The sequence below is a fragment of the Malania oleifera genome, chromosome 11 (assembly GCF_029873635.1).
Source record: "Malania oleifera isolate guangnan ecotype guangnan chromosome 11, ASM2987363v1, whole genome shotgun sequence".
Taxonomy (NCBI): domain Eukaryota; kingdom Viridiplantae; phylum Streptophyta; class Magnoliopsida; order Santalales; family Ximeniaceae; genus Malania; species Malania oleifera.
In genome coordinates, this window is record NC_080427.1 from 5,729,667 (window position 1) to 5,801,755 (window position 72,089).

A 72,089-nucleotide genomic window follows, 5' to 3' on the forward strand; every position below is an offset into this window, starting at 1 on the left:
TAAGTATGCTGTAAAAGTAAAGAGAATAGGGAAAGATAAGGAGCCCAAGGTTTTTACGAGGTTCGACTTATTCCCAGCCTACGTCCTTACCTTAGGCAAAACACCTAAGGATTCCACTATACCTGTTCCTTTTTGGGAAGAACAAAAACTTACACACTCATTCAATAGGCTAGAGTAATCACCTCTCCAAGCGATACCCCACGCTTGGGCAATGATCCAACAACCTGAAATCGTCCAAGAACACTGCAAAAATACAAGAAAATTACTGCGTACAAGAACATTCTCACATAGAGCAGATTAGTACAAATTCAAACACTATGCACTTCAATATTGAAATATGAATATGAAATACAATTGAAGCTCAATTTAGAATTCACCAATCCTTCTCTAGATGAATATCAACAGTAGGAACTAAGAATAGGTTGGATCAGCAACTTAGAAATTCAGCAATTCAGATTTTGCAACGAGTGAGCAAGAGAGAGCTTTTCAAGAGCAAGTTGCTTTCAGTAGATTTTTCAATTCTTTCTTTCTTGGTGTGTAAATTTGATTTGTAAAACCATGTATTTATAGGCTTAGAAAAGTGTTTTCGTGATGCCCAAGTTTACTTGGTGTATCTTCTAAGTTTTTAGAAAATTTAGGGCATAAGAAACCTTAATTTGAAATTTAAAAATTTTAAAATTTCTGACCGTTAACAGTGTTTAGATGACTAAAATTTAGGGTTTAGTCTTCTAAAGTTTCTTAAAGCTTTGAAAAATTGAACTGGACACAGGGTCAGACGTCTGAAGCGTAGGTTCAGACTTCTAAAGATCCTCTTCAAATGACTAAACTGACAATTCAGACGTTTGAAGGTGTTCTTCCTATTTTGTATTTCAAAAATAAAATCTTCAGTCTTCTAAATTAAATCTTCAGACTTCTGAAGAAATTTTTTCAGTCATCTGGACATACCACCTTAAGAAATTTTAGTTTACTTTTCTAAAATCCTTTTTGCTCTCTTGCTTTGATTTGTTATAAAACATTTTTCGAGTTTTGAAATAAGGTTTCTAAGTCAATATTTAACCCTAGAAGAGCTTCAAACATATTTCCATATGATATTTAAAATATAAAGTAATTACATAATGATTTCTTAAGACATTTGACATTCTAAGTGCTTGAGTCTTCATGCTTGTGTTTCTTTGGCTCTCTTGTCTTCAAACTTTAAGCTTTTAGCAAGTTTCTCATTCACACTCTCATGATTTTCAAGCTTTAATAGATATCATCTTTGAATTCATGCTTTAATGTTCTTTAAGCTTCGTTTGATCATCATTCTTTGGTGTATAAGTTGTCAATGATTCTTGTGAGCATTCATCCTTGTATTCATATACTTGAATCTTGAAATATCATTACTCAACCAAAAACGTTAAGTTTCTCTTGTTTGTTATCATCAAAATAAGATTTTAAGCCTTGTAAGGCCAATAAGGTATGTGCGCAATAAGGCACGGCCGGAAGGTCCAATCATTGAGGCATACATCGATAGTGAATGTCTTGCATTTTGCTTAATGTATCTACATGAAATTGACACAAGGTTCACTCGTGAGGAGTGAAATGCAGACCTTCATGCTATTAATGCTGAAGATGAAGAACTGAGGAGCTCTATATTTTGAGAAAATGTTCAGCCGTTTGGTGCACGGGTTTACGATTTCATTGATATGGATGACCTACAAAAGGCCTACTTTTACGTCCACAATAATTGTGATGAAACTGTTCTATATATCAAGTACGTGGTTCCAAACTCTTTACTTTGCATTGTATTTACATATGCATATTTACATACTTAGTTGACATTAACATGTACTATTGTTGCATATAACAAACATAAAGCTGAACTTCTGGCCCAAAATGAAAGGAATGTTGACGAAAGACATAAGAAGGAATTTGTCAATTGGTTTGGGAGCCATGTAAGTAACAAATGCTGCCTGCGTATGAAGCAATGAACATTTTCAATATTGACGGTTTACTCATCTAAACTCCTGTTTATTTAATAGATGAAAGTCATGTATTATAATAAAGAACCAATGACAAGTAAAGATTTGTACGCGTTGGCATGTAGGCCCGATCAACGAGTTAACCGCTACAGCGGTTGCATTGTCAACGAGTTACAATTTCATACAAAGTCCCTCAAATTGAATAGAAGAACCCAAAATTGTGAGGTTGCGATGTTAGGCACATAAGGAGATGAATAAATTGACTACTTTGGTGTCTTGGATGACATTATAGAGCTTAACTATGGAGCCAACAGACTAGTCCACTTGTTCAAGTGTACCTAGTGGGACATTGGTAATAAAAAGACTGGGATAAACATGGATGCCTACTTTACCAATGTCAATTTTAGCAAGATATGATATCAAAATGACCCTTTTATGCTAGCGACGCAGACAAAACAAGTGTTTTACCTTAAAAACAAAAAATTGAAGGGTGAATGGCATGTCACCCAAAAGATTCCTCCCCAAAGTTTGTATGCTATTAAAGAAGTTGCAGATGGGGAGAAGAGTGCCAGTGAGGCTGCATTCCAAGAAGATGAGCCATCTGTTAGTGCAACAGTGCAATCTGCTTTCAATGTTGTCGAAGAAGGAGTCGATCTTATACCATTGAATAGGGTTGGTGCCACGGTAGAACACGTAGGGACTGCTGACATTACAATTGAACCTTTTGTAGACGTTCACTTCATTGACAATGAGGAAACTGATGGGGAAGATGAAATAGGGGTCGAGTACTGTAATGAAGAGGAAGACACTTTAGAAAGTGAGGATGATACTGATATTGAGGACGTATAGGGGGGTAAGCATGTTATGTTTTCACCATGTATCTGACATGTGTAAATAACTTAAAATATATTTATTCTACATCCATCTAATATTCGTACTTCTTCTATTTACTTGTCTAATATTTTACAGACATAACACCAGGAGGTCGTTGTAGCCGACTTCCTTCCAGGTTCTCGACCACATCATCGCATGAGGATGATTCGACGTCCTCGAGACTGGCGGAGCACGTCTATCCTGATGCGGCACCATCATTGTCTAAGCCATCGGGACCTTGGCCAGACATGGAGACCACAACTGGGAATGAAACGTAGGATAAGGTTACCATTAATTTATTTAGATTTAAACTATTGATGGTTATTCACGTGTATGATTAAAATATTGTTATTAATTTAACTCTTCTTTCAGCATTGACATCCACGGTGAGGTCAGGCCGTGGTGTAGCAAAGAACACGGCGCTTAGGAAGCACTTGGAGAGGACGGGGCAGTGGATTCGGATCAACATTCCTCTAGGCTTTACGACCCTACTTGATGATTGGTGCCCAGGGTGGACATGGGAGCTCGACATTATATGCTGACAGTATGCTCCAGTCACCACCTTCAGCTGGCCGGCGCAACGCATGGTTCTTTACATGCTCATCTTGGTAAGTAATCCCAAACTTCTTCTTTTTTTTTTTTTTTTTTTTTACTTTTAATATACTAGCCAAACAATTGTCTAACATTCTAACTGTATTACCTATGTAGGAGGAGTTTGATACGGACATTCTCCATGCAGACCATGTGAAGAGGATGGTGGATGTGCAACCATGCAATAAATTTAAGACCTAAAGTGCCAAAATGCATGAACATTTTTGGGCGGTGGGAGATTAAGCAGAAGCACACCTATATAATAGGATATCCCAAGAGGATTGAGAGGTGGTGTGTCGCCATTTCCATGACCCATACTATCAGGTGATGTGTTTGTATTATAATAATTACTTTTTCACATTGATTTGGCTAATAAAAAGTCATTACATCTTTTTTGTAGGCTATATATGAAAAAAATGTTGCGAACCGCAACAAACTCCCTACGACGCATTGTGGTGGGTCGAGGTTATTCGTAAATCATCAAAGGGTAATTACTATATATAAAACTATCTGACCATTACCTAAATTAATATTAATGATTTTTTTATATGATAATGTAGCATGATCCCGATACTGACGCAGAGGAGCCGCTTTCGGATCTTTATCAGAGAACAAACCAAAGGCAATTGGGGGAGTGGTGCGACGGTATGTAGAACAAGCATGTAAGTCAAAGAAAATATTTAATTTATAATTTGATTCAAAACATCGAAGTTTTATTCTTATTTCTTCATTTTTATCATTTTCATAACTAAAAATAGGCTCGGATGGTCGAGCTGAGGGATGCACCTATTCAAGAGGGGAGTCAGCACATAACGGATTACCAGATAACCACTCAGGTGCTAGGGGAACGAGTGGGGGGTTGGGTGAAAGGTTTTGGAAGTGGATACATTGCCCCAACAACATCATCTTCTATGGGTGTAGCGTCTCATGCTAAGATGGAACGAGCATGTTGAGACACCGAGTCTCAGGCAGAGGAGATGGTTTAGTGGATGCATATGATGGAAATGGAGAACCAGCAATTGAAAGACATGGTGTCTAACGTCATAGTGGAGAACCAGAGTTTGAAAGACAAGGTGTCCAACATTGAAGCCACGCTTGCAGCAATTCTGAACAGGCAAGCACAATTTGAAGAAATGATGCGCCAATCTCGACTAGATAATGTAGGTGGCTTCTCTCATTTGAAGGTATGTAAAAAGTTGTTTGAACTGCATGCTGGCAGTTCTGTTGCTTATTTAATTCTATTCATATGCTGAATTGTGAATTGTTGGGAGATATTGGAACTGTATTTCTTGTCCTGCTAGGACTTGATTTATCTTTTCTGCAATTTCATATATGCATAGACAGACCCTAGGTTGTGTACTACTGCTACTGGCTTAGCTTTACTTGGGAAAAACTTTTGTGATTTGCAGGTTTGGGAAATATTCTATTTACAGACGGCATGCTACCAAAAATTTATTAAATTCCAATGCTTTCTTAACCCCCTCCCAAATAAATCTTCCAAACAGTATTGCCTACAAGTAATATAGGAGCCTCCTAACTCCTTAACTAAAGATCTAACAACATTAAACTCCCAACTTAAGACCCAATTAGGGAAAGGAAGATCAAAAGCATGCATAATATCTAGTCACTACAGACTGCACATATAAATAAATAATATTTTAGGGGGAAAAAACTAATACTTGGCCATCCAACACACACACACTTACTAAAGTGGGGAGTAAAAAAATCGCAACCATAGCAGCCACTACGGACTGCTACCAGTACGCAACCCTTCAGTCTAATTTCTTTTTCTTATTTAGAATAGAGAACAAAATTAGTACTTAATAATTTGTTCTTTGAGCTAAAAGCATCGAAATGGCATAACCTTGTTGTGAATTCTTGTATTTTCCTCTATACTGTTTAAGACTCAAAATAACGTAAAACAACTAAGAATTCTTACAGTTCAAAGCATATTATATCTTAGTTTGAGCCTGCGGCAGCATTGGAAAATAGAATGAAGAATATCCTTTCCTCTACCCCCAGGGTGTGGTTCAGGTGGTAGTGTGGGCTGCGGGAGTGCCTCTCATGAGGTCAGGTGTTCAAACCCTCCTGGGCTCATTTCCACCCCTGAACTCATGAATTTACCCTCCCTTTGGAGTTGTGGGGTCAACTTCAAGGGGCGCAGGATTAGTCACGTGGACCGTAAAACGGACACGTGGATACCCGGTGCGTAATCCAAAAAAAAAAAAAGAATATCCTTTCCTTTGTTATGATGATAATGATAGTGAGGAACATTAGATTGCCTCTCCTCCTTTTGGGATAAGAAAATGAAATTTTATTTTAAAGGGAGAAGGAATATACAAAGCAAAGAAGTAGAAATCCACACAAGAAAGAAAGTACAAAAATATTTTAAAAAAATAGCAAGTAAAAAAAATCAGCATAAAAAAGTTCACCAGTCACTCTGAACATGAGAAAAAAATGGAACTCAAGAAAAGCACTCAACATTTAATGGCAAAAGAGGCATAAAAACCACCTTCCCACAGCAAACACCCTTGATGGGTTTTACCTTGAAGTACTCTTGAATTCCTTGTTAACCAAATGCACCAAACGATGGCGATTAGTGCACAACACAATACAATTCTAGTATCTTTCCTTCTACCAAAACCTTGAAACATAATAAGAAACAACTCTTCCATGGTGTCGATTTTGCTGAATTGTGCATATCATTAGTAATGATCTGTTTTCTTTTCTATTGATGCCATTTAGTTCTTAGAGCCTCTTAATTTAGCAGTGTGGGTTTGCTTAATCCTTGAATCAGAAAACTGAGAGTTTAATAACCCCAAAAATGGCTATACAAGAGTAGTGGGGTGATTCCAAAAAATAAAAATAAAAAATTAATTAATTAATTAAATTTATAAAAAAATAAAAAAATTTTAATTAAAATTTATTTTTATTTTTATTAATAAAGTATATTATTATTATTATTATTATTATTATTATTATTATTATTATTATTATTATTATTATTATTATTATATATAATGATTCTTGAAGCTTCAAAGAAGCTTCAGGATCAATTTTTGGATGCAGAGAGGACGTCTACTCCGCGCTAGCCCTCCCACTGTACTCTCTCTCTCTCTCCTCTCGTTCTCTTTCCCTCTTTCCTTAGTTTCGTGATGGATTTTCGCCTGATAAAAAATCAGAAGATATCGTTCGGCTCCATTCTCCTCCATCGTCCTTTCTACAGGAGCGGATTGATGGTAGGAGCGGCGTAGGCGTATCTCCTGGGGTAAGCCAAATTTCTCTTTTTTCCTCAATTTCTTGCAAATCATAAGCCCAATCGACAATCAGACACCACCACAAGAATGTAGGGATGATTCTCTACAAGTCTAGTGGAGCGAATTTCTCGTGGGGTCGTCGTAGGCAAAACCCCAAATTTGGGATATGGAGGTTACAAAGGGGCTTATTTTTAATTAGTTGGTGTTGATTTGGAAATGCTAGTATATTGAGCATCTGAAGTTAAAGTAGGATTTTCATAATTTAAGGGCCGGGTGAGCGCCGCAAGTGTAATTTCGAGCCCCGCAGGCATAGTTTAGAAAATCAAGTAGGGGTGTCAAATATTAGTTTAAATGTTAATTTGAGGTGTATGGAGCATAGGGAAGGTTAGATGGGTATTATTTTGGGGAAATGAGTTAATTAATCTGGAAAAAAAAATGCAAATTTCAGGATTTGAGTTTCGAGAGCCAAGGGCGTAGGATCTGGGTGTTAACGAGGCTCTTAGTAAGTTAGGTAAGGGGAATAAATTATAGCAGTATTTTTAGAGTTACTGTTTAACTTAATATGTGAAAATGAGCATCTAGTATTTTTTCTAAAAGTTATTATGATATAATTATTAGATAAATTGTATGATATTTGAGTAATATTAAATTGTGATGTTTTGGAGTGTGAAATTAATATATTGAGAATATTAGTTGAAAACTGTGGCACATGACATGTATTGAAAAATGTGAAATATAACGATGGGTATTTTCTGAGAAAATATTGAAACGAGAATGATTGATGTGCTTAGTGGAAAATAATGAAATGTGGTATTTATATGTGAGTAGAAATTATTTGCATGAAAAATGAGATTTTACAAATTATTGATATGGGTATTTTTAGAAATGTGGAAATATGTGAAATATGATATGTACTCTGCAGAGAAAATGATGAGAACATTTATATTGAAATGAATTGAGATATACTGATATGTGATTAATGATGTATATTGATATGGAAATACTGAAATGTAGAAATGGGAAATATGAATACTGCAATATGAAATTGAAATATGATTGATGAAATGCCAATATCATATAATGATTGCGGGTATGTGGTACTGAACCTTGATGGATGGTTGTGATATTGAGCATGGTACCATTGCTAGTGGTGTAGTGCAACCACACAGACTATTGGAGCGTGTGGCGTGACAGTCGACTAAGCCATTTCGTAGGGTTGTTGGGCTCTCTGAGTCTGGATCAGGGCTATAGGCCGGCCAGTCGTACTACAGGTGTGATATGATATTTTGATCTAACCGGATCGGCTAACCGCGGTTAGATCTAGCCTTCGAGCCACACAACCATGGGGGAAGCATGGCGTGGAAAGAAAGATCCTCAGGGTAGCCATGAGTTATAGATGCGATGTTGGTACTAGGTACCAAGGATACTCATGAGCTAGATAGTAAAATGGAAATGGAAAGTGAAAGAATGATAGAATTGGCTAAAATGAGAAATGAAAGAAATAATGAAAATTGAGAAATAAAGAATGGTAAAATTAAGAAATGGAACCGTGTGAATTAATAATATAAATAATTGGGGCGAAGTGAAACTCTCTGCCTGAGGGCTTACTGGGTAAGGTGAGTGCCCTGATAGGTATCAGATGTGGTCATACCTGGCTGCATAACGTGTTAGGGTAGAGGGAAGCTATTTGTATGGGTGGGAAATCTTCCCAATTCTCAGGAACTTCATGGTAAATATGTGTTGGAAATCATTGAATTTGAGAAATGGTTTTAAAACTTATAAAAACATGTGTTGTATATCTATATGAATATGAGAATATGTTTATCAGTGTATTTTTCCTCAGATGAAATGTTGATTTGAAAAGTAAAATATGTTATAACTAAACTCATATGACCACACACTGTAAATAATTTATTCCTTCTTACTGAGATGTATCTCACCCAAAATTATCTAAATTTTTCAAGGAACAGGGATAGGCCAGGTAATAGAGCTCCGTGACCATTGGGAGCTGAGACCCTGACACACAGGGTGAGTTTTGGACTAGGGGAGTTGTAATTCCCCTAGTGTTTAGTTGTTTTTGAATTTGTGATGGTGATGTTTATATACATGTATGTTGATACTCTGGGGATTGTAATATGATTGATATGCATATACTGTCTTCCGCAGTTAGGTTGTATAATTGAAATAACTTTTAACCTGGTACCCAATGTGGGTTGGGTCATGTGAACGGTAATAGTGTGACGCTCCAATTTCCATACAATTTTTTTAATCAATAATAAATAAATTTTCACACATCATCAAAACCATCCATAAATCGGCCACGTCAACAGTCCTACAATCATTCATACGACCCGACCCCCACTGGGTACCGGGTAAAAAGTTATTTTATTTATAAAACCTAACAGCGGAAGATAGTATATTCATATCATCCAGTATACAATATCCAGAGTACTAACATACATATTTACACAATACTATCTCATACCCAAAAACGATACAACCCTAGGGAATCACACCTCCCTAGTCCAAACTCGCCCTGTATATCTGGGTTCCATCTCCCTACTATCATGGAGCTCTATCACCTGGCCGGTCTCTGTTCCCTAAAAAATTTAGATAAATTGGGTGAGACACATCTCAGTAAGAAGGAATAAATTATTTACAGTGTGTGACCATATAAGTTCAGTTATAAGATGCTTTACTTTTCAAAACAACATTTCATCTGAGAAAATACATTGATAATTTACATTCTCATAATCATATGGATATACACAAGCTTTTATAAGCTTTAAAATCATTTCTCAAATTCAATGATTTCCAACACATAATTATCCACGAAGATCCTGAGAATAGGGAAGATTACCCGCCTATACAGGTAGCTTCCCTCTGCCCTAACACGTTATGCAGTCAGATATGACCACATCTGATACCTATTAGGACACTCACCTTACTCAGTAAGCCCTCAGGTGGAGAGTTTCACTTCACCTCAATTATTTATATTATTAACTCACACAGTTCCATTTCTCAATTTTATCACTCTCTGTTTCTCAATTTCCATTCTTTCTTTCATTTCTCATTTTAGCCAATTTTATCATTCTTTCACTTTCAGTTTCCATTTTATTTTCTGGCTCATGAGTATCCTTGGTATCAAATACCAACATCGCGTCTGTAACTCATGGCCACCCAGAGGATCTTTCTATCCACGCCATGCTTCCCCCCATGGTCAAGGTTGTGCGGCCCAAAGGCTGGATCTAATCGCGGTTGGCCAACCTGGTTAGATCAAATATCATATCACATATCACGTCTGTTGTATGATTAGCCGACCTATAGCCCTTATCCGGACTCAAGGGGTCCACAACCCTACAAAATGGCTCAATCGACTGTCACGCCACACCCTCCAAGAGTTTGTGTGGTTGCACTAACACCACCAGCAACGGTATCGTGCTCAATATCATAACCATTCATCGGGGTTCACTACCACATACCTGCAATCATTATGCGGTATTGGCATTCCATCAATCATATTTCAGTATATCACAATTCAGTTCAACATAAATATTCTCATCATTTTCTGTGCGCATTTCATCATCTTGTAACAATATATATCATATTTCATGTATTTTCATATTTTCCCAAAATATTCATACCAGTAATTTGTACAAACTCATTTCTCATGCAATTAACTTCCACTCACATATAAATACCACTTTTCATTATTTTTCACTAATCACATCAATCATTCTCATTTCAATATTTTCTCAGAAAATACCCATCGTTATATTTCACATTTTTCAACACATGTCATGTGCCACACAGTTTTCATCTAATATTCATAATATATTAATTTCAAACTCCAAAGCATCACAAATTAATATTACTCAAATGCCACACAATTTATTTGATATTTATATCATAATAATTTTCAGGAAAAATACAATATGCTTATTTTCATATATTAATTCAAACGGTAATTCTAAAAATACTGCTATAATTTATTTTACTTACCTGACTTACTGAGAGTCTCGTTAGGACCCAAATCCTATGCCTTTGACGCCCAAAATTAAACTCCTGCAATTTGCATTTTTCCCAAATTAATTAATTCATTTCTCCAAAATACTACCCATCTAGCCTTTCCTAGGCCCCATGTACTCCAAATTAATATTTAAACCAATATTTGATACCCCTACTTAATTTTTTGAATTTTGCCTACGGGTCCCAAAATTACACCCGCAGCGCTCACCCGGGCCCTAAATTCTGAAAATTCTACTTCAACTCCAGAAGCTCAACATTTTACCATTTCTAAATTAATCTTAATTAATTAAAAATAAGCCCCTTAATAACGCCCGTACCCCAAATTTGGGGTTTTACCCACGACGACCCCATGAGAATTCCCTACGAGAATTCCGTCCCTCTAGACTTGTAGAGAATCATGCCTTGATTCTCGTGGTGGTGTTTGTTTGTCAATTAGACTTATAATTTGCAAGAAATTAAAGAAAAAGGGGAAATTGGCTTACCCCCAAGAGATACGTCCACACCGCTCTTACCACCTATCCGCTCCGGTAGAAATGGCGGTTGTGGAGAATGAAGCTCAACGGTATCTTCTGATTCTCGATCGGGCGATAATCCACCATGTAACTGACGAGAGAGGGAGAGAGAACGAGAGGAGAGAGAGAGAGAATTCAGAGAAAACTGGAGGGGGGGGGGGCTTCTTTGCGCAGGTTGAAGGAGGCATCTTGAATTCACTTGAAGCTTAAAGAAGCTTCAGGTGAATGGTTATAATAATAATAATAATAATAATAATAATAATAATAATAATAATAAAAAATTTAATTAATATTAATAATAATATATTTTTTTGATAAAAATAAAAATAAATTTTAATTATTTTAATTATTTTTATTTTTTTAAAATTAATTAATTAATTAATTTTTTTTTTGGAAATCACTCTACTAATCTTGTATAGCCCTTTTTTGGAGTTATTACATTCTCCCCTTATAAAAATTTCGTCCTTGAAATTTGCTATTCATTTGCTTCCCATCCTTAGAGAGAAACACCCTAATTTTATTAATTACTTTCACTTATGGCGGAGGAATACCGTGGTTACAGTGAGGGTTCTAGGAGAATGTAACTTTTCCAAAATTCTCCCAAAGCCATTCATACTTCAAAACTAAAAGCCCTATCTATCCTACGTTACACTATACAAATAAAGATATATAATATTGTTACATTCACTTGACTGGCTCAACTCTGAGCTTCACTGAATAAGTGTGGATATCTCTGGCGCAACTGATCCTCTAATTCCTAGGAAGCTTCCTCAACGGCGTGATTGCGCCACAAAACTTTTACCAGTGGAATCTTCTTCGTGCGTAGCTTCTGTTCCTTCTAGTCAAGAATCTGCTTTGGCACTTCCTCATAAGCTAAAGTATCACCCAACTCCAGTGCTTTATATCTGATCACATAGGAGGGGTCTGGGACGTATTTCCTCAGCATAGCAACATGGAATATGTCATGGATCCTAGACAGGACCGATGGTAATGCCAATCGATAGGCAATTGGACCCACTCTTTCAAGAATCTTGAATGGTCCAATATACCTAGGGCTCAGCTTACCCTTCCTCCTAAACCTCATAACTCCCCTCATCGGTGCCACCTTCAGGAACACGTGATCTTCTGCATCAAACTCCAGTTCTCGCAGACAAGTATCTACGTAACTCTTCTACCAGCTCTATGTTATTATGATCCTGTCCCTAATGAGTCTGACTTTATCCTGAGTCTGCTGTATCAGCTCTGGCCCCAATATATGTCTCTCCCCAATATCATTCCAGTATAACAGGGATCGACACCTCCTACCATACAATGCCTTATATGGAGCCATCCTAATGCTGGCCTGGTAGCTGTTGTTATATGCAAACTTGACTAGTGGCAAATACTGCATCCAACGACCTCCAAAGTCCAGCACACATGCTTGCAGCTTATCCTCCAGAATCTGTATCCTCCTCTCCGTATGCCCATCTGTATAAGGATGAAAAGCTGTGCTGAACGACAACTGAAACCCATGCCCCTTTGCAGACTCTTCCAAAAACGAGATATGAACCTTGGGTCTCTGTCTAAACTATAGACACTGGGACACCATGGAGCCTAACTATCTCCTAGATATATAACTCAGCCAATTTTTCCATGGAGTAGCTAACTCTGATCAGAAAAAAGTGGGCAGTCTTCATCAGTCGATCCACCACTACCCAGATAACGTCCTATCCATGCAACGCTGGCGATAATCCTGTGACAAAATCCATCGCTATATGCTCCCACTTCCACTCAGGAATGTGGAGTAGTTGTAATGATCCTACCAGTCTCTGGTGCTCAGCCTTCACTTGCTGGCACGTCAAACACTGATCCACAACCTGAGCTATCTCCCTCTTCATGTTGCTCCACTAGAAGGATTCTCAAAGATCCCTATACATTTTAGTGCTACTCAGATGTATAGTATACAGAGACCGATGTGCTTCCTCCAGAATAACTTTCTTGATCTCAGGATCGGCAGGAATGCATAACCTAGTACGGAACTTCAAGGCTCCATCATCTAAGATACTGAACTCTGTTTCCTGACCATCCTATACCTTCCTCATAAGCTCTACTAGTTTTACATCATTCCTCTGAGCTACTTTAATCCTCTTATGTAGAGTCGGTTGCAAAACCAAGTCAGCAATAAACACCTGGTAATCACCCTCTACCAGCTCCACACCAAGTCTCTCTAGATCCATCTGAATTGGATGCCGAATCTCCACTGCAGACATAGATGAATCCACTGATTTCCAGTTCAAAGCATCAACGACCACATTAGCCTTTCCCGAGTGGTAGCTGATAGTGCAGTCGTAATCCTTTATTAGTTCCAGCCATCTCCACTGCCTCATATTTAATTCCTTCTACGTGAAGAAATACTTTAAGCTCTTATGGTCAGTAAATATCTCACACCTACCCCCATATAGGTAGTGCCTCCAAATCATCAGTGCATAAACAACCGCTGCCAACTCTAGATCATGGGTAGGGTAGTTTTTCTTATATTCTTTCAACTGTCGTGAGGCATAGGCTATCACTCTCCCTCACTGCATGAACACACATTCGAGCCCTTTATGGGAGGCATCACTGTAAATTACGAACCCCTCTTATCCCGAAGGAATCGTTAACACAGGCGCAGTGATGAGTAGCTACTTCAATTCCTGGAAGCTCTGTTCAAATTTATTAGACCACTCAAACTTCATTCCCTTTCTGGTTAATCTGGTAAGTGGGCCTGACAATCTAGAGAAGCCCTTAATAAACCTGCGGTAGTACCTAGCCAATCCCAGGAAACTCCTAATCTCGTGCACGTTCTTTGGCTAACTCGGATCAATAGAAATACCACCGCTGGATATAACGTGTCCAAGGAAGGTAACCTGTTCCAACCAGAACTCACACTTCTTGAGCTTTGCATAAAGCTTCTTCTCTCGCAATACCTGAAGCACTATACTCATATGCTCCTCATGCTCCTCTGGGCTCTTTGAATACACCAGTATATCATCAATAGACATTACCACAAACTAATCTAAACACTGGTGAAAGACCTTATTCATCAAATCCATAAACACTATAGGAGCATTCGTCAAACCAAACGGCATAACTCGAAATTCATAGTGACCATACCATGTTTTAAATGCCGTCTTCGGAATATCTTCCACCCTAACTTTCACCTGATGGTACCTGGAGCGTAAATCTATCTTCGAAAAGATATGTGTCCCCTATAACTGGTCAAACAAATCATCGATACGCGGGAGCGGGTATTTATTCTTGATAGTCTCTTTGTTTATTTCTTTGTAGTCGATGCACAACCTCATCGACCCATCCTTCTTCCTCACAAATAAAACCGGTGCTCCCCAGGGTGACTCACTGGGCCGAATAAACCCGTTATCTAATAGTTCCTGCAATTTTTTTTTCAATTCTTTAAGCTCTGTAGGTGCCATTCTATACGGTGCCTTTGAAATTGGCGTTTTCCATGGAACCAGATCAACAACGAACTTTACCACACGATCAGGAGGTAGTCCTGGCAAATCCTCAGAAAATACATCAAGAAAATCCCTCACCACTGGGATCCCCTCCACCCTGAGCTCCCCTTTTGATATTGCCTTCACACAGGCTTCTAATAGCAACCTACGTGCTTGAATAGCAGTTAGTAACTAAGGTGGGGTGCGTACATGTGATCCCACGAATCTGTACTCCTGTCCCTCTAGAGGTTTGAACACTATATCCCTATGATGGCAATCAATTCTAACATAGTGGGCAGCTAGCCAATCCATACCCAAGATTACCTCAAACCTATGCATATCTAGAACCACCAGATTAGCTAACAAAGGCCTCCCCTGAATATCCACTGGACAATCCTTGAGTACCTTTCTACATATCCCAATAGCCCCAGTCGGTATAGCCACAAACAGACTAATATCTAACTGCCGAGGCTCAAACCCACACAACTTAACATAATCCCAGGTGATAAAAGAATGAGTCACCCTAGAATCAAACAAAACAGTAGCTTTAAATGACAGTATTGAAACAGTACCTGTCACCACATCTCCTGCCGCCTTAGCATCTCTCGGCGTGAGTGCATACACTCGTGTTGGAGCAGTATTCCTCTATTGTCCACCTCGAGGTGCTTGGTAGCCTCCTTTGTATGGTCGAGGAGTAGTTGCTACCGCTGGTGGTGCCTCTCTGTATGCTACTCTCAATCACCACAGTCCTGTCCACTATCTCTGAGAAGGTCTGAGCTTGGAAACCTACCACCTGCTCATACAAGTTCTGTCTTAGGCCCTCCTTAAACTTCCTTGCCTTCCCCTCCTCATTTGGCACCATATACAAGACGAATCGAGACAGCTCAACAAACCTCGCTGCGTACTGCTGCACTGTCATAGACACCTATATCAGATACAGAAACTCTGATGCCTTCGCACTCTTGACCATAGCGGGAAAGTACCGCTCAAAGAAAATCTTCCCGAAGCGACTCTACGTCATCGCTACTCAAGTAATCTCACTGACCTCTGCCAGCGCTTCGCTTCCCCGGTTAATTTAAATGTGGCAAATAACACCCTTTGCTTGTCTGTACATGAGAGGAATGCCAGTATATCCTTTATGTCTTGAACCTAGTTCTCTGCTACCAGTAGGTCCCCTCCTCCAGCAAAAGACGGGGGTCGCATATGCGTGAACTGCTTGATTGTGCAGCTCCGCTCCCTCGAGCTCCTAGCCATCTCAGCCATCACCTGCTGAGTGACGCTATGCAACACCACGTCAGGGCTCGCACCACCTATACTAGAAAGTCCTACTCCATCACCTCCCGCACTTGTGTTACTGTTTTCCGGATCCATCCTGCAAAGGGAGCAACTAATCTCAGCATACAATTACTATCACACAATCTATACCTTGCAATAATTCATAAATTACCCTTCTATAACCATTTATCCCCATATCCCTAATCCCCATTTAAGATTTAGTCCTACCACTCAGAAACACGACCCAGCGATAGTATCCATGGTTTTCATGAAATCGTCACCCCAGGAAAAACGCAGAAACAACCCTGGTACTCCTGTCTCCAGGCTGTAAGATAGAATCCTAAATTCTCACCTCATCCTCAAACAACCAATAACTCACATTTCAATCTACCCATCTCTTATTTCCCTTAAAATTCACTCCTATATGCAAGATAGAATCCTAAATTATCATCTCATCCTCAAACAACCAATAACTCACATTTCAATCTACCTATCTCTTATTTCCCTTAAGATCCACTCCTATACTCTGGTATTGTATTCCGTTGTCTATTAAAGTCTACAAAACCTAGCAACCTAGGCTCTGATACCAAACTATGACGCCCTCGATTTTCGTACAATTTTTTTTAATCAATAATAAATAAATTTTCACACGTCATCAACAACAACCATAAACTGGCCACGTCAACAATCCTGCTATCATTCATACGACCCGATCTGCATTGGGTACCGGGTAAAAAGCTATTTTATTTATAAAACCTAACAGTAGAAGATAGTATATTCATATCGTTTAGAATACAATATCCAGAGTACTAACGTACATATTTACACAATACTATCTCCTACCCAAAAACGATACAACCCTAGGGAGTCACACCTCCCTAGTCCAAACTCGCCCTGAATATCAGGGTGCCAGCTCCCTACTATCACGGAGCTCTATCACCCGGCCGGTCTCTGTTCTCTAAAAAATTTAGATAAATTAGGTGAGAAACATCTCAGTAAGAAGGAATAAATTATTTACAGTGTGTGGCCATATGAGTTCAGTTATAACATGCTTTACTTTTCAAAACAACATTTCATCTGAGAATATACACTCATATTCACATTCTCATAATCATATAGATATACAACACAAGCTTTTATAAGCTTTAAAACCATTTCTAAAATTCAATGATTTCCAACACATAATTATCCGCGAAGATCTTGAGAATAGGGAAGATTACTTGCCCATATAGGTAGTTTCCCTCTGCCCTAACACGTTATGCAGCCAGGTATGACCACATCTGATACCTATCGGGGCACTCATCTTCAATTATTTATATTATTAACTCACACAGTTCCATTTCTCAATTTTATCATTCTATGTTTCTCAATTTCCATTATTTCTTTCATTTCTCATTTTAGCCAATTTTATCATTCTTTCACTTTTCGTTTCCATTTTATTTTGCTCATTAGTATCCTTGGTATCAAATACCAACATCGCGTCTGTAACTCATGGCCACCCAGAGGAGCTTTCTATCCACACCATGCTTCCCCCCATGGTCAAGGTTGTGCGGCCCAAAGGCTGGATCTAATCGCGGTTGGCCAACCTGGTTAGATCAAATATCATATCACATATCACGTCTGTTGTATGATTAGCCGACCTATAGCCCTTATCCGGACTCAGGGGGTCCACAACCCTACAAAATGGCTCAATCGACTGTCACGCCACACCCTCCAAGAGTTTGTGTGGTTGCACTAACACCACCAGCAACGGTACCGTGCTCAATATCATAACCATTCATCGGGGTTCACTACCACATACTTGCAATCATTATGCCGTATTGGCATTCCATCAATCATATTTCAGTACATCACAATTCAGTTCAACATAAATATTCTCATCATTTTCTGTGCGCATTTCATCATCTCGTAATAATATATATCATATTTCACGTATTTTCATATTTTCCCAAAATATTCATACCAGTAATTTGTACAAACTCATTTCTCATGCAATTAACTTCCACTCACATATAAATACCACATTTCATTATTTTTCACTAATCACATCAATCATTCTCATTTCAATATTTTCTCAAAAAATACCCATCGTTATATTTCACATTTTTCAACACATGTCATGTGCCACACAGTTTTCATCTAATATTCATAATATATTAATTTTAGACTTCAAAACATCACAAATTAACATTACTCAAATGCCACAAAATTTATTTGATATTTATATCATAATAATTTTCAGGGAAAATCCAATATGCTCATTTTCCTATATTAATTCAAATGGTAATTCTAAAAATGCTGTTATAATTTATTCCACTTACCTGACTTACTGAGAGTCTCGTTAGGACCCAAATTCTACGCCTTTTGCGCTCGAAATTCAACTCCTGCAATTTACATTTTTCCTAAATTAATTAATTCATTTCCCCAAAATACTACCCATTTAGCCTTCCCTAGGCCTCATGTACTCAAAATTAACATTTAAACCCATATTTGACACCCCCACTTAATTTTTTTAATTTTGCCTACGGGTCCCAAAATTACACTCGCGATGCTCACCTGGGTCCTAAATTTTGAAAATTCTACTTCAACTCTAGATGCTCAACATTTTAGCATTTCTAAATTAATCCTAATTAGTTAAAAATAAGCCCCTTAATAACCCTCGTACCCCAAATTTGGGGTTTTGCCCATGACGACCCCACGAGAATTTCGTCCCTCTAGACTTGTAGAGAATCATCCCTAGATTCTTATGGTGGTGTTCGTTCTTCAATCAAACTTATAATTTGTAAGAAATTAAATAAAAAGAGGAAATTGGCTTACCCCAAGAGATACGTCTACGCTGCTCCTACCACCGATTTGCTCTAGTAGAAATGATGGCAGTGGAGAATGGAGCTCAACTGCATCTTTTGATTATCAATTGGGCGAGAATCCGCCACGTAACTAAGGAGAGAAGGAGAGAGAATGAGAGGAGAGAGAGAGAGAGAGAATTAGGAGAAAACTGGGGGGGGGGCTTCTCTGCGCAGGTTGAAGGAGGCGTCCTGAATTCACCTGAAGCTTAAAGAAGCTTTAGGTGAATGGTTATAATAATAATAATAATAATAATAATAATAATAATAATAATAATATATTTAATTAATATTAATAATAATATATTTTATTTATAAAAATAAAAAAAAAATTTAATTATTTTTTATTTTTTAATTTTTTAAATGTAATTAATTAATTAATTAATTTTTTATTTTTTATTTTTTGGAAATCACTCCACTAATCTTGTATAGCTTTTTTTGGGGTTATTACAAATAAGGTGGTTGACGTGGTCGATTTATGGATGTTGTTGAGGACGTGTGGATATATATTTATTATTGTTGAAAAAAAAAATTATACAAAAATCGGGGCGTCACAGGTTGGTATCAGAGCCTAGGTTGCTAGGTTTTGTAGACTTTAGTAGGCAGCGGAATACAATACCGAAGTGTTGGAGTGAATCTTGGGGGAAATAGGAGATGGGAAGGTTGGAATGTGAGTTAGTTATTGTTAGAGGATGAGGTGAAAATTTAGGATTCTATCTTGCGGCCTAGAGATAGGAATACCTGGGTTGTTTCTATGTTTTTTCTAGGGTGACAATTTCAAGAAAACCATGGATACTATCATTAGGTCTTATTTCTGAGTGGTAGGACTGAATCTTAAATGGGGATTATCGATGTGGAGATAAATGGTCATAGAAGAGTAATTTATGAATTATACCAGTGTATTGGTTGTGTGATGGTAATTGTATGCTGAGATTAGTTGCTTCCCTTGCAAGATTGATCTGAGGAACAGTAACACAAGTGTGGGAGGTGATGGAGTAGGACCTTCCAGTATGGGTGGTGCAGACCTTGACGCAATGTTGCGTAGTGTCACTCAGAAGGTGATGGCTGAGATGGCCAGGAGCTCACGAGAGCGGAGTTGCACAATCGAGTAGTTCACACATATGCGACCCCTATTTTTTGCTGGAGGAGTGGACCCACTGGTAGCAGAGAACTGAGTTCAAGATATAGAGAACATATTGACCGTTCTCTCATGTATAGACGAGCAGAGGGTGTTATTTGCCACATTTAAATTGACTGGAGTGGAGGACGGTGAGGCTATTGGAGGAGCAGAGGCCCGACCCTATAGCGATGACGTGGAGTCGCTTCAGGGAGATTTTATTTGAGCGGTACTTTACTGCTACAGTTAGGAATGCAAAAGCATCATAGTTTCTATATCTAACACAGGGGTTTATGACAGTGCAGCAGTACGCAGCGAGATTTGTTGAGCTATCCCAATTTGCCCCGTATCTGGTGCCAGATGAGAAGAGGAAGGCAAGGAAGTTTGAGGAGGGCTTGAGATAGAATTTTTATGAGCAAGTGGAAGGTTTCTGAGCTTAGAACTTCTTAGAGATAGTGGACAGGGCTACAGTGATTGAGAGCGGCCTACAGAGAGGCGCAGCAGCGCAGTGCTAGAGGAAGCAGCCCACGCCTTCTAATTTTCAGACAGGGTCCAGTCGAGGGTTGTGGAGGAGATATGATAGAAGAGGAGGAAGATGACAGGAAGGAGGAGATCGAGCAGTATAGGGCAGACAAATGCCCCCTCCTTGTCCTGGATGTTTGAGGAGGCACCTAGGAGAGTGCCGAGTGAGGGCGGTTGTCTGCTATCAGTGCCACTAGCCTAAACATATCGTAAGAAACTGCTAGGCACCACCAGTGGTAGTGGCTAGCCCTCTACCATATAGAGGAGGCTATCAGGCACCTTGAGGTGGACAGCAGAGGAATACTGCTCCGGCACGAGTTTATGCACTGACGACAGGAGATGCTGAGGCGGCAGGAGATGTGGTGATAGGTACTGTTTCAATACTGTCATTTAAAGCTACTTTCTTGTTTGATTATGGGGTGACTCATTCTTTTATTGCCTGGGAATATGTTAAGTTGTGTGGGTTTGAATCTCAGCAGTTAGATATTAATCTGTTTGTTGCTATGCCGACTAGGACCGTAGGGATATGTAGAAAGGTACTCAGAGACAGTCCAATAGGTATTCAGGGGAGGTCTTTGTCTATTAATCTGGTTGTTTTAGACATGTATGAGTTTGAGGTAATCTTGGGAATGGACTGGCTAGCTGCCCACTATGCTAGCATTGATTGCTATAAGAGGGAGGTAGTGTTTAGACCTCCAGAGGGACAGGAGTACAAATTCATAGGATCACGTGTATGCACCCCACCTCAGTTACTATCTTCTATTCAGGCATATAAATTGCTATTCGAAGGCTATCAGGGATATTTAGCCTGTGTGAAGGCAGAATTAGAAGGGGAGCTGAGGGTGGAGGATATCCCAGTGGTGAGGGATTTTCCTGATGTATTTTCTGAGGATTTTCTGGGACTACCTCCTGATCATGAGGTAGAGTTCGTTATTGATATGATTCCAAGGACAGCGCCGATTTCAAAGGCGCCGTATAGAATGACACCAGCAGAGCTAAAAGAATTAAAAGAGCAGTTATAAGAACTGTTAGATAAGGGGTTTATTCGTCCCAGTATGTCGCCCTGGGGAGCACCGGTTTTATTTGTGAGGAAGAATGATGAGTCGATGAGGCTGTGCATCGACTACTGGGAAATAAACAAAGTAACTATCAAGAATAAATACTTGCTTTCGCATATCAATGATTTGTTTGACTAGTTATAGGGGACACAAATATTTTTGAAGATAGATTTACACTCCGGATACAATCAAGTAAAAGTCAAGGCGAAAGATGTTTCGAAGACGTCATTTAGAACACGGTATGGACACTATGAATTTCTAGTTATGCCATTTGGGTTGACGAATGCTCTTGCAGTGTTTATGGATTTGTTGAACATGGTCTTTCACCAGTATTTGGATCAGTTTATGGTAGTATTTATTGATGATATACCGGTGTATTTGAAGAGCCTAGAGGAGTATGAGGAGCATTTGAGTATAATGCTTCAGGTGTTGCGAGAGAAGAAGCTATATGCGAAGCTCAAGAAGTGCGAGTTCTGGCTGGAACAAGTTACCTTCCTTGGAAACATTATATCCAAGGGTGGTATTTCTGTTGATCCGAGTAAGATTGAGTTGGTAGTAGATTGGTTACGACCAAAGAATGTGCACAAGATAAAGAGTTTCCTAGGATTGGCTGGGTACTACCGCAGGTTTGTTAAAGGGCTTCTCTAGACTATCTGGTCCATTTACCAGATTGACCAGGAAGTGAGTGGTTTGATGATTGTGAACAGAGCTTCCAAGAATTGAAGCAGCGACACGTCACTACGCCTGTGTTGACGATTCCTTCAGGAGAAGAGGGGTTCATGATTTACAGTGATGCGTCCCATAAAAGGCTCGGATGCATGTTGATGCAGCAACGGAGAGTGATAGCCTATGCTTCACGATAGTTGAAAGAATATGAGAAAAACTACCCTACCCACAATCTAGAATTGGCGGCGGTTGTTTACGCATTGAAGATTTGGAGGCACTATCTATATGGGGGTAGATGTGAGATATTTACTAACCATAAGAGCTTAAAGTATTTCTTCACGCAGAAGGAATTAAATATGAGGCAGGGAAGATGGCTGGAGCTAATAAAGGATTATGACTGCACTATCAGCTACCACCCGAGAAAGGTTAATGTGGTCGCTGATGCTTTGAGTCAGAAATTAGTGGATTCATCTGTGTCTGCAGTGGAGATTCAGCATCTGATCCAGATGGATCTAGAGAGGCTCGGTGTGGAGCTGATAGAGGGCGATCACCAGACATTCATTACTGACTTGGTTTTGAAGCCAACTCTATGGGAGAGAATTAAAGTAGCCCAGAGAAATTATGTAGAACTAGTAGAGCTTATGGGGAAGGTATAGGATGGTCAGGAAACAGAATTCAGCATCTCAGATGATGGAGCCTTGAGGTTTCGTACCAGGTTATGCGTTCCTGCCAACCTGAGATCAAGAAGGTTGTTCTAGAGGAAGCACATCAGTCCCTGTACACTGTACATCCAGGTAGCACTAAGATGTACAGGGATCTTTGAGAGTCCTTCTAGTGGAGCAACATGAAGAGGGAGGTAGGCTAGTATATGGATTAGTGTTTGACATGCCAGTAAGTGAAGGCTGAGCACCAGAGACCAGCAGGATCATTGCAACCACTCCACATTCTTGAGTGGAAGTGGAAGCACATAGCGATTGATTTCATCACAGGATTACCGTCGGCGTTGCATGGACAGGACGCTATCTGGGTAGTGGTGAATCGATTAACAAACACTACTCACTTTTTGCCAATTAGAGTTAGCTACTCCATGGATAGATTGACTAAGTTATATATCCAGGAGATAGTGAGGCTCCACGGCATCCCAGAGTTGGGCAGACGAAGAGGACAATACAGATTCTAGAGGATAAGTTGCGAGCATGTGTTCTTAATTTTGGAGGTTGTTGGATGCAATATTTGCCATTGGAAGAGTTTGCGTGTAACAACAGCTACCAGGCCAGCATATTGGGATGACACCGTATGAGGCGCTGTATGGCCGGAGGTGCCTATCCCCGTTATAACGAGATGAAATTGGAGAGAGACAGATATTAGGGCCAGAGCTGATATAGCAGACTCAGGATAAAGTCAGACTCATTAGAGATAGGATCTAAACATCACAAAGTTGGTAGAAGAGTTATGCAGATACTCGCTGGTGAGAATTGGAGTTTGACACTGGAGATCACGTATTCCTGAAGGTGGCACCGATGAAAGGTGTAATGAGGTTCGGGAGGAAGGGTAAGTTGAGCCCTAGGTATATTAGACCATTCGAGATTATTGAAAGAGTGGGTCTAGTTGCCTATCGATTGTCATTATCATCGGTCCTATCTAGGATCCATGACGTATTCCACATTTCTATGCTGAGAAAATACGTCCCAAACCCCTCCCATATGATCAGTTATGATGCACTAGAGTTGGGTGATACTTTAGCTTATAAGGAAGTGCCAGTGCAGATTCTTGACTGGAAGGAACAGGAGCTACGCACGAAGAGAATTCCACTGGTAAAATTTTTGTGGCGCAATCATGCCGTTGAGGAGGCTTCCTAGAAATTAGAGGATCAGATGCGTCAGAGATATCCACATTTATTCAGTGGAGTTTAGAGTTGAGCCAGTCAAAGTGAAAGGAATAATATTGTGTATTTTTATTTGTGTAGTGTAACGTAGGATAGATAGAGTTTTTAGTTTTGGAACGTGAATGGTTTTGAGAGAATTTTGAATAGTATTAATCTCCTAGAACTCTCGTTGTAACCACGGTATTCCTCCACCATAAGTGAGGGTAATTAATAAAATTAGAAATGTTTCTCTAAGGATGGGAAGCAAATGAATAGTAAATTTTGAGGATAAAATTTTTATAAGGAGGGGAGAATGTAATAACCCAAAAAATGGCTATACAAGAGTAATGGTTGATTCCCAAAAAAAATTTTAAAAAATAAAAATGAATGAATGAATGAATTAATTAAATTTATAAAAAAGAAAAAAATAATAATTAAAATTTATTTTAATTTTTATTAATAAAATATAATAATAATAATAATAATAATAATAATTATTATTATTATTATTATTATTATTATTATTATTATATAATGATTCCTGAAGCCTCAAAGAAGCTTCAGGATCAATTTTTGGATGTAGAGAGGACGTCTTCTCTGTGCCAGCCCCCCCACTGTACTCTCTCTCTCTCTCTCCTCTCATTCTCTCTCACTCTCTCTTCAGTTTCGTGACGGATTTTCACCCGATCAAAGATCAGAAGATATCGTTGGACTCCATTCTCTGCTACTGTCATTTCTACCGGAGTGGATCGATGGTAGGAGCGATGTAGGCATATCTCCTGGGGTAAGCTAAATCTCCCCTTTTTCATCACTTTCTTGCAAATTATAAGCCCAATCAATGATCGGACACCACCACGAGAATCTAGGCATGATTCTCTACGAGTCTAGTGGAGAGAATTTCTCGTGGGGTCGTCGTAGGCAAAACCCCAAATTTGGGATATGGAGGTTATTAAGGGGCTTATTTTTAATTAATTGGTGTTGATTTGGAAATGCTAGTATATTGAGCATCTGAGGTTGAAGTAGGATTTTCAAAATTTGGGGGCCGGGTGAGCGCCACGGGTGTAATTTCGGGCCTCGCAGGTATAGTTTAGAAAATCAAGTGGGGGTGTCAAATATTAGTTTAAATGTTAATTTAAGGTATATGGAGCTTAGAGAAGGTTAGATGGATATTATTTTGGGGAAATGAGTTAATTAATCTGGGAAAAATGTAAATTTTAGGATTTGAGTTTCGAGAGCCAAGGGAGTAAGATCTGGGTGTTAACGAGACTCTTAGTAAGTTAGGTAAGGGGAATAAATTATAGTAGTATTTTTAGAGTTATTGTTTAACTTAATATGTGAAAATGAGCATATGGTATTTTTTCTTGAAAGTTATTATGATATAAATATTAGATAAATTGTGTTGCATTTGAGTAATATTAAATTGTGATGTTTTGGAGTGTGAAATTAATATATTAAAAATATTAGATGAAAACTATGTGGCACATGACATGTATTGAAAAATGTGAAATATAATGATGGGTATTTTTTGAAAAATGTATAGGTGCCGCTCCACCCATTTAAGTGAGCATTATGGAGGTAATCCTTGTGCTTGTTAGTCAAGACGGGGACGTAGGCAATTGGCCGAACCTCGATAACATTTCTGTGGGTCACTTTTACTTTATTGTTTTTCTGGTGCATGTGTTGTTAATTAAATCGCTTCATTTAATTTCTGATATATTTATATTACTTGCACTAGATTGACCATAGGGTTGTGAACATACTGTTATTAGGAGGAATACTTAGGGGTTAAATTTTAAAAATACCAATTCACCCCCCCTTGGGATCACGGTAAAGCTAACAATTGGTATTAGAGCCACGTAGCATAGCCTAGTTGTTATTTTGCAAAAAGATCACATATAGCTCATAGCTCTATGACCCCTTTCCCTGAGGGACCATCTTCCACACGACCTCCTGTTTTTAGTGGATATGCATCTACCTTCAGAATACTGATTGAAAGGTGTGGAGGATTGTCTCTAAGGGAAACTATGTTTCTATGAAAACTGAGGGTGCAACTAGGGTTCCTAAGACTGAGGATGAATATGATGATGATGATATGAAAGCTATTAGTCTTAATGCCACTGCCACTGCCATGAATATTTTATACTGTAATCTTGATGTAAAGAAATTTAACAGGATTATGGCATGTTCTATTGCAAAAGAAACATGAGATAAGTTAGAGGTCACATATGAGGGTACTAGATATGTGAAAGACAGTAGGACATATATGTTGACCAGTGAGTATGAGACCTTTAGGATGAATGTAGGTAAGACCATTCAGAGCATGTACACTAGATTCACACACATCATAAACTCACTGTATGCATTAGGAAAGACCTATTCCACATATGAGATGATTAGGAAGATCCTTAGAGGCTTACCTCCTGTTTGGGAAGTCAAGGCTACGACCATTGCTGAGGGTAGAGACCTTAAGGCCATGACCTTAGATGAATTGATAGGTTCTTTGATTACTTATGAATTGTCCATAAATGAAAGACTTAATGAGCATAATAGGGCTAAGAAAGTGACTGCACTGAAAGCATCTAATAACACATCTAGTAAGTGCAGTGAGTCTGACACTGATGATGAAATGACCATGCTAACCAGAAAGTTTAGCAGATTTTTTAGGAAGAACAGGAAGCCATTTAAAAAATATAGAGACTCTACTAATGAGAAGGGAAAGTCTAGTAAAAGAAAAGAAAAATCAAATTCTCAAACGTGCTATAACTGCAACAAGGTGGGACACATCAAACCCGACTGCCCACTGCTGAAAAAGGAGACTAAGAAAAAGAAGAAAGCCATGAAGGCTGGGACTTCATGGGACCAATTCAGTAGCAGTGACTTGGATTCAGATCATAGTGACATGAGGTCGCTATTCTGTGCTTGATGGCACACGAGGATGGTATTGTCTTCTAGTTCATCATCTTCTTGTTATTCATCTGAATATTGTGATTCTAATTGCATGCCTACATTTAGAGAATTACAGTTTGAATATATTCATGTTTCAAAATTGTTAGGCAAAATGACCAAAGAGAATAATGATTTGAAAAAGAAATGTGAAAATTGGTCAAAATTATTTAATATTGGAAAAACCTCTCATCCCTCTATTTTAAAAGAAAAGGATGCTACTATTGTTGAGCTTAAGAGGAAATTGGATGATAGCTCCAAAATCATTTTTAAATTCACTAAGGGCAAAGAAAATTTTGAAAAATTACTTAGTTCCCAAAGAAACTCCTTGAGTGAAGAAGGTCTTGGTTTTAATGGTATTGAAAATGTTAGACTACCTAATCTTTACTTAGGACACTTTACACGTGAGTCAAAATCTCATATTCCTCCTAAAGAACCTGAGTGTAGATTAAGATGTTTTAAATGTAAACAGATTGATCACATTCAATTTGATTGTCCACTTAGGAATAAGTATGCTATAATTAGGAAGGTATGGGTAGTTAAGGGAGATCCTGCTACTACCCCCGTGGACCCAACAAAATTTGGAAACCAGCATTAGTTACTTAGCTTATTTTGCAGGTATGCCTAAGATCATCCTCCTCCAAGGACAAACGGCGACAAGGGCAAATTCACATCAATTGTTCCCAAGGATGGAGGCTATGTAACATTTGGGGACAATGCCAAAGGACGTATCATTGGGGTAGGTAAGGTTGGTAAGGATTCCTCTCTTACTATTGATAATGTTTTGCTGGTTGATGGATTGAAACATAATCTACTTAGCATAAGTCAGTTGTGTGACATAGGATATAAAGTATCTTTTGAAAATGACAAATGCATAGTAGAAAATAAAACAGATCATAAAGTGCTTTTTACTGTTGATGGGCATGAAAATGTTTATACTACCTCTCTTGATAATTTAGCTTCACAACAAGTAACATGTTTTTCTGCTATAAATGAAGCTAGTTGGTTATGACATAGGCGTTTAGGACATGCTAGCATGAATTTATTGTCTAGACTTGTTAGAAAAGAATTAGTTAAAGGCTTGCCTAAGATGTCTTTTGTAAAGGATAAAATATGTGATGCATGTCAAATGGGTAAGCAAACAAAATTTAGTTATAAGAAAAATAAATTCATATCTACTACTACACCTTTGGAGATGCTTCACTTAGATCTGTTTGGACCCCATTCTATGCAAAGTCTTGGTGGTAAATCTTATGCCTTTGTAATTGTGGATGACTTTTCAAGATTCACATGGGTGTTTTTTCTTGCACATAAAAATGAATCATGTGAACAATTCACCAAACTTTGTAGGAGAATTCAGAATGAAAAAGGATATAAAATCACTCACATAAGAAGTGATAGAGGCACGAAATTCAAAAATGAAAGCATAGAAAAATATTGTGACTTAGAGGGCATATCACATAACTTCTCTGCACCTAGGACACCTCAACAAAATGGTGTAGTAGAAAGAAAGAATAGGCCACTGCAAGAAATGGGCAGAACTATGTTGAACAAGCATAACTTACCTAAATATTTTTGGGTCAAGGCCATTAATACTGCATGCTATGTTACGAATAGGGTGTTAATTAGACCATCAATTAATAAAACCCCTTATGAATTATGGAACAACCATAAGCCTCATATTTCCTATTTTCATGTGTTTGGTTGTAAATGCTTTGTGCTTAGAGATAATGAACATCTAGGAAAGTTTGACTCAAAATCTGATGAAGGTATTTTCCTAGGATATGCATTAAATAGCAAAGAATATAGGGTTTTCAATAAAAGAACTTTAACTGTCATTGAATCTATTCATGTTGTGTTTGATGAGTCTAATCCATTTTCTAATAAAGATGATGAAGATGATATTGATATTAGAAAATGCTTATAGAAAATGTCCATTGAAAACAATGCAAGTGAAAATCAAGAAGCAAATGAAAAATCACTTAAAGATAATGAAAATGGAAATCAAGAGTTGCCTAGAGATTGGAAATTCATTAGAAGTCATCCTATAGATCAAATCATAGGCGAACCATCCTGTGGAGTAGCCACAAGATCCTCCTTGAGAAATATAGTGAATCATTCCGCTTTCTTATCCCAAGAAGAACCTAAAAATATTAAAGAAGCCATAGAGGATGAGTCTTGGGTGATGTCCATGCAAGAAGAACTTAATCAATTTGAAAGAAGTAAAGTGTGGACTCTAGTTCCTAGGCCTAATGAGCACACCATCATTGGAACTAAATGGGTATATAGAAATAAGAAAGATGAGAATAGGGTTGTAACTAGGAATAAAGCTAGACTAGTTGCCCAAGGGTATAACCAACAGGAAGGGATTGACTTTGTTGAAACGTATGCTCCTGTTGCTAGGTTAGAAGCCATTCGTATGCTACTTGCTTTTGCCGCTTTTAAAAATTTTAAATTGTTTCAAATGGATGTTAAAAGTACTTTTCTAAATGGCTTTATTAATGAAGAAGTATATGTAGAACAACCACCCGAATTTGAGAATCATAAATATCCTGATCATGTTTACCAGTTGTCTAAAGCCTTATATGGATTGAAGCAAGCTCCTAGAGCTTGGTATGAGAGGCTTCATGGTTTTCTACTAGAAAATGGGTTTACCCGTGGTAAGATCGACACTACACTTTTCATCAAGTTAAAAAATGAAGATATGTTGCTTGTTCAAATTTATGTGGAAGATATCATTTTTGGAGCAACTAATAATGAGTTGTGTAATGAGTTTGCCAAATGCATGCAAAGTGAATTTGAAATGAGCATGATGGGTGAGCTTAGTTTCTTTTTGGGGCTGCAAATCAAACAAGCTAGTCATGGAACTTTCATATGCCAATCTAAATATATCAGAGACTTTCTAAAGAAATTTCATATGGAAGATTGCAAAATTCTTGGTACACCTATGAACTCTTCCATTAAGCTTGATAAAGATGAGTAAGGAATCCCAGTTGATGTAAAATTGTATCGTGACATGATTGGGAGTCTCCTATATCTCACGGCTAGTAAGCCTAATATTATGTTTAGTGTGTATAGTGTGCTAGGTTTTAGGCTGCCCCTAAGGAATCTCACTTAAAAGCTGTCAAACGAATCCTTAGGTATCTAGTTGGGACTATAGAGTTAAGTTTGTGGTACCCTAAGCAAACTACCTTTGATATTATTAGTTACACTGATGCTAACTTTGCCGGTAGTAAGGTTGATAGAAAAAGCACTAGAGGCACTTGTCATTACTTAGGACAATCTCTTGTTTATTGGTTCTCCAAGAAACAAACTCAGTTGCCTTATCCACAACCGAAGCTGAATATATTGGGACTGGAAGTTGTTGTGCCCAAACTCTTTATATGAAACAACAACTTATGGATTATGGATTGCACTATGATAGAATACCTATTAAATGTGATAATACTAGTGCAATCAAAATCTCTAAAAATCCTATCTCACATTCACGAACTAAACACATTGAGATTAGACATCATTTTCTTCTTGATCATATGCAAAAAGGAGATGTTGCACTTGAGTTTGTATGCACCAATGAACAATGGGTTGACATATTCACTAAACCACTACCTGAGGATAGGTTTATACAAATTAGACGTAAGTTAGGCTTAATGCATAGTAGAGAAGCTTCCTAAACTTAAATGTTTCATAACTTGCATAAATTTAGGGGGAGCTCTCTAATGGGAACTTTCCAAGTCTTAGCAACTAATACTAATTTTGACTTATCTTCTTGCTTCAGACTTTGTGAAAGTTGATTATTGAGTGTGTGCACATATCGAATATATATCTCTTGTATGATCGTATTGAATGTAATAAATAATGATTATCATTTGTGATGCACAACTTGGCCACTTCATGATCATCTTGAAAGTTTATTTACTTGTTAGACCATATTGAACTGTTTGAGTAGTTGTGGATAAACTGTTAGGACATATTTAAACTCAAATAGGTTACACTTATACATGTTTTATTTTGGAAAGTCCGATTTACAAACGGCACTCTACCGAAATTTTTTAAAAATTTTTCCAAAATTCTTCATGTATAACTATAATACTTACCATTGCCAAGGGTATTAACTCATATGGCCTTTTTTTCTATTGCCAAAAGGGGGAGATGAAAAGGGGCAAAAATAATTGGTAAAAAGGATTCTGTTTAAAAATAAATTGGATGCATATTGAGAGGGGGAGCCTCCTTATGCTTATACCCATATTTTTACTGGGTGTATTAGTCATCATCAAAAAGGGGGAGAATGTTGACCTTATAGGTCACGCCTGGTTTTGATAATGACAAACACTTATTATATCTAATGGGTGTTTAAGGTTATGAGTAGGAACCCAAATTGGCAGATCAAGACGCACATAGAGAAAGTGAAGAGTCAAAACCCAATAATTTCATGTTGTAATATATAATTTATTTTTGTAAAGGGTTTGTAATAGCATATTGGGGTGTTTATTTGTAATAATCACACACCCCACATGCATGGTATAATACGTAAGCTCATAATACAAATAACCTTAGAATAACCTTAGGGTTCGGTCGATCGATACCAGATTTTTTTGGTGTCTTCAAAAGGACCCATAAATGACCCTAAGACACTTACCATTGCACCTATGAATGTTAGGAACTTGAATAAGGTTTGTGTGAATCATAACAGGACCAAAATGTACACTTTGTGTACTTTAGGTCGACCGACCTTGGCAGTTCATTCTGCCCCAGTCAACCGAATCTGGGCCGGGTCAACAATTTGACCTTAGCCTGATTGACCAAACCATTATAGTTCAAACTCCCCAGTCGACCGAAACCTCCTAGGGTCAACATTTTGACCACTTGGTTGACCGAGCCAATTTGTATTGCAACTGTCTGGTCGACCGAGGGTCCTCGGGAGAAATCTCAACTGTTTGGTCGATCGAACCATTCAGTTCAAAATAGATCGGTCGACCAAACCTTGGTAAAATTGAAAAATCACCTCGGACATGCACTTTCGGTCGACCGAGTCCCAAGTTCAAAAATGTCCTGGTCAACCGAGGCATATGGACTTCGGTTGACCGAAAAAGTTTCTGGTCGACCGGACCTCTCGGGTTGCGCTGATTTTTTACCGTGGTTAAAATATTTTAAATAGGGTTAAATTAATTAAAACGCCATTAAACTTTTATAATAATACCAACCTCGTCCCCAACGGTCTTAATTCATGGGGTGTCTATATATACCCCTTAATTTAGGAAAATTAGGAACTTGATTAGCAAACAAAAATAAAAATTTTCTCTCAAGAAAAAAATACTCTCTTCTATTCCTACTGCTCATATTCTTACTCATACCACTCAAACTTACCTTCTTCAAGTTTCCATATCCTCTGTAAGTGTGTTGAGTGTTTGTGATAAGAGGTTTGCTCTCTCATTGTTGTGAGATTGATTTGATTTTCATTGAGAGCTAAACCTAAGTGTTCTTAGGGGGTTTTTCTCATAAGCCTATCCTAAGAAGACCTTCATAAGTTTCTGAGTATTGCTTTTGTATTGCAATATTTTAGAAAGCTTGTATTTATTTTTGGCTTGCAAAAATAATATCAAACTTACTCAAATATCTTGTGGTATCTATATTGATATATTTGTGAAAAGATATTTGTGTTTGTGATATTAATCTTTGTGGCAATATTTATTCAAGTATACATCATTTGCTGAATACAAAGATTGCATATCCTTTGCAAACCAAGCATATACACTATTTGAAGTGATTGAAATTTCTACTATTTGGAATATTTGAAACTTGCATGATATCTTTGTTTGAGCACCTTGATTGAGAACATCCTGAAATACAAAGATTGCTTGTTGACACTCTCACGTACGCATTACACTAATAGAAAATATATCTGAGAGTTGAAATACTAGACCACACTGAGCTTACGTATTGAATCATTTGTGGTGTATGTGATTGAACGCATTTGGGTTCAAATCTGCTTTACATGAAAGCACTTTTATATTGTACCATTTGATTGTAAATTTGAGTGATTCCAAGCATGGCCTGAGGGGGAGGTAATCCAGCCTGATAAGGACTGTTTTAAAGGTTGAGGTCAGCTCTGTACTAATTGACCCGGTTTCTATAGGTGCCGCTCCACCCATTTAAGTGAGCATTATAGTGGTAATCCTTACGCTTGTTAGCCAAGGCGGGGACGTAGGCAATTGACTGAACCTCGATAACATTTCTGTGTGTCACTCTTACTTTATTGTTTTTCTGGTGCATGTGTTAATTAAATTGCTTCATTTAATTTCTGATATATTTATATTACTCGCACTAGATTGACCATAGGGTTGTGACCATACTGCTGTTAGGATGAATACCTAGGGGTTAAATTTTAAAAATACCAATTTACCCCTCCTCTCTTAGGATCACGGTAAAGTTAGTAGAAAAAAAATCCTTAGGGTAGCCATGAGTTACAGACGCGATGTTGGTACTAGGTACCAAGGATACTCATGAGCTAGATAGTAAAATGGAAATGGAAAGTGAAAGAATGATAAAATTGACTAAAATGAGAAATAAAGAAATAATGAAAATTGAGAAATAAAGAATGGTAAAATTGAGAAATGGAACCATGTGAATTAATAATATAAATAATTGAGACGAAGTGAAACTCTCCGCCTGAGGGCTTACTGAGTAAGGTAAGTGCCCTGATAGGTATCAGATGTGGCCATACCTGGCTGCATAACGTGTTAGGGCAGAGGGAAGCTACCTGTATGGGCGGGTAATCTTCCCTATTCTTAGGAACTTTGTGGTAAATATGTGTTGAAAATCATTGAATTTGAGAAATGATTTTAAAGCTTATAAAAGCATGTATTGTATATTTATATGAATATGAGAATATGTTTATCAGTGTATTTTTCCTCAGATGAAATGTTGATTTGAAAAGTAAAATGTGTTATAACTGAACTCATATAGCCACACACTATAAATAATTTATTCCTTCTTACTAAGATGTGTCTCACCCAAAATTATCTAAATTTTTTGGGGAACAGGGATAGGCTAGATGATAGAGCTCTGTGACCATTGGGAGCTGAGACCCTGACACGCAGGGTGAGTTTTGGACTAGGGGAGGTGTAATTCCCCTAGTGTTGAGTTGTTTTTGAGTCTGTGATGGTGATGTTTATATACATATATGTTGATACTCTGGGGATTGTATTCTGACTGGTATGTATATACTTTCTTCCGCTGTTAGGTTGTCTAAATGAAATAACTTTTAACCCGGTACCCAATGCGGGTCGGGTCATTTGAATGGTAATAGGTTGGTTGATGTGGCCGATTTATGGATGTTGTTAAGGATGTGTGGATATATATTTATTATTGTTGAAAAAAAAATTTGTACGAAAATCGGGTCGTCACAGAGAGATAATCAAAGCTCTTGATGAATTCAACAATAGAGGTGTTCAATCTTCTCTATGAGTAGCAACCAATTTAAATTGTATCACAATTTTTTTCAGCAAAAAATAAAACAAATGTGGCTTGTTGATGCCATTTTTAAAATATCTATTTCATGTGCTAATAGGATAAAAATATTATTGGGGAAAATTCAGCATCTATACCTCATGCTTTTAAGTCTAATACACGTGAGCTTGATAAAGAGATTAATGAATGGGCATACTTGGGAAAATTGATCATGTAAGAAATATGCTTAAATATAGTCAGCTTGTTTAATTCTATTCATAAGCTGAATTGTGAATTGTTGGGAGATACTGGAACTGTATTGCTTGTGCTGTTAGGACTTGATTTATCTTTTCTGCAATTTCATATATACGTAGAAAGACGCTAGGTTGTGTACTAGTGCTGCTGGCTTAGCTAAACCTAGGAAGAATTTTTGTGACTTGCAGGTTTGGGAAATTTTCTATTTATAGACGACATGCTGCTGAAATTTTGTTAAATTCCAATGCTTTCTTAGCCTCCTCCCAAATAAATTTTCCAAACACTATAGCCTACAAGTAATACAGGAGATTCGTAATTGAAGATCTAACAATATTAAACTCCTAACTTAAGACAAAATTAGGGAAACGAAGATCGAGAGCATGCATAAAATCTAGTCAAAATAAAGATCTTTATGTATGTATGTTTGTATGTATGCATGCATGTATGTATGTGTGTGTGTGTGTGTGTATGTATATTTAAATAGATCATAGTGTTTCAAAGCTTACCTTTTTTTTTTTTGGTACCACTTATAAGATGCAGTCATTACTGGTTGGATTATTCTGAACTGTTTAGTATAAACACCTAGGTTTGGAACATATCTCTATGGAAAATGTCTAATTTACAGGGGAAATGTTGCCAAAATTTTTCAAAACTTCTATAATTTTGGAAAACATAATCCTATGGACTTTCATGCATATCATTGTCTCTATTTTTGAGTCATAAGATTGTCTTGAGCACATTGAGCATCTGTATAATACAAAAATCTTCTGAATTGCATGCTTTTGTGACTTGCAGGTTTGGGAAATGTTCTATGTACAGAAGACATGCTGCCAAATTTTTTTTAAATTTATCCCAAAATAATCAAAGTCATATACCATATTTGTGATAATGATTATAGTGTGCTGAATGTTAAAACATTTTTGAAAGGATGAGTAAAGTTCAAATGAATTTTGAACTTCATCTCTAATTTACTTTTACATATGCTAAGTGAAAATTCTATCAATAATGGACTCATTTGCATTATTTGATTATTATAGTTGTTTTTGAATCCTAAAGAAATCATGTAAACCATTATCAATATCACATTTTATTTTTTCAAAGAACTATAGTTTGATATAGATTGTTTGTGGGATGCATAAACACATTACATTATTTAATGCTGATTATATGAAGATCTTGTGCACTCATAAAATTCATTAATTATTGGTTGGATTATTGTGAACTGTTTAGTGTAAACACCCATGTTTTGAACACATCTCTATGGAAAATGTCCTATTTACATGGGAAATGTTGCCAAAATTTCTCAAAACTAATAAAACCTAGCTATTTAAAATAATATCATTTTTTTAACTTTGTCCGAATGTCTGATTAATTTTCTATCAAATCATTGATACTTATAGTACATATATAGTAAAAAGTCGTATGCTATTTTATTTTTTTATTTTTTATAATTCTTAATTTGTAGGGTTTGCGGCTATCACGCCATCAACATAATGCCATGCATTACAGAAGGATGCAACTTTTGATTTATTTATTTATTTTTTATTTTTTTTGTTATCTGAACATATGAGATTCTTGTATAAAACATTCGAAATTTGTATAATATATATTTTTTGATTTTGAATTAGAATTTTTAATAATTTATGAATCTTTTTAATAATTATGATTTAATGTTATCTATGCGAAAATGTAATTACAAATTTTCACAAGAATTAATGATTTAAAAAAAATATTAATTTTAAATTATTAGTGATGGTTTCTATAAATATTAGTGAAGGATCAAAACCGTCACTAATAGTATACTATTAATGACGAATATTGATCATTCACTAAAGGCTAAGTATTAGTGACGGTTTTGATCATTTACTAAAACCCAACTATTAGTGACGTACTTAAAATCGTCACTAATACTACACTATTAGTGACGAATTATAATTCTTCACTAAAGGCTAATAAGTATTAGTGACGATTTTGATCTTTCACTAATACTCTACTATTAGTGACGAATTTAAAACCGTCACTAATACTGCACTATTAGTGACGAATTATGATCCTTCACTAAAGGTTAATAAGTATTAGTGACGGTTTTGATCCTTCACTAATACTCAATTATTAGTGACGGTTTCAGGATTCGTCACTAATAGTAGAGCATTAGTGACAGTTTTGATCATTCATTAATACTACACTATTTGTGAGGTTTTGAAATTCGTCACTAATGCCCCACTATTAGTAACGAATTTATGCCGAGCCAACAATATAAAATTTATAGTGATGGTATTGGGATTCTAGTAATAGTTATTATCCGTCACTAATACTACATTATTAGTGATGATTTCAAAATTTGTCACTAATAGTTAGTAGTAACGGCATGAAGTGACCCAAATAATTATAATATTTAAATAATGGAAGGAGGGAAAAATGAAATTAAAAGAAATAATTAAATAGGTCCTCGTCGACGAACACAGGGAATTCGTCGATGAGAGAACAAGAGGGTCTCGTCGACGAGGGAGCGTTTTGTCGATGAGAAAGTACCGAGGGGATGTTTTTGGCAATTCTGAATTTTATCTACGAGGGGAGAGTTCGTCGATGAATTATCTTTGTGACCTCGTCAATGAGGTGACATGGATCGTCGATGAAGGCTAGTGTATAAATAGGCTTAAAATTCATTTTGGCCAAAATTTCACGCGCAAAACCTTCCTTCTCTCTACTCTTCGGTTCCCTACCCTTCTCTTTAGGATTTCGGGACGATCTTTTGCCAGATCGGCGATTTGAAGCCACCACAACACTCTTAGGGAAGTTCTCTACATATCTGCTCAAGTGGATCGTCAGTGGGTCGAGCTTGGAAATTCATCCCAAATTCAGGGTAAAGCTTTTATTCAATATTTGGCCTTCCCTGTAGTTGTAGAAAACGTAGTACGCGTAGAAATACTAAATTTTTGTTCTAAGAGATGTTGTTTTAAGGGTGTTGAATGGGGAACCCAGTAGGGTGTTGGATTGACTGTTTTAGGCCCTTTTTCAGGAATCAGGTAAGAGGATAAACTAAGTTTGTCATTTTATGAAAATATATGCATGATATTATAACATTTGATTTCAGAAAATAAATAAATAAATATATATATATATACACTATGTTGGGAAATACTGCTATAAATGACGATATGTTCTAAATATACATGAAACCCATTATGTGTGGCATGAGTAGAGTTTATGACGAAATACTATTTTCTGGGAAATGTTAAATGATATAGAATTTTACCATGGAAAAATCGGCGTACGGGCCGTGGATGTTTTTGTATATATTATGTCAGCGTATGGGCCGAGCTATGGATATGATTTGCTGGCATAAGAGCCGAACTATAGATATGATTTGTCAGCGTACGGGGCGAGCTATGGATATGATTTTTCGGCATACATGCCGAGCTATGGATATGATTTTTCGGCGTACGGGCCGAGTTATAGATATGTTTTGCCGGTGTATAAGCCAAGCTATGGTAAAATGTGAAATGTCGGCGTACGGGCCGATGATTTTCATGATGTATATATATGCAAAATGATGTGATGATATTGATTTGGCAATTAATAGTATGAAATATCCGTGTATCGCAATTTGATTATATGCTATATGTTATCAGAACCTGGTTGGCTTGGTTTAGGCTAGCATTGCACAGTACCGCTGCTACGTGTTCGTGATCATCATGATATTTTATTAACGCTGCTGTATGGCGTAGCGTGAGGATAGATAATCGATGTGGTTTTAAGAAGTGTGGACACACTTAGTGTACGGACCAGGTTTGACAGACCCATCGTACTTACATACTGTACTTTTGACTTGGCAGTGGTCGGCCAACAATTGTCAGGTCCCGCCTTCGAGCCACACAACCTAGTCATGTGGTGGTAATACATGACAACAGCCAGCTAACCTGTCAGGGTTGTTTTTATTATTATTATTATTATATGAGATGTGTTATGCTTATGAAAATCCAGTACGTTTTGCTTTGATATGAGAATATATGTTTTTTTCCTAGATATGATACAGAAAGTTATATGTTTATGTATGGTTTTATGTATAACACAAAAATACTCATGTTGCCACACATTAGTATTAGTTTATTCGCCTTACTGAGAGGTGTCTCACTCCGAATTATATGAACATTTCAGGAGCCCCTGATAGGAGAGCGGATAAAGCTCCACTGAGATAGTTACAGCTGGTTTGCCCTTTCTAAAGGGTAAGTGTTATGGTAGGGTCGGATGTATTTTGTGGGAAATGACCCTAGGTCTCCTTTTGAGTTGTAAATGTAATTACAATGGACGTAGTAACTTTGGTATTGTGGTATGGTATGGTGTAAATGGTATTATGAGATATTTATGATTTATGTTTCCTACTGCTTAGGCTTCCATACTGTATTCTGATGTATCCCTGGTACCCACAGGTTCAGGTTAATTATGATCTGTTGGGTTTATTATATTGGTTTTGTTGTGGAAGGGAAAAAAAAGGAAAAATAAGCAGGTCGTTACAGTTTGGTATCAGAGCCTAGGTTGCTAGGTTCTGTAGACTTTAGAGTGCAGTGGAAACGATACCAGAGTATAGGAAAATGATTTAAGGTTTTGTTCTACAGTCTAGAGGCAGGACTTTCGTGGTGGTTTTAGTGTTTTTCTTGGAGTGACGATTTTAGGAAAACCATAGTAAACTATTATGGGGTTGTGTTCCTAGAATGTAGGACTGGGATTAGGAATTAGTTGAGGAAGTTAAAGTGGGGAAACTATGTTAGGTATGTAAGATATAAGTATAGGATTTCTAAGTTAGGTTTGTTGTTTTCAGGATGGATCGAGGTGGAGATAGTGCCTATGCGAGTGGCAGTGATGGGGCAGGGCCCTCGAGTGTAGGTAGGACTGAGTTTGACGCAATACTACGTAGCGTGGCTAGCAAGGTATGGCTGAGATCGCTAGGAGCTCTAGGGAGCTGGGTGGTCCATCTGCAGGCCATGAGCGCACTATAGAGAAGTTTACAAAGATGTATCCTCCGACATTTTCAGGAGGAGTCGATCCTGCAGCCGCTGAGAACTGGATCCAAGAGACCGAGAAAGTCTTAGTCGTGTTGTAGTATGCGGAGGAACAGAGGGTCCTCTTCACCACCTATATATTGACGAGGGAGGCCAAGAGGTGGTGGAATGGTGTGAGACTTTTGGAGCAACAAAGGACGACGCCGATAGCCATGACTTGGGATCAGTTTAAAGAGTTGTTCTTCAACAGATATTTTCCAGCCACTGTTAGGGAGGCTAAATTGGAAGAGTTCCTGAGTTTGAAGTAAGGATAGTTATCGGTTCAGCAGTATGTAGCATGGTTTATAGAGCTCTCTCGCTTCGCTCCGTATATTGTACCTGATGAGGTGAAAAAGGCAAGACAGTTTGAGAGAGGTTTAAGACGAAGCATATTCAAGGAGGTGGTAGTATTGCGGATCCAAGATTTTGCTGAGTTAGTCGACAGAGCAGCCTTGGCAGAGGTTGGTAAGCGTCTTGATGCATAGGAGTAGGGAAAGAAGAAAATATCTGCATATTCGAGCTACCAGCAGGGTCCTAGACAAAATCAGTGGAGGAGAGGAAACCATGGCAGAGGATGGAGGCAAGAGACTGGAGGACATGAGGTTTAGTGGGGAGAGTGTCGAGTAGGTGGAGCTATCTACTATCGATGTGGTAGGCAGGGTCATATGGTGTGAGATTGCCCTACATCACTAGATGCAACTCCTGCTCTCAGATCGTACCGGGGAGGATAGCAGGTGCCACGTGGGGGCTAGCTGAGGAATATGGCTCTAGCCAGAGTATTCGCTCTGACGCTGGGTGATATTGAGACAACCGGTGACGTGGTGATAGGTATGGTTAGTATGCTTTCTTTTAAAGTTATTGCATTGTTTGATTTAGGAGCCACACATTCGTTCATAACTATGGGGTGTATTAAATTGTGCTAGGTAGAAACACAATTGTGAGATACCAAATTGTTGGTGTCTACACCAACTAGGTCAGTAGTTAGGTGTAGCAGGGTACTTCGGGATTGCCCAATTGATATTCAAGGGGAAATTTTGTCTGTCGATCTGATAGTACTAGACATACATGGATTTGATGTAATCTTTGGCATGGATTGGCTAGCAGCTAATTTTGCCAGTATAGATTGCCATTCACTAGAAGTGTTATTCAGGCCTCCAGGAAGAGCAAAATTCAGGTTTGTAGGGTCACAAGTGCAATCTTTGCCCCAGTTAGTTTCAGTTATTCAAGAGAAAAGACTAATACTGGGTCGTTGTCAGGGATTTGTTGGTTTTGTGAAGGAAATGTCAGGGAATGAATTGAAACTCACCGGTACATCGGTAATGAAATAATTTACAAATGTGTTCCCTAATTAGTTACTAGAATTGCCATCTGACCGAGAGGTAGATTTTCCTATTGATCTACTTCCAGGTACAACGCCGATTTCTAAAGTACCTTACCGAATGATGCTAGTAGAATTGGCAGAATTAAAGAATCAGTTGCAAGATTTGCTTGATAAGGGCTTTATACGACCTAGTATATCACCATGGGAAGCTCTAGTTTTGTTTGTAAAGAAGAAAGACGGGACTGTGAGGATGTGTATCAATTATAGGGAGATTAATAAAGTGACAATCAAGAGCAAGTATCCTTTACCCCGTATAGATGATTTGCTTGACTAGCTCTAGGGTACATGGGTGTATTCAAAGATTGACCTCAGATCAAGCTACCAATAGGTGAGAGTGAAAGCCGAAGATGTGTCAAAGACAGCCTTCAGGACCAGATACGGGCATTATAAATTCCTCGTTATGCCGTTTATTCTGACGAATGCTCCTGCGGTATTTATGGACTTGATGAATAGAGTTTTTCACCAATATTTACATCAGTTTGTTGGTTTTTCTATTGATGATGTACTGGTTTATTCGAGGAATTATGAGGAGTATGAGATGCACTTGAGGTAGGTTTTACAGACGCTCAGGGAAAAGAAGTTGTACGCCAAATTTAGTAAATGTAACTTTTGACTTGAGAAGGTTGTGTTTTTGGGGCATGTTATTTCTAAAGATGGTATTTCTATGGATCCTAGTAAGATTGAGGCGGTAGCGAATTGGGCTAGACCGAAGAATGTCCAGGAGAACATGAGTTTCTTGGGGCTAGCTGGGTATTATCATCGTTTCGTAGGGGGGATTCTCAGCATTATTAGGACCTTTGACACAACTGACTAGGAAGAATGTCAAGTTTAAGTGGTACGATAGCTGTGAGCAGAGTTTTCAGAAGTTGAAATAGAGGCTTGTTACGACACCAGTGCTGATCATCCCGTTAGGGGGTGAGGGTTATGTCATTTAAGTGGTGGGCCTTTGAAAGGACTTGGCTGTGTATTGATGTAGCATGGCGGGGTGGTAGCGTATGCTTCCAGGAAGTTGAAAGAATATGAAAAGTAATACCCTACCCATGATCTTGAATTGGCTGCAGTGGTACATGCATTGAAAATTTGGAGACATTACTTGTATGGCAAGCGGTGTGTGATTTTCTCTAATCATAAGAGTTTGAAGTAATTTTTCACCCAGCAGGAATTAAATATGAGGTAGAGACGGTGGTTGGAGCTTATTAAAGATTTTGAATGCACTATCAGCTACCACCCAGGGAAGGAGAATGTGGTAGCTGATGTGTTGAGCAAGAAGTCCTGGGAATCAGCATTGGCGACTATGTAGATCTAGTATCCGATCATGATGGATCTGGAGAGACTCTGTATAGAGTTGGTTAAGGGTGGTCCTTATGTATGTATTGCCAGTTTGGTGGTGCAGCCTACTCTGCAGGAAAAGATTAAAGTTACTCAGAAGGATGATCTAGAATTAGTAGAGGTATTAGTTAGGGTGCAGAATGGTCAGGGGGAGGAGTTCTGTATTGCAGATGACGAAGCGCTGTAGTTCTGTTTCAGGATATGTGTTCTTGTTGATGCTGATATCAGGAAAACTATCTTAGACGAGGCTCACAAATCTTTGTACATAGTTCATCCCAGCAGTGCGAAGATGTATAGAGATCTGCGAGAGTCATATTAGTGGAGTGGTATGAAGAAAGAAATTGCTGAGTATGTAGCCTAGTGTTTGACATGCCAGTAGGTAAAAGCTGAGCACCAAAGGCCGACAAGGCAGTTACAGCCATTATTTGTCCCAGAATGGAAGTGGGATCATATATCTATGGATTTTGTGTCAGTACTACTGACGGTGTTGCATGGCCAAAATGCCATCTGGGTGATTGTTGGCCATTTGACTAAGACCGCCAATTTCTTACCTATTAAGATCAGCTACTCCATCAACCATTTGGAAGAGATTTATATTCAAGAGATAGTTCATCCTCATGGGGTGTCAGTATCTATTGTATCAGATTGAGACCCACGTTTCACGTCACTTTTTTGGAGGAGCTTGCAGGAGGCTCTAGGGTCTTAGTTATCATTTAGTACGACATTCCATCCCCACTCAGACGGGCAAACTGAGAGGACGAAACTGATATTGGAAGATATGCTTCGAGCGTGTGTATTAGATTTTAGGGTTAGTTGGACTCAGTTCATGCCACTACAGGAATTTGCGTATAATAACAGTTATCAAACTAGCATTGGCATGGCCTCGTATGAAGCACTATATGGTAGGAGATGTCTTTCTCCTTTATTTTGGGATGAGATGGGTGAGCGGTGATTTGTGGGACTAGAGCTGGTATAATAAGTGTGTGACGACCTGCTTAATTTTCATATTTTTTTTCCATAATACAATAGAACCCATATAATAAACCCAGCAGATCATAATCCACCTAGACTTGTGGGTACCAGGTATACATCAGAAACACATAACGGAAGTCTAAGCAGCAGGAAACATACAATCATAACATCATAAATACAAAACCATCCATCACAATACCAGACTTACTACATCCACTGTATTTAAGTATATACATCCTAAAAAGAAAGACCTAGGGACATTTCTCACAAAATCCAACCATCCCCACCAAACTTACCCTTCAAAGAGGGCAGATCAACGGAACTATATCAACGAAGCTTTACCCGCTCTCTTATTAGGGGATCCTGAAATGTTTATGAAATTCGGGGTGAGACGCCTCTCAGTAAGGGAAATAAACTAATACTAGTGTGTGACAACATAAGCAATTATGTGGAATACATATAATCTTAAACATAACCAGTAAAACTGTATATATATCATTTCTAGGAAAACATGTATAATCAAATCATGGCAGAACATAATGGTTTCCATAGAATAATTCATCTCATATAAACAATAATACAAAAACAATCTTGGTAGGTTAGATCGCTGTTGTCATGTATTACCCTCACATGACTCGGTTGTGTGGCCCAAAGGTGGGACCTGACAATGGTTGGCCGACCACTGCCAATTAAAAAGTACAGTCAGTAAGTCCAATGGGTCTGCCAGACCTGGTCCATACACTAGGGGCGCTCACACACTTCTTAAAAATCACATCGACCATCCAATCTCACACCACTCCGTACAATGGCGTTAACACAAATATCATGATAAATCATGAACTCATAGCATTGGTACCGTGCAAGTGCTAGCCTAGACCAAGCCAACCAGGTTCTCATAATATATAAGATATACTAAAACTGTGATACATGGATATTTCATACCATTAATTACCAAATCAATCATATCATTTTGCATGTATACGTATATCATGAAAATCATCGGCTCGTATGCCGGTATTTCACATTTTACCACAGCTCGGCCCATACGCCAACAAATCATATCCATAGTTCGACCCGTACGCCGGAAAACATATCCATAGCTTGGCCCGTACGCTGGAAAATCATATCCATAGCTCAACCCGTACGCTGGAAAATCATATACATAGCACGACCGGTACGCCGACAAATCATATACATAGCACAGCCTGTATGCCGGCAAACATATAAAAATCTCGGCTCGTGCGCCGATTTTCCATTATAAAAATCCATATCTTTATTATATTCCCAGAAAACAGTATTTTATAATAATTTACACACATGCCACCAGAAACAGGTTTTTCATATATTTAATATACCATCATTTTCAGCAGTATTTTCCAAATATAAAACATATATAAATATATTTATTTTCCTAAAATCAGATGCTGTAATAACATACGTATATTTTCATAAAATAACTAACTTAGTTTATTCCGCTACCTGATTCCTGAAAAGCCCCTAAGAGAAATACTCCTGCACCTGCAAGGTTCCCCGCTCAACACCCTGAAAATGACATTTCTCATAACTAAAGTTCAGTATTTCTACCCGTACTACACTTTCTACAACTGTCAAATAGGAAAATACTGAGTAGAAAGCCTTACCCTGGATTTGGGATGGTTTCCAACTCAGCCCCACCGACGATCCACTCTAGTAGATTTGAAGAGAACTCTCCCAGGAGCATTGTGGTGACTTCAGATCATCGAATCGACGAAAATACGGCCCAAAAATTAAGAGAGAAGAGAGGGAAACTAAAGGATGAGAGAGAGAGAGAGAGAGAGAGAGAGAGAGAGAGAGAGAGAGAGAGAGAGAGAGAGAGATTCCTGCGCACAAACAGACTGGAAAATCGCGTTTAACCACTATTTATACACTGGCCTTCGTCAATGAACCCTATCATCTTGTCTACGAGGCCAAGAAGAAGACTCGTTGATGATATTCAGAATCACCAAAAACCCTCTCTCGGTATTTTCTCCTTGACAAGACACATCCTCGTTGACGAGCCCAATTGTAACTTCGTCGATGAGGCCTGCTGCCTCTTTCTTTTCCTTTTCGATTTCTATTTTCTCTCTCTCTGTTATCATTTAAAATACCATAATTTCTCTGGGGTCGCTACATTCTCCCCTCCTTATAAAAATTTCATCCTCAAAATTTACTGTTCACATAATTCATCATCCCTTAACAGGAAAAAGGGTCTACTTATTTTATTACTTACCCTCACTTATGGCGGAGGAATACCGTGGTTACATTCCGAGTCCTGGGAGATTACATATACAAAAGAAAAATTCTCCCAAAACAAAAATGCTACACTAATTAAACCATTACATGTACCTGCAAAAGAAATATTACCTAACTACTTAAGCTTCTTGTAATAGTTGTGGGTACTTCTGATTCATCTGCTCCTCGGACTCCCAAGAAGCCTCTTCTACCGCATGATTCCTCCACAAAACTTTTACCAGAGGAATCTCTTTGTTACGTAACTCCTGTACCTTCCTATCCAGAATCTATATTGGTACCTTCTTATATACCAGTGAATCACTAAGCTCTAACTCACCATCGCTAATAATATGAGAAGGGTTTGAGATGTATTTCCTCAACATAGATACGTGGAATACGTCATGCATCTTGGATAGTGTTGGTGGCAAAGCTAGCCTGTAGGCAACCGGTCCCACTTTCTCTAAAATCTCAAATGGACCAATGAACCTAGGGCTAAGTTTACCCTTCCTTCCAAACCTCATAACTCCTTTTAACGGACTATCTTCAAAAATACATGGTCACTCACATCGAACTCCAAATTCCTGCGGCGATTATCAGCCTAACTCTTCTATCAGCTCTGAGCTGCACTAATTTTGTCTCTGATAGTCCAAACCTTGTCACGTGCTTGCTAAACAAGCTCTGGTCCCACTACACGCTGCTTACCCACTTCATCCCAAAATAACGAAGAACGACATTTTCTACCGTATAGAGCTTCAAATGGTGCCATGCCGATGCTGGACTAGTAACTATTATTATATGCAAACTCTACCAGTGGCATGAACTGAGTCCAGCTAGCCCCAAAATCTAAAACACATGCTCGGAGCATATCTTCTAGTATTTGTATCATCCTCTCATTCTGCCCATCCGATTGAGGATGGAATGCCATGCTAAACGATAGTTGAGACCCTAATGCTTCATGCAAGCTTTTCCAGAATCGTGAAGTGAAATGCGGGTCTTGATCTGACACAATAGATATGAGCACTCCAACAAACTATCTCCTAAACGTAAATCTCCGCTAAACGGTTAAGGGAATAGCTGATCTTGATAGGTAAGAAATGAGTAGTCTTAGTCAAACGGTAACAATCACCCAGATGGCATTCTGGCCATGCAACACCGTCGGCAGTCGTAACACAAAGTCCATGGATATATGATCCCACTTCCACTCTGGGATAAATAGCGGCTGCAATTAACCTGTTGGCCTTTGGTGCTCAGCTTTTACCTGCTAGCACGTCAAGCACTGGGCTACATACTCAGCAATCTCTCTTTTCATACTACTCCACCAATAAAACTCTCGCAGATCTCTGTACATTTTCATACTGCCTTGATGAACTGTATACAAAGATCTGTGAGCCTCCTCTAAAATAGTCTTCCTAATGTCAGTATCGACAATAACGCATAATCTAGAAAAGAACCGCAAAGCTCTGTCGTCTGCAACACTGAATTCTGCCCCTTGACCACTCTGCACTCTGTCCATCACCTCTACTAATTCTAGGTCTTCTTTCTAAGCAGCTTTAATTCTTTCTTACACGATAGGTTGCACTACTAAACTTTAAATGTGAGCCTGGGAACCACTCTTAACTAATTCAATGCCGAGTCTCTCCAGATCCATCGTGATTGGATATTGGATCTCTATAGTCGCCAATACTGATTCCCCAGATTTCCTACTCAACGCATCAGCTACCACGTTTGCTTTCCCCAGGTGATAACTGATGGTACAATTGAAATCCTTAATTAACTCCAACCACCTTCTCTGCCTCATATTCAATTCCTTTTGTGTGAAAAAATACTTCAAACTTTTGCGGTCGGAAAAGATCTCACACCACTCGCCATACAAGTAATGCCTCCAAATCTTCAATGTGTGTACTACTGCAGCCAACTCAAGATCATGGGTAGGGTAGTTCTTTTCATATTCTTTTAACTGCTTAGACTCATACGCCACCACCCTACCATGCTGCATCAATACACAGCCAAGTCTCTTCAAGGACACATCACTGTAAATGGCATACCCCTCATCCCCTGACGAGATGACCAATACTAGTGCTGTGACTAATCTTTGCTTTAATTCCTACTAACTTTGCTCACAGTTGTCATCCCACTCAAATCTAACATTCTTCTTAGTCAATCGTGTCAGAGGACCTGATAATGCTGAGAATCCCACAACGAAACGACGGTAATACCCAGCTAACCCCAAGAAACTCCTATTCTCCTGGACATTCCTTGGTCTAGCCCAATTCACTACCGCCTCAATCTTAGTAGGATCTATAGAAATTCCATCTCTAGAAATAACATGCCCCAAGAACACGACCTTCTCAATCCAGAATTCACATTTATTGAACTTGGCGTACAACTTCTTTTCCCGAAGCTTCTGTAGAACCTGCCTCTAGTGTGTCTCATGTTCCTTATGGCTCCTCGAATAGACCAGTGCATCATCAATAAAAACAACAATGAACTGGTCTAGGTATTGTTGGAAGACTCTAGTCATCAAGTCCATAAATACAGTAGGAGCATTCGTTAAACCAAACGGCATAACAAGAAACTTGTAATGCGCGTACCTGATCCTGAAGGTCGTCTTCGAGACGTCTTTTGCTTTCACTTTTACCTGATGGTAGCCGAATCTGACGTCAATCTTCGAATACACCCGTGTACCATGGAGTTGGTCAAAAAAATCATCTATGCAGGGTAGAGGATATTTATTCTTGATAGTGACTTTGTAATATATGCATATCCTCATAAACCCATCTTTCTTTTTCACAAATAGAACTGAAGCTCCCCATGGCGATACACTAGGTCATATGAAACCTTTACCAAGCAAATCTTGCAGTTGATTTTTCAATTCTGCCAATTTTGCTGGCGCCATTCGGTAAGGTACTTTGGAAATCGGCGCTGTACCTAGAAGTAGACCAATAGGAAAATCTACCTCATGATCAAGTGGCAAGCCTGGTAACTCATCTAGAAAAACATTTGTAAACTCTTTTACTACAGGTGTGCTAGTAAGTTTCAATTCATTCTCTAACATCTCCTTCACAACTGCCACAAACCCCTGACAACCACTAAGCAGTAGTCTTCTGGCCCGAATAGCTGAAAGTAGTTGAGGCGGGGATTGCACTCACGACACTACAAACTTGAATTCTACTCGTCTCGGAGGTCTGAATATCACTTCTCGTGAATGGCAATCTATGCTGGAAAAATTAGCTGCTAGCCAATCCATGCCGAAGATTATATCGAATCCATGCATATTTTGCACTATCAGATCAGTAGAAGGAATTTTCCCCTGAATATCAACTGAACAACCCCGGAGCACCCTACTACACCTTACTACCGACCCATTTAGTGTAGATACCAACAGTTCAGTATTCATTATTTGTGTTTCTGCCCCACATAGTCTAGTACATCCTAAGGACACAAACGAGTGTGTAGCTCCTGAATCAAACAATGCAATAACTTTAAAAGAAAACATAATAACCATACCTGTCACCATGTCACCTGCCGTCTCAGCCTCACCCGACGTCAGAGTAAACACCCTGGCTTGAGCCATATTCCTCTGCTGGCCCCCACGTGGCGCCTGATAACCTCCTCGGTATGGTCTAGGAGCTGGAACTGCATCTGGTGGGGTGGGGTAGTCTCGAACCATGTGCCCCGATCTACCATAGCTGTAGGAGACGACTCCACCAACTCGACACTCTCCCTAGTGTATCCTACCACAAGTCTGACAAACTAGAGGACCCTGCACTGCCTGAACCTTGCGTCCTCCAGTCTCCTGTCTCGCCCTCTGCCATAGTTTCCTCTCCTCCAATGACCCGGTCTATGACCCTATTGATAACCTGTAGATACAGATCTTTTCCTCTGTCCATGCTCCTCTTCATCGGGATGCTCACTAATCTTTGCCAAGGCTGCCCTGTTGACTAACTCAACAAAGTCTTAGATCCGTAGCACCACCACTTGCTTAAATGTACTCTGCCTCAAGCCTCTCTCAAACTACCTCCCTTTCTTCACCTCACTAGGGACAATGTACGGGGTGAAACGAGAGAGCTCGATGAAATATGCTGCATACTGCTGGACGGATAGCTGTCCCTGCTTCAGACTCAAGAACTTTTCTACTTTAGTATCCTTAACAGTAGCTAGGAAATATCTGTTAAAGAACAACTCTTTAAATCGATCCCAAGTCATGACTATTGGCGTAGTTCTCTGCTGCTCCAGAAGCCTCACAGTAGTCGACCACCTCTTAGCCTCTCCTGTCAGTCTATAGATGGCAAATAGGACCCTCTACTTTTTCGTGCACTGCAACACGGCCAGAACCTTCTCGATCTCTTGCATCTAGTCTTCAATAGCTGCAGGATCGACTCCTCCTGAAAAGGCTGGAGGATTCATCTTTGTAAACTTTTCTATAGTGCACCCATGGCCTGCCGGCGGACCACCATGCTCTCTAGAGTTCCTAGCGATCTCAGCCATAACCTGCTGAGCCACGCTACGTAATACCGCGTCAGAGTAAGTCCCAGCTGCACCTGATGGCCCTGCTCCATCACTGCCACTCGCATGGGCACTATTTCCTCCTAAATCCATCCTAAAAACAACAAACGCAACTTAGAAATCCTATCCTTATAATTTACCCGTCTAACCCTACCTCTTATCTCAACATTATCAACTTATTTTTACTCCCTAGTCCCACATTCTAGGAACACAACCCGATAATAGCTTACTATAGTTTTCCTGAAATCGTCACCCCCGGAAAAACATAGAAACTACAACAGAAGTCCTGCCTCTAGACTGTAAAACAACCTTAAATCATTTCCTATACTCTGGTGTCGTTTCTGCTGCATTCTAAAGTCTACAGAACCTAGAAACCTAGGCTCTGATACCAAACTGTGACGACCTGCTTAATTTCCATATTTTTTTTCCTTAATACAATAAAACCCATATAATAAACCCAACAGATCATAATTTACCTGGACCCATGGGTACTAGGGATACATCAGAAACACATAATGGAAGCCTAAGCAGTAGGAAACATACAATCATAACATCATATATATAAAACCATCCATCACAATACCAGAGTTACTACATCCACAGTATTTAAGTATGTACATCCCAAAAAGAAAGACCTAGGGACATTTATCACAAAATCCAACCGTACCCATCAAACTTACCCTTCAAAGAGGGCAGATCAACGGAACTATATCAGCGGAGCTTTACCCGCTCTCCTATCAGGGGCTCCTGAAATGTTTATGACATTCGGGGTGAGACACATCTCAGTAAGGGAAATAAACTAATACTAGTGTGTGGAAACATGAACATTTATGTGGTATACATATAATCTTAAACATAACTGGTAAAACTGTATATATATCATTTCTAGAAAAACATGTATAATCAAAACAAGGTAGAACATAATGGTTTCCATAGCATAATTCATCTTATATAAATAATAATACAAAAACAATCCCAGTAGGTTAGCTGGCTGTTGTCATGTATTACCCCCACTTGACTGGGTTGTATGGCCCGAACACGGGACCTGACAATGGTTGGCCGAGCACTGTCAAGTCAAAAGTATAGTCTGTAAGGCCGATGGGTCTGCCAAACCTGGTCCGTACACCAGGGGTGCTCACACACTTCTTAAAAACCACATTAACCATCTAATCTCACACCACTCCGTACAGCAAAGTTAACACAAATATCATGATAAATCATGAACACATAGCATCGGTACCGTGCAAGCGCTAGTTTAGACCAAGCCAAGTAGGTTCTAATAATATATAGCACATACTAAAACTGTGATACCTGGATATTTCATACCATTAATTACCAAATCAATCATATCATTTTGCATATATACGTATATCATGAAAATCATCGGCCCGTACGCCGGTATTTCACATTTTACCATAGCTCGACCTGTACGCACTAGAAAAAAATAGGTTTTTAGTGACAAAAGTATTAGTGACGGTTTTAAAATCGTCACTAATAGTGTTGTATTAGTCATGGTTTTGACAACCGTCACTAATAGTGTAAGCATTAGTGACAGTTTTAGCAGCCGTCACTAATTCAAAACTATTAGTGACGGTTTAGAACCGTCACTAATACATTTCGTGACTAAAAACTACGTGACAAACAATTTTTGTGCGAAAATTTTTCCGAGAAAATATTAGCGACGATTTCATGGTATTAGTGACGGATTAAATTCGTCACTAAAAGTCACTTATTAGTGACGATTAATAAATCGTCACTACTAATAGTTATGAATATATTTAAAAATTTTAGTTAATAGTATTAGTGACGGTTTTGAAACCGTCACTACTAGTGTTTTTATTTAAAAAAAATATAAAAAAAAATTAAGTAAAGGGTATTAGTGATGGAATGGGAGATCCGTCACTAATAAGTTCATATTAATGACGGTTTTGAAACCGTCACTACTAGTGTTTTTATTTAAAAAAATATAAAAAAATCAAGTAAAAGGTATTAGTGACGGATTGGGAGATCCGTCACTAATAATAGCATATTAGTGACGGTTTTGAAACTTTCACTACTAGTTTTTTATTTAAAAAACATAAAATAAATTTGGTTAAGGGTATTATTGATGGTTTGGGAGAACAGTCACTACTAATAGGGTCTGAGTGAAAGATTTGACAATCGTCACTACTAAAAAAATTTAAGTTTAGACTATTAATGACGAATTTGTAGATTCGTCACTATTGACCATTACTAGTGACGGTTGACAACCGACACTAATACTACCTGTTTTTAAAAAATTAAAAATATTAGGTTCATAGTATTAGTGGTGAATTCATGATTTCGTCACTATTTGTCCCTTACTAGTGACAGATTTGAAAACCATCACTAATAATTCCTTTTTTAAAAAAAAAAATTAAAAAAATTTCAATTCAGAGTATTAGTGACAATGTTGTACATTCGTTATGAATAAGAGACTAATGGTGACGAATTTTTGGATTCATCACTAATACTTCCTTTTTAAAAAAAATATAAAAAAATTTAAGTTCAGAATATTAGTGATGAATTTATAAATTCATCACCATTGGTGTCTTATTAGTGACGAATTTCTATAGTAGTGACGAATTAGGACCATCATGCTGTGTTATTTATAAAAAAAATAAATGGAGAGTAGTGGTGATGGTTTTGGAACCGTCACTAATGTCGAGAATATTATTGACGAATTTATAAATTTGTCACCATCGGTGTCTTATTAGTGACGAATTTCTATATTAGTGATGAATTTGGACCGTCACTCATGCTTTGTTATTTATAAAAAAAATAAACGGAGAGTAGTAGTGACGGTTTTGAAACCCTCACTAATGCCCAAAAACCCTTATTGCTGTCCGTGGGATATTTTCCCTCCTTCTCCTAGCTTCTTCCCCTTCCCTTCCGCTTGCTCCCATGAATAGAGATCCCAGTCGATCTCTCGCTGCTCTCTGTCGCAAGCCACCACGCCAGCTCCTCCTCTTCCCCTCCTGCTCTGGTGATCGTCTCTCCCAGTCTCCCTTACTCTTGATCGGCCGCAAGTCCGCTCCAGCTCCTCCTCTTCCCCTCTCATCCTGCTCTGAAGATCCTCTAGATCTCTCCTAGTCTCCTCCTGGTCTCGGCCGCAAGCCACCCCTCCTGCTCCGGCGATCCTCTCTCCCAATCTCCCCCTGCTCTCGGCCGCAAGCTCAGGTTCTTCTTTCCTTTTATCTTTTTACTTTCAAGCATATATTTACATATTGTAAGAACGAGCATGTTATGGGCTGATTGAATGGAAGTACAAGAATTCATCGCATGACATCCTATAACCTCATTCAGCTTGTTTCTTGTTTCTGAGTCTCGCAAACTGATTTTTTTAAGCTGTGTGAGTTGATACTGTGCATCAAAAACTGATTTTGAAGCTTCAAATCAAGATTTTGAAGGACCAGGGGTCTTCAAGTTAGGATTTGTTTGCAGGGTTAAAATGTGGCCTTCCTTTGCTTTTTTGCTTTGATTCTTCATGGTTTAGGGTATATATTTGATCATTCTAACTTAGAGATATTGTCTCTAGATATATTATCTCTACTTGTCTTTAAATGTTTTCTAATTTTTCTAGTTGTAAATTAGTGAAGTATTTATTTTATATAAATATAATTGTTAGTTACAAATTTACAATTTAGAGGTAGACTATAGATTACAGAGTTTAGATTTAGAATGTAGATTACAAATTTATGTACATTTGATTTGTAGTGATTCATTATAATCTCCTAAATCCAAATTTATAGTGAAACTTTCAAAATTAGTTTAATTTTTTTTATTTTTTGTTTTCTTCAATTTATCTATATGAAAAATAATATTTCTTTTTATCCATTTTATAAACTGACTAGTTACTATACTGTGTACATTGGCTAAATCCGATCCAATATATGGCTTTTTGTGCCAACAAAAACTTGGAAGCCAGGTTACTTTCAGTAGTTGCAATATATGTTGCATGGAGATTGGACAAAAAGATCTAAACTTCATTTAAAACATTAACTTTGAAGATTCTGGGGTTCAAACATTGGAATATGTGTGTTCTCTACAAGTTTGAATTCCACCCCATGATATTACTTCCTCATTCAATCCTTTGCAAGCTTGGTTTCTAAGGTTTGCAAATGTGCTTTTAATGATAATTAAATTGTTTTGATATGATTTGGGCACCTTTTATCTGTCGGCTTTTTGCGCCAACAGCGACTTGAAAGCCAAGTTACTTTCAGTAGTTGCAATATATGATGCATGGAGATTGGACAAAAAAGATCTAAACTTCATTTAAAACATTTACTTTGAAGGTTCTAGGGTCCAAACATTTGAATATGTGTGTGCTCTACAAGTTTGAATTCCACCCCATGATGTTACTTCCTCATCTAGTCCTTTGCAGGCTTGGTTTCTAAGGTTTGCAAATGTGCTTTTAATGATAATTGAATTATTTTGATATGATTTGGGCACCTTTTATCTGTTGGATTTTTGCGCCAAACCATCTGTTTTTGTCAACTTAGGAAAGATTTTTATCCTTATTTATGCTTGATAACGATTCAGAGATGGAATAGTTGTCTAACACATCCAACTTATTTCCAAACTTTTCCCTTGTAAAAACTGTTTCAAACATGATATGCTATGCTCATTTGGCAGCCACTCAGGTGGGAAAATTCATGAAGTTTGAAGAAGCATCCGAAACATCTTCGAGCCATGGTGGGATGACCACTACAGGGGCAGTTCCTGTCCCTCAGTTGCCAAAATTACAAGAAAATGTGTGCAACTCCATGTTCTTCTGTTGAATGGCTTGGATAAACTTCTTTTTTTGGGAGGGGGGGGGGGGGAGAGTGTTAAAATGACCGAGCACAGCATGCATGGCTTCTGTATAGTTTCTGGATTTTGATCCATGTGTTGGACAACTTGAATCTTTAGAAGTAATTGTAGAGGTAGTAGTGGTGATAAGTAGTAAAAAATCTTTATGCAAAGTTGTTTTGGAAATACTGAACATAATTAATATTTTCACAATTTTTTAAGACAAAATAAACACTAGAATAATTCATACCCACAAGAACTACATATGAAAAGGGATCCCCCTATCAAAATTAAAAACTTAAATTGTATGCTTTAAAAATTCATTAGATTTGAGCCCTTGAGTATAACTCAGTTCAACATTCCTTGGTTGTTGGTTCCGTAAATAGTTTTAATATTATTGGCCTTCTTCCTCATATTAATTGCACGACTTCCATATTTTGAAGTACACAAATTTTCGAAAGATTCTTTAAATTAAGAATATTGCAATATTTTTTTTAAAAATAAAACAATTTCATTTAAATAAGACATTTCTTTATCCATGACGTATGAACATCATAGTGAGATAATAGATGAAATCAACTTCTTCTCTTATTTAAGAGCTGATATCAATAATCCATCTCTTACTCTCCCAATCTCTGAAACTTACCTACTTTTAAATATGCCAAAGCTACAGTAAGATTTTGAGCAGTCTCATTTTCACATTTTCTGGTTACGTGTGAGCATGAATTTCACATTTTAAATTTAACTTGTTAAATTTGAAGAAAAGACAATTATGTGTAGCAATTTGTCTCTCCAAAAATAAAAAAAAAATCCATGTTTAAAATCCAAGCTCAAATTCTGCACAAATCCAAGGTTTATAGTCCAAGCTCAAGCTTTTCTAACACACGATAGGTAAAAATATATAGTAATCCCTTAACTTTCTCTCCAACCAAGCATATTGTTGACTCTACGAGTCCAATCTTGTTTTGATAATGAAAAATCACTTGATATTTGATCTGTGCATTGAGTTTGTGAACAGGACTTACACTAAGCATGCACGGAAAGTTAACAAATCTTGGCAAGATCCATGGAACTCAAAGAGTACGGGAATCAAGATGCAAGCGGCAAAGTTCAAGAATATCTTGGGAAAGGGTATTTAGAACTCATGTATTAACATTTTCATATGATTTAATTTGAGGCTCATTATAACTTAAAATGGTTTTAGGATTCATGCATTTCATGTACATCATTAGGAAACTCTCATGGACCTTGAAATGTTTTCAAAATCATGAAAATTATATTTTATGAAAGACCCAAGAAAAGGAGTCAAGCAAATTTTTTTGTTAGAAATGAAAATTTGAGAAAGTGGGGACTTCGGTCGCCTAAACTCAAACCTCAGTAGCCTGAAAAATTTCTTTGGTTGCCTGAGGATTAAGTTCAGTCGCCTGAAGAAGTAAATGGAGAAGACAGAACCTGGCCAAGGATCTTCGGTCGCCTGACCTTGGAACCTCAGGTGCCTGAAGTTGACACTTCAGGAGCCTGAAGTCGAGTTCGGTTGCTTGAACTCACGGGAAAGCCTAAAAATCAGTTCTTTATTAAAAAGACATGCGAAGTATCTTATTGATTCAACGGCTGAGATTAATTCTAAGGGTAATATAATATATATTATGAATATCTAAACCCTAGAACACAAGCAAAGAGACACAACAAGAAAGATATACATCTCATTGCAAGACTTGAACCCTAGAGCCGATTTTCTGCACTTCAATCTTCTTCCATCTTTGTTGGGAAAATCTCTACTGAAATCAAAAGGGCATTCATTCATCCAACTAAACTTTAATCCAGTATTAAGGTTTGATCTGTCAAGTTATTACTTTTCAAGAATCTCTCATCTCTTTACGTGTTTATCATTAGAAAGAGGTTTTGATCTTGAGTGCGTATTCAAATATAAAAACTGATTTTCGAAAAGATCATGTTTTGAGAAAATCTTATTAGCTTGGTTGATTGATTTGTGATTCAAGAAGTACATAAACACATATTCATATATATTGTTCATTGGGCTCCTTATTGAAAAACCTACTTTGATTAAAATATTGGAACTTGAAGGAAAACTTTGTGATTTTTGATTAAGTTGTATTCAAGTCAAATTTTTGTTAAATAACTCACTTCAAATATACTTGTGCATCTTTACAAAGTGAATCAAGAACCCTAGTGGACTCCAAAGCATTCCAATTATATTTTCACTTGAGAGTTTTGATTAAATACGAATTTGTGTGTTGACACATATCATACATCAAACGATTGTATCATTTTTCATACATTCTTGAGCTTCAAGTTATATCATCTGTTAATGTACTAGGAAATTGAATTGTACTCACAAGCTTTTGCTAGAAGCATTGTTTTGAGTGTTATTTTCAGATTTCATTGTAAACAGGGTTCGGATTGTGAACCGAGTGTGAGGAGGAAGTTGTACCTCTTGTGAGCAGCGGATAAGGAGGGAGCTGTACCTCTTGTAAGCAGCGGTTTGTAAGGGAAGCTCCGTCCCACTTTAAGGAGCAGGATTTTTAGTGAATCCTTGAGTGGTTGCTCAAGGCGAGGACGTAGGCCAAGTCGGCTGAACCTCGTAAAATCGCGTTTGTCTTCTCTCTTCCTTTTACTCTTTATTTTCCACGCTATATTTAAATTGAGTATATTACATGCATAGATAGGATTGCCACACTCACACATAATTGAGCAACTAGAAGTAGTTGGTAAACTTATAAGAAGTGTGTAAAAGGAAATTAAGTGGATTATTTTTTTTTAATATCCAATTCACCCCCCCTTTTGGGATTACACCTTAATCAACACATATTTTCCACCTCCATTCCCATTCCCCTCCCCACTTTTCCCACTCAGCATGTAGCATGCTCTCCCTGTACACTTCTCTCCTGAACATGACTTCTCAAAATTTTCTACTTTTTTCCCTTGACTCCTCCCCATGCTTTCTCGTCTTAGGGCATGTAGCAATTCCTATATCATATCCCATTTGGCATATAACATGGTTTCTGTAAAAACAATTCCTGCTTGCAAAGTAGGTCAAGAACTGCACGCTTATCACAAAAGAAAAAAAAAATGACGTCAAGTCCTTCAAACATTATAAAGAAGCTCTTTTATCGCAGGAAAATGTAGAACCATTGCTGCCCATCTCAACTCAAAGAATAAAGCTCTAATTGACATGGGCAGTGAGCAAATCCATTAAGGCCTTAAGCTGCATCTGAAGCAAAATGGCGACACGCCATGTCTAACAATGTAAGTAAAACAACATCGAGCATCATCAAAAGATAACCTTACACCTAATGGATGCTCCTAAAGCTTATCACCACTACTACCTCTACTATTACTTCTAAAGATTCAAGTTATCCAACACATGGAACAAAATCCAGAAACTATACAGAAGCCATGCATGTTGTGCTTAGTCATTTTAACCCCCCCCCCCCAAAAAAAGGAAGTTTATCCAAGCCATTCAACAGAAGAACATGGAGTTGCACACATTTTCTTGTAATTTTGGCAACTGAGGGACAAGAACTGCCCCTGCAGTTGTCATCCCACCATGGCTCGAAGATGTTTCGAATGCTTCTTCAAACTTCATGAATTGTCCCACCTGAGTGGTTGCCAAATGAGCATAACATATCATGAGTTGACAAAAATAGACGTTTTTACAGGAGCTGAATTCAAACATGTCACATTTTCAGACGTACTCATTAACCCACCAGTCCAATTCCACTTCATTCTCTCCTTCGCCATTGATAACACTGCCTTATCTTCTCCTCATCCAACAAATGGAAACTTAAGCATCTTCTGGGGTTTAGATGATCTCAGCCCCTCCTATGTTTCTTCCATGAAGGGTAAACATTCGAATGTCAAAGTAGCATTTTAAAGCTGATCCTAAAACTTTTGCTCAGTGCATAGGGCAGCTCATATTGACCCTTAAGGAGAATGGGGTAATCTCTTTTGCTTTTATAGCTCCATTTGATGATAATGAAATTCAAAAACATTACTTGGCTATGTGGAAGAGTTATGGGAACCTCATAGACTATGTTAATTTTCAATTTTATGCGTATGATAATAGAACATTTGTGTCTCAGTTCATTAGCTACTTCAATACCCAGATGATTCAGAGGCATGTTATTTTGTATATAGTACGATAGTGGCAAAGAAGATTCATGTCTATTTGGGTCTCACATCGATTTTTCAGGATATGTTTTAGTCATTTAAAAATTTTTCAACAAGCATATTATCGGATGACCCGAGATAACAATTTTTATTTAAATTATGAATTTAAGACATGGTTACATGGATTACTCTCATGAATATGCTACATGATTTCCTACTAGTCTAGATGCCTCCTGCATGGTAGATGTAGTTGATGTGTATTGCATGCTGGTAGTGGATATAGGTTCTCGTGTGCCTTCAACTTCTTATAAATGATCTATTTGAACCTATTAGGTGCAAGTTTTGTGGGAAAACGTCCAATTTACAAACGGCATGCTGCCAAAATTGCGTTAAAGTTTTCTCAAACAAAAAGAAAAGATAGGCTTAGTTTAATGTTAAAATATTTTTGAAAGGATGAGTGAAACTTAGGAATCATAATAAATGAGGCAATGTAGACTTAGCTCATTTAGAACAGACATTCATTTATATGTTTTTGGTCCGCTAAGCTTAAAGCATTCATTGCCGTGCCAAAATCATTGAAAATATTATATACACTTGGCTGAGGATTTGAAAATTTGAAAAAGGCATACGTTGAATATATACATAACTCACAGGGAGCATCAGTTTCATAATTATTTAAATTAAATGCTCTCATCATCTCATAACATTCATGTCCAAATGCCTGGATGAATAACAATACTACACTGAACCCAATACTATCCACTATTCTCTGCTATTTATATTTTGAATTTAAGATATGGTTACATGTATTACTGTCGTGAATATGCTACATGATTGCATGCTAGTCGAGAATGCCTCCTGGATGGCGATGCAGTTGATGTGTATTGCATGCTGGTAGTGGATATAGGTTCTCGTGTGCCTTCAACTTCTTATAAATGATCTATTTGAACCTATCAGGTGTAGGTTTTGTGGGAAAATGTCTAATTTATAGACGGCATACTGCCGAAATTGCGTTAAAATTTTTCAAAATAATGAAAAGAAAAGATAGGCTTCGTTTAATGTTAAAATATTTTTGAAAGGATGAGTGAAACTTAGGAATCATAATAAATGCGGCAATGTAGACTTAGTTCATTTAGAACGGACATTCATTTATATGTTTCTGGTCCGGTAAGCTTAAAGCATTCATTGCCGTGCCGAAATCATTGAAAATATTATATACACTTGGCTGAGGATTTGAAAATTTGAAAAAGGCATACGTTGAATATATACATAACTCACAGGGAGCATCAATTTCATAATTATTTAAATTAAATGCTCTCATCATCTCATAACGTTCATGTCCAAATGCCCAATGAATAACAATACTACATTGAATCCAATACTATCCACTGTTCACTGCTATTTATATTTTGAATTTAAGATATGGTTACATGTATTACTGTCGTGAATATGCTACATGATTGCATGCTAGTCTAGAATGCCTCCTGCATGGTGGATGCATTTGATGTGCATTGAATACTGGTAGTGGATATAGGTTCTCGTGTGCCTTCAACTTCTTATAAATGATCTATTTGAACCTATCAGGTGCAGGTTTTGTGGGAAAACGTCCAATTTATAGACGACATGCTCTGAAATTGTGTTAAAATTTTAACAAACAAAAAGAAAAGATAAGGTTAGTTTAATGTTAAAATATTTTTGAAAGAATGAGTGAAACTTAGGAATCATAATATATGAGGCAATGTAGACTTAGTTCATTTAGAACAGACATTCATTTATGTTTTTGGTCCGATAAGCTTAAAGCATTCATTGCCGTGCCGAAATCATTGAAAATATTATATACACTTAGCTGAGGATTTGAAAATTTGAAAAAGGCATACGTTGAATATACACATAATTCACAGGGAGCATCAGTTTCATAATTATTTAAATTAAATGCTCTCATCATCTCATAACGTTCATGTCTGAATGCCTGGATGAATAACAATACTACATTGAACCCAATACTATTGTTGACCTTATTGGTCACACCCGGTTTTGATTATGATAGATACTCTTTGTATCTAATTGGTGTTTGAGATTTTGTGCAGGAACTAAGATTGTTAAGATCAAGATGGGTACAAAGCAAGTAAAGCCTGAAGACCGATTATCAATCTTACTTGTAATATAATTCATTTGTGAAAATCGGTCTATAATAGTAAGTAGGGCTCTGGTTTGTAATAAGCTCACACACATCACATGTATGATTTATTACGTAAGCTCAAACAAACCGAAAATGAAAAGTGAACATAGAAGAATGACCTTAGGGCTTTCCCTTCGGTCGACTGACATCGAACTTTTTCGGTGTATTCATAATCATAAATGACCGTAGAACACAAACATTTGCACCCATGTTTGTTAGGCACTTCATTAGGATTTATGTGTTTTAAAACGGGACCGAAATGCACACTTTGTGTACTTTTGATCGATCGAACCAGGCAGTTCATTCTGCCTTGGTCGACCGAACCAGGCCTAGATCAACAGTTGACCAAGGCCCTGGTCGACCGAACCAGGTAGTTAAAAAAGCTTCGGTCGACCGAAACCTCCTAGGTCAACATTTTGACCATCTGGTCGACCAACCCCTTTTGTACTCCAACTACCTGGTCGACCGAGGGTCCTCGGGAGAAATCCCAGCAGTCTGGTCGACCGAACGAGTCAGTTCAAAATGGCCTGGTCGACCGAACCTCGGAAAATTAAGAAATTGCCCTCTCCTGGTCGACCAAGCCCTAAGTTCAAAAATCCCCTGGTCGACCGAACCATATGAGACTTGGTCGATCGAACTTGTTCTGGGCGACCGGACCTCTTGGGTTGCCCTGATTTTTACCGCAGTTAAATATTTTTTAAACAAGGTTAAAATGTTTTAAACATCATTAAACTTCCCTAATAATACCCAATAGGTCCCCAACGATTATATTTTCTCCCATGTCTATATATATGAGACCATTTGTGAAAATTAGATATGATTAGCCACTTTGATTAGGGGAGAACTCTCTGAAATCCCAAAAACCTATACTACTTATTTTTTAGCCTCATTCACTCATGCTTACCTTCTATTAGTGTCTACATCATTTGTAAGTGGATTGAGTGTTTGTTTGGAAAGGTTTGCTCTCCTTGTTCTATTTGATTGACACGATTTTATTTGAGAGCAAAACCTAAGGATTCTTTGGGGACTTTATTGATAAGTCTATCCTAAGAAGACTTTGATAGATCTTCTAAGCTTGCACTTCATTGCAAGATCTTAAGAAGATTGTATTTGTTTTGGGTGCAAAATATTTTCAAAATACCTTCAAATATCAAGTGTGCTTTATCTTGATAAAAATTTTAAAGAGATATTTGTTTGTGTGAGAAATATCTTTCTTGCAATATTCATTGATTCATATCTCTAGTTGAATACAAAGATTATACATCTTTTGCAAACCAAGCATATACTTCATTTGATACTTGCATGCTTGAAACATCCTATTGATTGAAATACTCGAGACTTGACATCTTTTTGTAAACTTATTGGATGAACATCTTGTGATACAAAGATTGCTTGTTTGACACTCTTATGTATGCATTACACTGATAGAAAATACTTTTGAGAGTTGAACCATCTAGACCACACTGAGCTTACATATTGAATCATATTATGGTGTGTGTTATTGCGCGCATTTGGGTACATACTTGCTTTACACGAAAGCACAATCACTGTACCATCTGATTATATACACATTTGTTGTATATCCAGGCACAGGCCTGAAGAGGGAGACTAACCCTGGAATAGTCCTGGATTGGCTTAGACCCAATTAGGAAAGTTAGGTGCGTTGTCTTGTTAAGGCGTGTAGGTTGAGGTTAGCCCCGCTAATTGACCTGGTTAAGGTTAAGGTCAGCCCTGTGTTAATTTGACCTAGTTGTAATCGGTGTTGCTCCACCCTTAAGTGAGCTATGAGTGGAATCCTCGGGCTTGCGAGCTAGAGGCGGGGACGTAGGCACAGTTGGTCGAACCCCGATAACATATCATATGTTTGTGTATATTGTCGCACTTTATATTTACCACACGTGTATGTTATTATGTGAATGATGCGCTTGATTTAAATTTCCTTATATTATATTTATCGGCGTATTTGGAACTAGATAGAAAGACCCTAGGTTGTAATACTCAGCTGACATCTAGTTCAACCTAGGAGAAAAGTTTAAAATTCCAATTCACCCCCCCCCCTTTTGGGAATACACCAATTCTAACAACTATCCACTGTTCTTCGCTATTTATATTTTGAATTTAAGATATGGTTACATGTATTACTGTCGTGAATATGCTACATGATTTCCTGCTAGTCTAGAATGCCTCCTGCATGGCGGATGCAGTTGATGTGTATTGCATGCTGGTAGTGGATAAAGGTTCTCGTGTGCCTTCAACTTCTTATAAATGATCTATTTGAACCTATCAGGTGCAGGTTTTGTGGGAAAACGTCCAATTTACAAATATCATGCTGCCGAAATTGCATTAAAAGTTTTCCAAACAAAAAGAAAAGATAGGCTTAGTTTAATGTTAAAATATTTTTGAAAGGATGAGTGAAACTTAGGAATCATAATAAATGAGGAAATGTAGAATTAGTTCATTTAGAACAGATATTCATTTATAAGTTTTTGGTCCGATAAGATTAAAGCATTCATTGCCGTGCCGAAATCATTGAAAATATTATGTACACTTGGCTGAGGATTTGAAAATTTGAAAAAGGCATACGTTGAATATATACATAACTCATAGGGAGCATCAGTTTCATAATTATTTAAATTAAATGCTCTCATCATCTCATAACGTTCATGTCCAAATGCCTGAATGAATAATAATACTACACTGAACCTAATACTATCCACTGTTCTCTCCTATTTATATTTTGAATTTGAGATATGGTTATATGTATTACTGTCGTAAATATACTACATGATTGCATGCTAGTCTAGAATGCCTTTTGCATGGCGGATGCAGTTGATGTGTATTGCATGCTGGTAGTGGATATAGGTTCTCGTGTGCCTTCAACTTCTTATAAATGATCTATTTGAACCTATCAGATGCAGGTTTTGTGGGAAAACGTCCAATTTACAGACGGTATGCTGCCAAAATTGCGTTAAAATTTTCCTAAACAAAAAAAAAAAGATAGGCTTAGTTTAATGTTAAAATATTTTTGAAAGGATGAATGAAACTTAGGAATCATAATAAATGTGGTAATGTAGACTTAGTTCATTTAGAACGGACATTCATTTATATGTTTTTGGTCCGGTAATCTTAAAGCATTCATTGCCGTGCCAAAATCATTGAAAATATTATATACACTTGGCTGAGGATTTGAAAATTTGAAAAAGGCATACATTGAATTTATACATAACTCACAAGGAGCATCAGTTTCATAATTATTTAAATTAAATGATCTCATCATCTCATAACGTTCATGTCCAAATGCCTGGATGAATAACAATACTACACTGAACCCAATTCTATGCACTGTTCTCTGCTATTTTTATTTTGAATTTAAGATATGGTTACATGTATTACTGTCGTGAATATGCTACATGATTGCATGCTAGTCTAGAATGCCTCTTGCATAGTGGATGCAGTTGATGTGTATTGCATGCTAGTAATGGATATAGGTTCTCGTGTGCCTTCAACTTCTTATAAATGATCTATTTGAACCTATCAGGTGCAGGTTTTGTGGGAAAACGTCTAATTTATAGACGACATGCTGCTCCCAAACAAACAAGAAGAAGATAGGCTTAGTTTAATGTTAAAATATTTTTGAAAGGATGAGTAAAAACATTGGCCATGTCCAAAAAAAAAAAAATTGCCATGATCTAGTGGCTTTTCAACTGTTGAGTGAACACTATAAATCCCTTGGACTATCTTTAGTTTGCAGAATGCTTATTCCTAGGAATAAAGATAGTTGTAATAGAAGAACTTGATAATTTGTATAAAAAATGTATTATAATGCACAAGTGAAAATTTATAATTTCTTATCAATCATAGTAAAGAGTAGACAAGGAATGGTTATAATTTCATCATAGATATACCTTCTATATTCCATGTTGAGTGGAAGAATGATGAATAAATATGAAATGATTATTATCTCTATTCCTAGATATCTTCTTGTATTCTGTCCTATTCGTGGGAATAGGTATTTAGTGAACCAATAAAATCTCAATGTATGTGGTGAACTTTTATAAGACATCTCACTCATCATCTGGTGTCAATTGTTCTCATGTGGTGAGGTGCCCTATTTTTGTTAGTTGTTTGTGGTCAGCTAGTGAAAGTAGCTTGGGCTTGTTTAGTTGTCAAAAACAAATTTTCATTTCTTGATTTAAAATGACCAAAATATAACCTTGTTTTGAATTAATATAGATGTCTTCAAAATAGGGAAATGTGCTGACATTTTTTATTTCATTATATTTTGAAAATAGAAAACAAAAATTATTTTCCAATACTGAACTAGCAGTTACATTTTCTGATACTCAACGATGAGAGGGGTATCTTTTGCATGGAAAATTTGTCAAGCATAAATTTATACTATTGAATATTGTTGTATTTGTTTTGATTTTTCTTTTATGTTGGGCATCTCTGCTAAATGCATTGGTTAAATGGTTTTGCAGATATATTTTGGAGGGGAAAGAGCTAGAATTCTATATGAAGAAGATCAAGAGGAAGAAGGGAAAGAAGGGAAAGGAAGCAGGTGCTGCCTAAAGTTTTGTTGCCTAGAGATCGTTTTCATTTTTCTCAATCCCATATCTCATTTCAGGCATTGGACTCTCAAAAGATTTCCAGATGAATATGTTTATTTATCTAAACTTAATTTCTTGTGTTACTGTTCAATGCCTCATTAGAATATATCAAATAACATTGTCTCTTATAGTTTTAATTGTTATTTTAACAAATGAAGTTTTTGTATTTTAATTTGAATTTGTACTAGTATTTGTATTTGAATTTTGAATATTTTTAAATAATTTTTGTTATCTGAACATATGTTATTTCTTCATTTTAATTGAATTTGTATGAAATTTTGAATGGTTTCAGTTTATGTATTTGAAAATGTAATTGTATATTTTTATATAAGAATTCATGATTAAAAAAAATTAGTATTAAAAGGTTTTTTTTTCTTCTAATTATTAGTGAAGGATTCAAATTCGTCACTAATACCCTACTATTAGCGACGAATTTGAATCCTTCATAAGTAACTTACTTTTAGTAACGAATTTCGGATTCGTCAATAATACAATGCTAGTAGTGACAAATTTTTAATTCGTCACTAATACCACCTCTATTTGTGACGAATTTTTAATTCGACACTAACACCATACTAGTAGTGACGAATTTCTAAGTCGTCACTAATACTCTACTAGTAGTGACGAATTTCTATTTCGTCACTAATACTCTTCGAGTAGTGACGAATTTCTATTTCGTTAGTAATACCTCTACTATTAGTGACGAATTTGAGTTGATCCGTTCTATACTATATAGTGACGGTGTTAGGGTTTTAGTGATGGATTATATTCGTCACTAATATTCCATTATTAGTGACGAAAGTTATATTCGTCATTAAAAGTTAGTAGTAACGGCATATATAGCAACTATTTGAAAACTGTCACTAATAATCATAAATTCGTCACTAATACTATTAGTGATGAATTGGATTCGTCACTAATACCCTGATTTTTTGTAGTGATGTCAAATTCATAACTCGGCCCGTATGCCAATAAACATATCCATAGCTCGACCTGTACGCCGGCAAATCATACCCACAGCATGACCAGTATGCTGACAAATCATATACATAGCACGGCCTGTACGCCTATAAACATATAAAAATATCCACCTGTATGCCGATTTTCCATTATAAAAATTCATATCTTTATCATATTCCCATAAAACAGTATTTCATAATAGTTTCCACTCATGTCACATGAAATAGGTTTTTCATATATTTAACATACCATCATTTTTAGCAGTATTTCCCAAATATAAAACATATATAAATATATTTATTTTCCTGAAATCAGATGCTGTAATAATATACATATATTTTCATAAAATAACTAGCTTAGTTTATTCCCTTACCTAATTCCTGAAAAGCCCCTAAGAGAAATACTCCTGCATCTGTAGGGTTCCCCGCTTAACACCCTAAAAATGACATTTCTCAGAACTAAAGTTCAGTATTTCTACGCGTACTATGCTTTCTATAACTATAAAATAGGCAAATACTGAATAGAAAGCCTTACCTTGGATTTGGGATGGTTTCCAACTCAGCCCCACCGACGATCCACTCCAGCAAATTTGAAGAGAACTCTCCCAAGAGCATTGTGGTGGCTTCAGATCGTCGAACCGGCAGAAATCCAGCCCAGAAATTAAGAGAGAAGAGAGGGAAACCGAAGGATGAGAGACAGAGAGATTCCTGCACATAAACAGACTGAAAAATTGCGTTTAACCACTATTTATACATTTGCCTTCATCGACGAGCCACGTCATCTTGTCGACGAGGCCAAGAAGAAGACTCGTCGACGAACTCTCTCCTCATCGACGAAATTCAGAATCATCAAAAACCTTTTCTCGATATTTTCCTTTTGACGAGACATATCCTTGTCGGTGAGGCATGCAGCCTCTTTATTTTCCTTTTTGATTTCTATTTTCTCTCTCTCTATCATTATTTAAAATACCATAATTTCTCCTGGGTCACTACAAAGCGTGTGATAAAGTTTGACTCATCAAAGATAGGATCAGTGCAGCTTAAAGCCGACAAAAGAATTATGTTGATAATCGCTGCAGGAATTTGGAATTTGATGTTGGTGATCATGTATTTCTGTAAATAGCTCCATTAAAAGGGGTTATGCGATTTGGAAAGAAAGGTAAACTTAGCCCTAGGTTCATCGGTCTGTTTGAGATTTTAGAGAAAGTGGGGCCGGTGGCCTACATGCTAGCTTTGCCACCTGTGTGATCCATGATGCACGACGTATTTCACGTATCTATACTGAGGAAGTATGTTCCAGACCCTTCTCATGTAATTAGTTATGAAGAGTTGGAGCTTAGTGATTCGCTAGTTTATAAGGAGGTGCTAATACAAATCCTGGATAGGAAAGTGCAGGAATTACGTAATAAGAATATTCCTCTGGTAAAAGTTTTGTGGAAAAATCATGTAGTAGAAGAGGCTTCTTGGGAGTCCAAGGATCAGACAAGACAGAAGTATCCGCATTTATTTCAAGAAGTTTAACCAGGGTAAAATGTAAATAATTAGGTAATGTTTCTTTTGCAGGTACATGTAATGTTTAATTAGTAAGTGGTATTTTAGTTTTGGGAGAATTTTATTTTGTTTATGTAATCTCCTAGGACTTGGAATGTAATCACGGTATTCCTCCGCCATAACTAAGGGTAAGTAATAAAATAAGTAGACTGTTTTGCCGTTAAGGGATGATGAAATATATGAATAGCAAATTTCGAGGATGAAATTTTATAAGGAGGGGAGAATGTAGTGACCCAAATAATTATAATATTTAAATAATGGAAGAAGGAGGGAAAAAGGAAATTAAAAGAAATAATTAAATAGGTCCTCATCGACGAACACAGGGAATTCGTCGACGAGAGAACAAGAGGGTCTCGTCAATGAGGGAGCATTTCGTCGACAAGAAAGTACCGAGGGAATGTTTTTGGCAATTCTGAATTTTGTCGATGACGGGAGAGTTCGTCAACGAATTGTCTTCGTGACCTCGTTGATGAGGTGACGTGGCTCATCGGTGGGTCGAGCCGATCTTTTTTCCAGATTGGCGATCCGAAGCCACCACGACACTCCTGGGAGAGTTCTCCTCAAATATGCTGGAGTGGATCGTTGGTGGGGCTGAGTTGGAAACCATCCCAAATATGAGGGTAAGGCTTTACACTCAATATTTACCTCTTTGATAGTTGTAGAAAGCGTAGTACACGTAGAAATACTAAACTTTAGTTATGAGAAATGTCACTTTCAAGGTGTTGAGCGGGGAACCCTATGGGTGCAGGAGTATTTCCCTACCCTTCTCTCTAGGATTTCGAGCCGATCTTTTGCCAGATTGAAGATCCGAAGCCACCACGACACTTTTGGGGAAGTTCTCTACATATTTGCTGGAGTGGATCGTAGGTGGGTCAAGCATGGAAATTCATCCCAAATTTAGGGTAAGGATTTTATTCTGTATTTGGCCTTCCCTGTAGTTGTAGAAAATATAGTACGCGTAGAAATACTAAATTTTTGTTCTAGGAGATGTTGTTTTCAAGGTGTTGAACGGGGAACCCAGTAGGGTGTTGGATTGACTATTTTAGGGGCTTTTTCAGGAATCAGGTAACGGAATAAACTAAGCTAGTCATTTTATGAAAATATATGTATGATATTACAACATTTGATTTCAGAAAAATATATATATATATATATATATATATATATATATATACTATGTTGGGAAATACTGCTGTAAATGACGATACGTTCTAAATATACGTGAAACCCATTATGTGTGGCATGAGTAGAGTTTATGATGAAATACCGTTTTTCGGGAAATGTCAAATGATATAGAATTTTACCGTGGAAAAATCAGCGTACTGGTCATGGTTGTTTTTGTATATATTATGCCGGCGTACGGGTCGATCTATGGATATGATTTTTCGGTGTACAGGCCGAGCTATGGATATGATTTGTCAGCGTATGGGCTGAGCTATGGATATGATTTGCCAGCGTATGGGTAAAGCTATGGATATGTTTTGTCGGCATATGGGCTGATGATTTTCATGTTGTGTATATATATATATATATATGCAAAATGATGTGATGATATTGATTTGGCAATTAATGGTATGAAATATTCGTGTATCATAATTTGATTATATGCTATATGTTATCAGAACTTGGTTGGCTTGGTTTAGGCTAGCACTTGCACAGTACCACAGCTATATATTCGTGATCATCACGATATTGTGTTAACGCTGCTGTATGGAGTAGCATGAGGACGGATAGTCGATGTGGTTTTAAGAAGTGTGGATGCCCCTGGTGTACGGACCAGGTTTGGCAGACCCATCATACTTACAGACTATACTTTTGACTTGGCAGTGGTCGACCAACCATTATCAGGTCCCGCCTTTAGGCCACACAACCTAGTCATGTGGGGGTAATACATGACAACAGCCAGCTAACCTACCAGTGTTGTTTTTAATATTATTATTATATGAGATGAGTTATGCTTATGAAAATCCAGTACGTTGTGCTTTGATATGAGAATATATGTTTTTTTCCCCATATATGATACATATAGTTATATGTTTATGTATGGTTTTATGTATAACACATAAATACTCATGTTGCGACACACTAGTATTAGTTTATTTCCCTTACTGAGAGGTGTCTCACCCCAAATTATATGAACATTTTAGAAGCCCCTGATAGGAGAGTGGATAAAGCTCTGCTGAGATAGTTACAGATGGTCTGCTCTTTCTGAAGGGTAAGTGTTATGGTAGGGTCGGATGTATTTTATGGGAAATGACCCTAGGTCTCCGTTTGAGTTGTAAATATAATTACAATGGATGTAGTAGCTTTGGTATTATGGTATGGTATGGTGTATATGGTATTATGAGATGTTTATGATTTATGTTTCCTGCTGCTTAGGCTTCCATGCTATATTATGATGTATCCCTGGTACGCACAGGTTCAGGTTGATTATGATCTATTGGGTATATTATACTGGTTTTTTTGTGGAAGGGAAAAAAATGGAATAATAAGCAAGTCGTTACATGACAAATATAACAACTAATTTAAAACCATCACTAATAGTATTAGTGACAAATTTATAAGTATTAGTGACAGTTTTGATCCTTCACTAATAACCTTATTTTTTGTAGTGACTCTGAGAACTCCCCTGAGAGGCTTGAGATCCTATCACCTGCCGCTGACCTGATGAACTACTAGGCCATTTCTAGGAGCTCTAGCTAGAGTTGGATTGATAACTCTAAGGTAAGTTCCTCTTCTTATGGTTAACCTCTCTCTCCCCATCTTGAATACTAGCCTCCACTACCATGGCTCTGTCCACCAGTTCAGTAATGCTCTGGACTAATAACACCGCCACCTGCATGTGTATTGCTTACTACAACCCTCTCTTAAACATCTGAGCCTTCTTTAGCTTATTTGGGGCCATATGTGGAGCGAATCAAGATAGTTCCAAAAATTTGGCCATATACTGCTGCACCAACAAGGACCCCTACGTCAGATGTAGGAATTCCTCTGTCTTCACCTCTCTAGTGGCAATGGGGAAGTATTTACTAAATAAGACTTCCCTGAAATGGCTCTAGGTAATAGATGCATACCCTGGCCACTGTTCCTCCACCATCTTAGATGATCTCCACCATCTCTTTGCCTCATCCACCAGTTTAAAGGTGGGAAACCTCACTTTCTGCTCCTCCGTGCATTCTAGCACCCCCAACAGTTCCTCTATCTCCTGAATCCAGTTTTCTGCCGCAATGGGGTTCAGTCCTTCCGAGAATGCCAGCAGGTTCGTCTGAGAAAACTACTAGAACGTGCAGTCTCTATTAGCCGCTAGCTGACCATGTTCACAAGAATCCCTCTGAATTTCCTTCTTAGCCTGGCGTGCTATACTACGCAACACAGTCTAGGCCTCAACATCATCTTCACTAGAGGCATCCCCATGATTGTCCCCTCTAGACATGACCTCCTTTCCCCTGGGTTCCATCCTGAAGATAGGATAGAAGCCGACTTAGAAATTCCATATTTATCAAGGTCGTTGCAAGTATGGAATGACTAATAGTTAAAACATACAAATTCACAGTTTAAAGAAATCACTTATACATTACCGCTACAAAACTACTAAGGTATCGACCCATAATCACGGCATCGACACTACATACATACTTTTCCAACCTATCGATCCTAACCTAAGTTTCCGAGCTCTAGTCCCTCAACC